The 72,089-nt window shown below is 30.2% G+C and overlaps 2 protein-coding genes across 2 annotated transcripts; one reads left to right on the forward strand and one right to left on the reverse strand.

Moving 5' to 3' along the window:
- Positions 1 to 14,607: 14,607 nt before the first annotated feature.
- Positions 14,608 to 20,807, forward strand: LOC131171889 (nucleoid-associated protein At2g24020, chloroplastic-like). The gene is made up of 7 exons (XM_058132064.1): positions 14,608 to 14,785; positions 17,040 to 17,194; positions 18,645 to 18,745; positions 18,841 to 18,880; positions 19,562 to 19,633; positions 20,404 to 20,460; positions 20,543 to 20,807. The coding sequence occupies exons 1-7, from the start codon at positions 14,695 to 14,697 to the stop codon at positions 20,615 to 20,617; spliced, it is 591 nt and encodes a 196-aa protein (XP_057988047.1). The 5' UTR covers positions 14,608 to 14,694; the 3' UTR covers positions 20,618 to 20,807.
- Positions 20,808 to 21,182: 375 nt separating this feature from the next.
- LOC110663293 (serine carboxypeptidase 24) lies at positions 21,183 to 28,786 on the reverse strand. The gene is made up of 9 exons (XM_021822551.2): positions 28,278 to 28,786; positions 24,348 to 24,455; positions 23,725 to 23,820; positions 23,505 to 23,597; positions 23,247 to 23,332; positions 22,753 to 23,159; positions 22,573 to 22,668; positions 21,586 to 21,691; positions 21,183 to 21,480 (listed from the first exon to the last, which is right to left on the reverse strand). The coding sequence occupies exons 1-9, from the start codon at positions 28,540 to 28,542 to the stop codon at positions 21,337 to 21,339; spliced, it is 1,401 nt and encodes a 466-aa protein (XP_021678243.2). The 5' UTR covers positions 28,543 to 28,786; the 3' UTR covers positions 21,183 to 21,336.
- Positions 28,787 to 72,089: the final 43,303 nt, after the last annotated feature.

A 72,089-nucleotide genomic window follows, 5' to 3' on the forward strand; every position in this document is an offset into this window, starting at 1 on the left:
TGGAACTCCATGCAATCTGACTATTTCTCGAATGTAGAGCCGCGCATCGTGCCACGTAATATGTAGTATTCACAGGCAAGAAGTGAGCTGATTTGGTTAGGCAGTCTACAATTACCCATATCGAATCATATCCTCGCGTGGTACGAGGTAACCCAGTCACAAAATCCATAGAAATCATTTCCCACTTCCATTCTGGGATAGGGAGCTCTTGCAACTTCCCTGACGGTCTCTGGTGTTCAAACTTCATCTTCTGACAAGTCAAGCACTTGGACACAAAGTCTGCTATGTCTCTCTTCATGCCATTCCACCAATAGCTATCTTTCACATCATGGTACATCTTGGTGGAACCTGAGTGGACATTGTACAGTGTATAGTGTGCCTCTCGCATGATTTCATTCCTGAGGTTGTCCACATTGGGCACACATATCCTAGAACCTTGCACTAGGGCACCATCATTGGCAAATCCAAACTCACCACCTTCACCTTGCTGTACTCTTTCTATGATCTTCATTAATTGTTGGTCTCTGTATTGGGAAACTCTAACTCTATCTCGCAAGTCTGGCCTCACTGAAAAATGAGCCAACAAGACCCCCTCATCTGAAAGATCTAGGATTAAACCTTGATCCATTAACTCATGTACTTCCTGAATCAACGGTCTCTTCTCTGTTGAAATGTGCGCCAAACTGCCAGAAGATTTTCTGCTTAAAGCATCTGCTACTACATTGGCCTTCCCAGGGTGGTACTGGATGGTGCAATCATAATCTTTCAAAAGCTCCATCCATCTCCTATGTCTCAAGTTTAAGTCCCTCTGTTGGAAGATGTACTTCAAACTCTTATGGTCGGTGTATATCTCGCACACTTCACCATACAGCTAGTGTCTCCAGATTTTTAGTGCAAAGATTACAGCCGCCATTTCCAAATCATGGGTGGGATAGTTCTGCTCATGCCTCTTCAGCTGCCTTGAAGCATAAGCCACTACTTTTCCATTCCGCATCAAAACACACCCTAGGCCAACTCGAAGGCGCCACAAGACACGTGTATCCTTCACCGCTCATAGGTAGTGTTAACACAGGCAAGTGGTTAGACACTCCTTATCCTCATCATTATAACCGACTCTATCGAGCTCTCTTCACGTCCTTTGGATCATATCCACTTCCCTTTTCCTATTTTTGGTATTGTTGGTATCTTTTCAACTCTTTGTACTTATTCCTTAATTTGAGTCCTATTTTATCCTTACACCTTTTCCTTAAAAGATGTCTATCCCATCATCAAATTTAAGTTTCTTTTTATTTATTAGTCTTATCTTGATTTCTAGTTTCTTTAGTTCGAGATTTCTTACCCTATGATTTACTCCTAAAGACATTCTTTACCTTATGTAACACTTATAATTACCCATAGAGAATTTTTTTTTTTTTTGGTACCCTTTTTCCAACTTAACTATCGAACATTATCATTCCCTACCACCTTAGTAGGAAATTGCTTATCTGGATGAATATGAGCCCCATAAACTATAAGTTCCATCTGAACTAACACTACTGTAGGAAATATGTGTCATGCCTTAATTCCAAACAAGATACTTCACGTGTTCATTCTCCTTAATATAATCATATATCGCCCATAGCTTTCTAAACTTCAACCTCAAATTACCCATCGAACAATTTCATCTATTGAAACTCATCCATAAATAGTACTTCATCTAGCTCATAGTTTAAAACAAATGCAAGCCTTAGTAGCTAACTCAATTTAACTCTGTCATTACTCGATCGTCCTTTCATACTTAACACTAGGTATGCACTTACTGTCATTCTCATATCAGAAATTGTATATGAATTGGTGCCTATCAAAATCTCAAATAACTAGGTCTCCTTGCCTCGAGTCTCCTTATATAACACTTTGGAATAAAAAACACGAGCTAAACTTGAAAAGAAAGAAAAATATCCTCTATATTCAACTACGCCCGATTGTTCATATAATAATGTTTAACCTATGTTTCTTAGTTTTTCTCTTCAAATTTCATCATCTCCTAGCACAATTGTGCTCTACCTATAAGGTATCATCTGCATGAACCCTTTACTATACCATCGTCCTTCCTGACATAATATTTTATAATTTATTAACTTTACTTATACTCGACCTATGATTCATATCTATCATCGTTTATATTGTGCCCTTAACCTTTGTTGAATCATGAAAGATTTCTCTCGCTAATAGATTCTTCAAACACTAATTCCACCCTTATCTATGGTCATTAATTTGATCCTTAAACTTTCTAGTGATTTATTACCATCCATACTTGTCACTTTTTATTCTACCCTCATCGTTGCTCTGTCGTTATTGCGTCACTGCAAAGTAATTCTGTTGATCACACTAAAAATGTTTGCCTGACATTCATAACGAACCTCTAACTACCTTCTCACTATCTCAAAAGTCTAACCTAAAACCTATGTGTCATTATCTATCATTCTTTTCCTCTCATCATACCTATTTGATCCCTTAGACTGACTTTTATTCAACTTACTGCTTACTAACTTCTCTTTCTCTACCTATTTAGGTAGTCCGCAATACCATCGCACACCTTCTAACATTTACTCATTATTATTGTATTCCATACCTCCATCACTTTTCTCACTAATGTGGTCCCATTTTGGGTTTTCCATCCTTGTCATTCTCCTTGCCAAGAATAACCCTTAGCCTATCCTATATCTTAACTTTGTTCCTTTTATTATGCGCTCTTTAGGTTGTCCTTTCATTTATTTCCTTTGTCTTACCCAAAATAGAACTTGACTATTCTATCCCTGGTTCCATTCTTCTTCCTAACATAATAGCTGTACTTGCTAACTATATCTTTCAGAGTCTCTATCGCGTTATCATATGTCTGTGCTACTCAGATTTGGTCCTTTGACCACTCTAGCTAGTACTTCCACTAGCATTTAGATTATATTGCATCTGCAATCAATTGTCCAAACTTTCATTCTGCACTTTCTTTATCTACTGGCCTTCTGTGATTTATCTTCGCTAATTTATTACTCTTAACACTATTATAATTAGATTATACTATTGTTTGAACAATATGAAGTCAGAAAGGAACTCAGGAAATTGCAGTCATACCTTTATCGTATGATTTCTATTCTTATCCTTTAACTTACATAATACCCTTACTACCTCGAGAACTGATTCTGCAGTAATTTTATTTATTATTATTATTATTATTATTATTATTATTATTATTTTCCATGTTTACTCAATTCCAAAACTTAAGATTTCGGGCACCCAAATCCGTCATCCAATTCAAAGGATTTACATCCATCGTGATCTGATTATATATGATTCCTATAATGGAACTTGTATCCTCTCCAGGATACCCGAGCCAACTACTCTCTACCACACTCTACAGTCCCATCTGGGACACTATTCCATAAGTCATCATTATCAGTAATAACCTTCGATCCATTCTGAAAAGATAGGACTATATCCTAACTTGCTGCAACAAAGGTACTACATTTACCACCTTGCCCAAAACCATGTCAAATTAATGTCTCCTTTATCATATCATAGCTCTGTAAATCATCAATTCATAGTTTCGACCTTCTCTAAGTAATAGGGTTGTACTTTATTCCATACTGATACCCACAGGATATACTATTCTCACTAAGCTCTAAGCAAAACGTCTGTCGTACTATAAAAATGATCCAAAATTCCATACTGATGACTAGATGATCTCACTCTATAGGTGTCACCTTTACTTTGCAACTAGTCCGAAGCCTCTGGTCTGATGGCAACTCTTGATGTAACTCTAGCTCATGCTGGGGTAACTGAGTCACTGACTCTAGTTATCACCCAACTGTGACCTTTCAATATTCTAACTCTAGACTCTTAACCAGGAGTTCCCAACTCCTCTGCAAATATAGAACTCTGTTCTGGCATAACTGTACCAAAACAGAAGCCATCTCAAACACCCTCATTATGGAGCACCACGGGGATGCACGCAGCTCTACACAATAATCTCATGTCTGCATCAGTAATGCAGACTACAGAGCGGACATCGAGAACATTGTATAGTTACTACGATACGCCCCGATGCACTAGGTCTCCTAATTTCTTATCTCTCCGAATCTTCTATTATCACAAACTTATTCTCGACAGGTCATCTACCGATGACCGCCAAGAGTGGTATCCTCATCCTTATCTAGGCAATGCATTTTTAAGACTCACTTTTATGTACTCGTGCCTTACACGAAATGGGCACACCATTTAAACCCATACCGACAAAAATATAACATTTCTTGGAGTACGTATCCTCATGATAGACCTCACATGTCTACTAACTCTATTTCACATTTCTGTGTACTCCACGAAAATCAAGACACTAACTGAGGTAATCTTATATTTCCCGAGGTATAACGTAGAATCTAGAAACAAAGAATTACAGAAAAGACGAAATGTAATCCTATACTCCGCATGTGACTCCTAATAGACTCTTTCCAACACTTAGATAATTTTTCCCTATGAATCTGGAGCCTAAGCTCTGATACCACATTTGTCACGACCCAACCTATGGGCCGGACCAAGACTAGGACTGGCCACCCTAAAGCCCCGAGGCCCGTAGTAAGCCTAACTGCTTCATTAACCCAACTCTAAGGCCCATTTGGGCCCAATTTCAAGAAATCAACCTGACAGAGTCCGCCATAAAAGTGGACCTTTCAACGGGGAAGTTTTGACTCATCCGACCTGTAAACAAAATATATCATCAATTGGGGAGCTCAGCTCACCCTCCACATACTCATATCAGCATAAAAATAAATGGGAGCTCAGCTCCCTCATCCAATCCATCAAACATGCATATAATTTTACAAGTCCACATGACAATTTATATTACAGACCCGAATCATTTAAATATTTCTAACACATGCAGAAATTCTAGGAGTAAATAAAATTACAAAACTATTGATAAACAACTAAGGAGAAAAGCATGTTAACCACAATAAAATCCTCCGTAGCTTTGAGAAAAAATATTGAACAGGAGTGAGCGTTCGACTCAGAGAGTAAAATATCAATTTTAACCATAATCTCTATAACTATCTAGAACTAATGCACCCTGTAGAGTGAAATGCAACATCAACAACATTTTCACATCATAACATCAAAAAGGTAATTTGGAGCACTCACGCACCCTGTAACATCAATCATAATATATGGGAGCTGATCCCCATACACTCTCTCTTAAATCCAACACGGTGCCAACAAGAACTCAGCTCGGACTTCCACTTAATAACCAAATCGAGGGTCCCAGCGAAGAACTCAAGCCGTGACTACCCCTCGAAGGATCGGGTCCCAGCGAAGAACTCAAGCCGTGACTACCCGTCCTATCCATAGTCCACACCACATCACACGCACGCCAACACACACTGCTCCAAATTACCGCAACAACATCATGGCACTTTAACAGTTATCAATGCATCATAAATCGTGCCTAGAGTTTAACTACATAAATATATGCATATAAGTGATGCATGGGCATGCTGAACATATAATAATATCGAAATTACAATTAAAATTAATATTTTACTCACAGACTTGACGACAATCATTGTGGCGGCTGGGCGGAGGAAGAAGGCTGTCCCGGCTCACCTGACAATTATATTACAATTATTTAATACAAATGACCCAATACAAATCAAGAAAAGACCCAATACATCCTAAGTCGTGCCGAAAATCCGGCAGAATCTCCCCTATACCTAGGACCTACCCAACCTGTAAAAGGGCTCAAAACACACTTCTATATCCACAACTCAATCACATCACACAGCCCCTCCTGGGTCCATCAAATTAATCATTCATCAAAATATGTAAAATTTCAATTTAGTCCTTATAATTGATCATTTTTGCAAAAACTGCTCAAATAAGCTCTAAAAATTATAAAACTCTGCCCCGCGGTCCTTAGAAATATTACTAAGCTATTGCAAAAAGAATCGTAATTTTCTAAGCTACCACGAATATTTTATGGATTTTTAATCCTATTTAAGCACTAGAAAATTACGAAAAAGCAAGGTTCGGGTTTACCTTTGCCGATTCCGACTTCGGGAACGCGCTTGGGATGCCTGACAATGGTGGGGTAGCCAAAACCTCGATCCAATTCGGAGACTTTTCCGGTAGCTGGTCTGTCTAGCCGGAAATTCACAAATCCGGACAACTGTCGAATTTCCGCGAATTGAGGATACCTACACGAAGCCCAATAATAATATATAAAAAATCAGGGGTGTTACATTATGATACTGAAACACTGTGAAACTGTGTGTTTCAGTGAAAAAGAATATTGGGAAAGAACCCGAGGTGTCGAGTCAAGGCCAAGAGGCGACTCGTATAAGGTTTGTGCACAACATAGAATTTCTGTAAATTTTCTTCTGCACATCGTTTTGAATGAGTTGAAATATTGAATTGTGATATCATTGTCTTGAAATGTTTATTATGCTTTAATTTAAATTGTTGAAAGTTTAATTGTATATATTTGAAATGGCATCAAATGTTTAGTAAATTGTTAAGATAGTTTTGAAACCACAGTGTCATGACCATATATTTGAATACCTCACTAGTATGACTAGTGGGGGAAATCAGTTTCGAATTTTGATTTCTTTTCTGGCTAAAATGTTGAGGTGCGTGCCAGTAGAAGAAGAAAAAGAATGGGTTTCCATATATTTGAGCTAGCTAGCGTTGTGTTGTGACTTCTCCTTAGCCTCTGGCTATTGAGATTATATTTGTTTCGAATGGCATGATATAACTGTGTGTTTTTATGAAATTTATTTTGAGACTTTTGAAATGAAATTGTTTGGATTAAAATCTTATAAATCATGTTTGGAATTTATACTCATGTTCAATTAATTTTGAATAAATATGTTTTAAATTCCGCATAAAGATTATTTTAGTATGTTGTGCACCACTGAGTCCTAATACTCAGCGATGGCTGTTGTTGCTGTCACAGATATAGAGACTAGAGAAGCAGCAGAGTGAGCTGCTGAGGATTGAGGAGCTACCTACTCTGAAGTTTATCGGGTATATTTTATACCCTGATTGTAAAAATTATTTTGATGTATGTAATGTATGTAAATATAGAAAATGGTCATGAGCAGTTGTATAAAGCTTGTAATAAATTTTGGTTTGGATTTTCCTAATGTAAATTTTTGAAATGATGTATATAAATTGTTTTATCTTTAATGAAATATGAATGGAAATATTTTATTTTAATTTTAAATGAAATTAATTAGTAGTATTTTGATAATGTTGAAGTTTGGAATTTGAGAAATGATGTTGAAATTGGTTGGGATTGATGTTTAATTGATAAAGTTGTTGAGTTAAATCTTTGGAAGTGCTTTTTACAGGTATTTGAAGAACTGTTTTCTCAAAATACAGACAGCACTCTGCCGAAATTTTTATAAAATTTACTAAAAAATAAAATGGGATAAAAATTTTAACTAGTTATAAAATCTAATTAAATGTTTTAATACCTATTAGAAAATGCTCACCACTTATAAAAGTAAGAAAATTATTTTAAAATCCCTTGTAGGGTACTTAATGAGTTATCGGTAGGTGAAATTCGGTAGTTCATTAGGTATTCTACAGGATCATGTTATGCCTTACGGAGGGGTAAGGTGTGACAATTAATGCATCCCTAAGAATAAAATGCAGCATAGATCAACAATTTCAACAATACTCGCACAAAGAATAATTTAGAGCACTCACACACTAATGTGTCACATCAGTATAAGTATAATATGAGAGTTAATCTCCTATACAGCTCTCTTAATCCAAGGCTTACCAGCGAGATCAACTCGAGCCAGATTTTCTCTTACAATCCAAGTGTGGGGGTCAGTCAAATCAACTCAAAGTTGTACTCACCCCTACTTATCACAAAAAGACTGGGTCCCAAGCAAGACTAGCTCAAATCAATTTGCCCGTCCTGCCCATATCCACCACTAATACACCACATGCACGCCGATACACGCACACAGCTCAAAATTACCTTAGGCGACACTCATATCAAACCATCAAGTAAAGATGCAACACAAAGTGTGCCTATAGTAGCTAATACATATATCTATAAGCGATACATGGGCATATTGTGATATATAATAACAATAGTATTGAAATTGTAAATAAAATTAATATCTACTCACAAATTATCTGGAAGTCACTATGACGATTGAACGGAGGAGGAAGGCTGACCCAGCTCACCTAAAAATTATATCACAAATTTATCAATATTTATTTAAATTAAAACTTTAAAGGACATCATAAATTTTGTCAAAAATTCGATAGAGTTCTCCCTATATTTAGGATATGCCCAACCTGCAAAATGATCCAAATAACACTTTTAAATCACATCTCCCATATCCACATCTCATCAATATCATATGGCCCCTCCTAGGCCCTCTAAAAGAGTAAAAAATCATATAATTACACAGAAAATAATTATTTAAAAATTTGGAGTGTTACAAATATATTATACTTGAGTTTAATTATGAAATTAATATAATTAATATGATAATTAAAATTTATAATAATGATTTTTTATTTTAAAATAATACATTGTCAAAAGTTAAAAAATGTTAATGCGTATATATAAAAAAATATAATAATTGTTTAATTCTTTTAATATTATAATCTTATTTTAACTTGACAAATAGTAAATACATATAAAAAAAATTAAGACTATAAAATTATCATTTTAAATTAATAAATTTATATTTAAATATAAATACAAATATAAAGGGTTCAATTTTCATATGATATAAGCATCACATTATTTAATAGAATTTTTATTTATTTGAATTCAACAATGTCCTTTATTGAAATATGACATTTAATTATAGAAAAATAATTATAAAAAATTAATTTAAAAATACATGATGAGTTAGTTGACAAAGTATTTTTACTATAAATAGAATAATTGAGTATACATTTTTTATTATAATTATTTTAATTATAAATAATAATATACTAATGTCAGTATTTTTTATTTGATTAGCATCGATTTTTTACTTTTTATATAAAAAATTTTAATTATTAGCTTATTATTTATAAATAGTTTATTAGTGCTAATATATTTGTCAGACTTATTTTTAAAGTTTATATCCATATCATAAGAAAATATAACATTATATAAAATATTATACATCAAATAAAAACTAATAATATTAATACTTATTGATATAAGTGTACATAGTTAATTTTATTAAATAAAATTAAAAATAATTAGAAATAAAAAAAGTAACATTGTATAAAACTTTACTATATTAAATTTATTTTATATTATACGTATAAACTCTTAAATAGTATTGAAAAAAATTTAAATTTTTTACGTTAATTATATATATCTTATTAAAATTATAAAATGTCAAAAATAATTAATCTTTTTAAATTCAATACTTCATTGTTGAATAAATTTAACATAAAAATATATAAATCAATAAAATAACAAATTATTAAATTCATATATTTATAAAACACTTATAATTATAAAATTATATTATTATAACAAAATTTTTATAATAAATTTCACTTTTATAATTTTTTATTTTTACTAATTTACTTTATTTTTATTAACTTAATTTAAAAATAATAAAATACATGTATATATATGCATATCGTGAAAAATGAAAATTTATATAATAATAATAATAATAATAATCAATATATTATAGCAATATTATATCATTAAAAATTTAATAAAAAATTGTATATAAAAATATTCAATTAGGATTACATACAACAAATGTAAAAAATTATAATACACGTTTAAAAAATTAATATATAAAACGAAACAGGTAAATATATAAAAATATTCTTAATTATTTATTTATAATATTAAATAAAAAAATATAAAATTATTTTTTATTATAGTAATAGATAAAAATACAATTCTAATTCTAAAATATTAGAAATTCTACTACCAATAAAGTTCTAGTCAACCTAACTTGCACACGATTTATTTCACTTATTTATGCTATTTATTTAAAATATTAAATAAATATTATAAAATTTATTTTCTATTATAATTTATATAATATATAAAAATGGGAACGATATTAGATTTATCCAAAATACCCTTTATTATTTATGTTATTTATAAAAATATCAATAAAATCATAATTATAACTAAAGAAATGAATTTGTCACTAATAATATAAATTAACAATAAATTATTTATTACTATTCATAAAAGTTGTCACTAATAACTTTTAACAATAAAAAAATCATCACTAATACTCATAGCAACGAGAGGCTCATTCATATTAATATATCATTGATGCATTTAGCTAATTCATACAAACTCCTCACTAATAATTTTTAGCGACAACAAACACATCACTGATAAAAATGAGAGACTCATTCATTCTAATATGTCACTAATAGACAATTTATTTATAAATAATTTCAATTTCTAAATATTATTATAGTTAATATAGATTAAATTTTTAATTTTTAATAGCAATTTTACTTATGCAAAAAATTTTATTGTAATTTCTAATTTAGTAATTTTATAATCTCAATACTAATAGTATAATTAATTTTTTCAAAATTGTTAATTTACTATAATAAAATTAATAAAAAATATTAAACAATAAATCTCATTTTCACTAAGCTATTCTTTTAATTGTTCTAAATATTTATAAACATATAATGTTCTAAATATTTACAAATATATATATATATATATATATATATATTTTACGGATACAGGATAAAAAGAGTTAACCAAATTTACTTAATATAAAGACAATCAAGAAAGTCAAAAGTCGCATGTTATTGATTATAAATTTATAGTCATTTTTTTAAATAATTATTTGAATGAATTAGTTATGAGTAATAAATAAATAAATAAAAATTTCTTTAATACTATAATAATATTTTTTATTGAAAACACTAATAAAATTATTGGAATTTCATTTGAATTTTGAATAATTTAGGTAACTAGAGTAAAACTAATACTAATTTTACAGTCTTAATAAAATTAACCAAATTAAAAACCTTAAATAAAATTAAAAAAAAGTGCTTAGAGTCTTCTCATTAATTAGGCCTATTTTCAAATAAATTGTGATTTCATTATGTAATCAATTGTTCATATTTATAAAATGATTAGAAATTAAAAAAATAATATTCATATAAATCATTTAGATTTTATTTAGATAAGTAATCACTTAAAATATAAATAAATATTATTTTTATATCAAAATATAATAAAATATCATAATATCCCAGTTAAATTCTCATTATTTCAAATTTTTATTTATTTAAATAAATTTTACATTATTATATAATTATTCAAATATCGAAGTATTTAAAGTTAGACTAAGGTTTGCTAAAATAAATAAAGTTAAATTAAAGAATAAAATTAATATATAATATATAATTAAAACAATATATTTATAAATTATATAATTTAAGTTTTATCAATATGCTTATGCTTATGATGCATACTTTTTTTTATAAAAATTTCAATTTATTAAAATTTTTAATTTATAATAATAATAATAATTTATAAAATCTATTCAAATATTGACTAAACTTTATACTTATAGTCTTATATTCTCTTCTAAAAATTTAATAATATTTAATATTTTATTTAATCTAATTAAATAAAAATAAATATAATCGTAGATAATTTTTTATTAGAAAATAACGTGCAAAGTTAAAAAAACTAAAACATAATTGAAATTGAATGTCAGAGTATCACAATTATGAACAATAATAATCAATAAGAGATTAATTTCTTGGCAATTTGTGATTAACGTAAAGGCAATTCTATGGGAGCTTAAAGGTTTTAGGAGTCACTCAATTGAGCTCAAAGGTTTGATTGTCAAAATTATAAATTATAATTTGTGATTGAAATAGAAGTGGCCCTATGAAAGCTTAATGATTTGAAAATTCAGAGTTTTAAGGTATAAAATGGAAGAAAATGGTGGGGGTATAACCATTCAGTGCTTAACAACCTGATCTTAGCGAAGATAGTCATTGTGAATGAAGAGCCAAAAGAGCAATTATAGCCTTGACAAGGGCTTAAAGGAAGGAGGGAGAGGGCAGAGATATGACAAAGAAGGAAGAGGGCCGAAGGTGGAGGGATGAAACACAAGAATATTGCAGTAGAAGATAGATAATTGAAATAAGGGTAATATGGTCTTTTCATAATGAACCAATGGTAAAATTATCAAATTTGGACAAAGGGACTTCTCAATTGATGGAATCAGAAGCTAAAGACTTTTTAACGTAATTATCAAAATACAGGAATGACAAATTTTAAAAATCTCATTATAATTTACCCTATAAAAAATTATTGATATAAAACGTGAAATTATTACTATTAAAAATAATTATTTTTAAATTAAACTGTAAAAAATATACTATATATTATTCTTTTGTATTTATATATATATATATATATATGCATTAAATATTAAAAAATAGTTAATTGATACTTGACATAATTAAAAATAATAATCTTATTTGAAATTAAAAATATTTACAATTTACAAAATTTAAAAATTTAAAATTTCATTAACATTAAACTATCTTTTAATATTTTAATTATTACACTTATTGAATTTATATAAGATAAAGACTTAAAAACTATTGATTAAAATTTGACCATTGTATTTACCATTAATTAATCCTTGGCATAATAAAAAAAAATAATTTTATATAAAAATATAAAATATTTAAAACATAAAAAATATTTTAAATTTCATTATAACTTATTTATATTTTCTTTTTAACTATTAATGTGTACAAAATATTTAAAATTTAGAAATAAAAATATTTAAAATTAATTTCATTAAATAAAACCTAACTGAATTTAAAATTTTATGTTAACTTATCTTATTATTTTAACTAATCTTATAAAAAAGATTGTCCACGAGATTTTTTTTTTATCAGAATAGATAAATAAAATTATATGAATTCCTATAAAATTTAAGAAAATAAATGAGATTATATAAATTTCAACTTAATTTAGATAACCATTCAATTTATAAAAATCAAAATATATATTTAATAATAAACTTTAATTAGCATGCGTAACATTTATTAGATAAAATATGTATTTTATATATAATTTATTTTAGTTAATATGTGTATTTTATATAATGGATATTGACAAATTGATTTGAAGCATAAAGTTTTTGTAATTATTTTTTTTTCCTTTTCTTTCTTTTTCTGCGTGAATAAAAGTATAAAACCACAAATATTGTTGTATTGAATTTTTTTTTCCTTAAATTAGAATTTATACTTATGGGTGGGTTTCAAAGAACTAATAAGTAATAATTGAAAAAAAAAATTATATATAGACTTAATTTATCATGTGATAAAAAAATATGATATAAAATATTAAAATATAAATTTCATATAATTTATATAAGTTTTCCACAAAATCTAAGCCTGATTTTATTATGAAATGTAGTATGCATTAAATATAATACACATATTAATTTAAGTAAATATATACAAAATATACATTAATGAATACTACAATTCATGTAAAATATATTTTTTAATGGGAAAATTGCCAAAAAAAACCCTAACCTTTAGCAATTTTTATAATTCTACCCTACCTTTTCTTTTTTTTTTTTTTAACAATTTCACCCAACTTTTGGCACTCGATTTAATTCTATGTTAAAATTAATTGTTAAACTTAATAGTAATACCACGACATCATGTTTAGTAAGTATTGTAATATTTGATTAATTACTAACCTTTTCCCTAAGTTACTCTAATAATTTTTCTTCTGCTCGTTCTTGCTCATAAAAGAATGAGCCAGAAGAGCAAAATCAATTTTGGGTTAGGAATTCTAAATTTTCTTTTTAATTTAGGAATTATTATTATAACTTAGTGATAAGATTAGTAGTTAATAAGATATTATAATGCTTATTAAATATGATAACGTGGTGTTACTGTTAAGTTTAATAACTGATTTTGATGATAAGGTGAAATTAAATCGGATGTCAAAGATTGTAGTGAAATTGTTAAAAAAAAAGATGGGTAGAATTGTAAAAATGAATGAAAGTTGAAGTTTTCTTGGCAATTTGCCATTTTTTAATTATATATATATTTTTAAATTACTTTGAAAAATATATAAATTTATTTTTTATTTTATATTTGAATATATATATTTATTTTGTTTGATTCAAAAGATTATTACATTAATTCAAATTAATAAAAAATTTATTTAGTATGAAGTTTTAATTAAAATAAATATAAAATAAATTTATTTTAAAATATAAATTTTAATTAATGAACTAAAAGATACATTTTTATTAAATTATGATTATATTTAAAATTTTTATTTATTAATTAAATAAAATTTTATGCATTATATTATAATTTATGATTAATTTTTTAAAATCAATCTTACAATCATGATAAATATATAATACCAGCCGCTTAAACTTTTGAGATAAAAATTTAATTGAGTTAAATTAATCTTATATTCATCATAAATCCTGAAGCTATTGTATTTTACACAAAATTAAAAATTAAAAATTAAAAATATAAATTAAATTAATAAGTAAATTTTATTAAACTAGAAGATTAAATAATAATATTTATAATAAAAAAAAGGGGAAAAAGGGGAAGAAAAGAGGGAAACAAGGGAAAATATCCAAGCTGGGGACTTTATCCTCTGGAAACTCCTCTCTGAAAAATCAGAAAATGGCATCGACCAGTGCAGTGGCTGGCCGAGTCCCGAATCTAAACGGACTTAGTGACTGGAAAAAGCCTAACCTTTCATCGTTTACTCTTGGTAATCTCTCTTTCTCTCTCTCTCTCTCTCTCTCTCTCTCTCTAATTGTCTTGTGTTTGTTTGCTGAGAAAATGAATCATGTGTTTGGTTTCTGAGAAAATGAAGCTTTCTAACTGAAAGTCAGAAAGTGAAAAATTTTCTCTTTCATTGCCTATTATTATTATTATTATTATTATTATTATTTCGAAATTAATTGAGGCTGGTCGTGAGTTTATTTTTCATGTTAGGATACCAGTTTATGCGACAAATATGATAAAATTCTGAAGTATTGGCTCTATCTTTTACCCTTATATCAATTGATTAATTTGCATTATTAGAATGCAACAGTGGATTTGAACCTTCTAGGAAGCAAAAAAAATTGCCTATTTTAATTTTTTTTTTTTTTTTAATAGACTTACCAGTTTTTAGGTAAAAGTTCTTGTTTTTTAATAGAATAGAAGAAGGAATGATTGAGGGGGGAAAAAAACTAGATCTTGAAAAACAATTTGAAATTCACATTACAGAAGACTTTGTCTATCTTTACCTAAATCTGTCCCTAGTAGTTGGAACTCAAGTTTAGGTGTCCGTTAGTTGGGAGGCTAGCTCACACTTTCATTCCAGCAGAACCAACCTAGCCTGCTGTACAAAAAAGCCAGCCATTGCTCCTCAGGCCATATTGGATCATTGGATGGTGAAGTGCAAGAACGCTGCTGCTACAGAGTTACTGATTCACTAGGTCAATGCTTCACCGGCTGATGTGAGAGTTTGCAGATGAGATGAAATTCAGATTCCCTAGTTTCTTCCTTGAGGAAAAGGAAGCTCTAAGGAAAAGGGTGATGTTGTGAATAAATGGTGACGTAGAAGAGGGAGCAGATGCATCATCGTCATAAACCTAGAGAGAAGCAAATGCAGGAGTGACAGGTGTATAGGGAATATTCATTCTGTTATGAAGAGTAGTGTAGGTGGCCATTATAGCTGATATGTAATTATCGTTAGTTAGTTATGGAATTCTCTTTCTTAGTTGGCTTATTGTACAAGAGAGTGTTTATGACTAATTCTATATGTTTTGCTCCATTAAGGAATCATTTTGTTTTCCTTCCCAAATTCTATTGCAATTCTTACCTAATTCTTCTTCTGTGTTTTTCCCACTCCTGTATCCTCCTCAATCCCTTATTTACAGCCACAATCCTTAACATGATGCTAGGTTTACTAGGAAGTAGGAAATGGATAGAAAAGAGAAGGTGGATTGCCTTGTTTAACAAAGAGTGAAGTATCGATGGGGTTGAAACTTTAATTGCTCTATTTTATTTCCTTTTCTGTTTAAGAATGAGAATTAGAGGCGCTATGATTAAGAGAAATTTATGTTGCTTAAAAAATTAGAGTTTTGATAATATTTGTATTTGGAGGGTGAGAAGGGAAGCGGGGAGACCTAAAATGACGTGGAGAAAAGTATTAAAATATTCACTTTTTTTGAATATTGATGTGAAATTGGTTTCAAACAAAGCTGAATAGCACAAAAGTATTAATGTAGCTGACCTCAACTAGTTTGAGATTAAGCTTAGTTGTTGTTGTTGTTATATTATTGTATAAATGAAGGAACAAAATACCTCCACCTACCCAATCAGTTGAGATGTTTGAATTTGGAGGGCGAGTAACAACTGCTGGTTTGACGTTTGATTCTTGATGTTCTGGTTGCTGGTTTGACGTTTGATTCTTGATGTTCTGGTTTTTTATGTTTTTGGTTCTTGATGTTTCTTCATTTTCTGGCTCTTGAAATGTTTTAATGTTCTTGATTTTTTTCAGTTTTTTTTTTTATTAAAAATAGTAAATAATTTTTAATATTTAAAAATTAGGAAAAACAATATTTTATTAGGCCATGACTAAAATACTAATTTGATCAAAAATTTAAATTTTGGCTTATTTGGATATCATGAAAAAGTTTAGGGGCATATTTGAACTTTATTCCATTGTTCTTCTGTTGTTCTAGGGAGTTGAGATGCATTGCAAAATTGCATATATTTTTATCATTCCTTGCTTTATGCCATGTGCTATTATTATTATTATTATTATTATTATTATTATTATTATTATTATTATTATTATTTGTCCTCTGTCTGATTGAACGGACGGAGAATATTATGGATGAAGATATAATTTATTGGGTATTATTTTTCCTATATACGCGTGTATGTATAGTATGTTTAGCTGTCCGCTTGTCCATGCTGGATTTTGATGTTGAATGGATGGTAACACATATTTTTCTCATTACTTTCAGGCAACCTAAGCTTAAATGCAAATCCAGTTGGTAAGCCCCATAAATCTTTGTCTGGCAATTGGAAATCCAGACATAGCAGTAGATCTCTCTCTGTACATGGTTTATTTGGAGGAAAGAAGGACAATAATGAAAAGAGTGATGATGCACCATCAAAGGTCATCCATTCTCCCTTTTCTTGAAGTGAAATTTAAACAGAGAACTTGAATTTAAGTCTCTTTTAATAAGTAAAGGATTATGTGTGCCACCCTTACATGCACAATCTGTTCTTATGTGAATGTGTGTTCTGATAATTCGTTTATTGTTTCTCATGAATCTCATCCCAGTTCAGTTTGTTAGGGTTCTTCCTTTTGGACAGCCTATGTGTATGGGTAGATTACATAATTTGATTGGTCAATAATATACATAAATACAAATAGATCACCAGTGCCAACTGCCATGTTATACTGGGGCTTATATATACTATGATTGTGAATAAAACTTAATAACATATATGAAGTATCTACAGTTGTTAATTGGTTCTAGCAGTTGAGAAGGTGAGTATTTTGGCCCATCACCTAATAAAATTTGCTGAAAGATCTTATAAAAGCAAGTGTTGAATTGCATCATCTATTCATCAATCACAATTTTGCAGTTCTGGGCTGTAAATGTGAGTGTGATGTGATTTTATTAAGATGAAAAGAGACTTCAAAAGATTGCAACTCTGTCTTCTTGTAGAAAGTTGTTCAGAAAATGGAGAAACTTGGAAATCTGAATATAGATAATTGGTATATGTTACTTTGGTTAGTGTCATGTGTCCCAAAGAAGAAATAATTGACATTCGAGCTCAGTAGGAAAGGTTAAAGAGAGATGAGCTCTCCTCAATTTTCAGTTGAAGCCCAACAACCCAAAACTCTCTAAGCCATTCCATTAATATGAAATTATTCTTGAAATTACATTACTAGTTTCAGAATTAAGTTCATCTATTACATGGTCCAAATTTTTTAGTTGTCCATGGCACAAGTAGGGCAGCTCCTCCAAATAATCGAGTCATAGAATAGAAATACAGCTAAATATTGAATAAGTATTTGAACAATACAAATATAATAAATTGATTATACATATGATTGAATGTGATTCGTGCATGCTGCATGATGGATAAAATATTTTATTGACATTGCAAAGAGATTACTCATGATAGTTATAACTAGTAATAATCATGGTCATTGTAATTAAGGATAACCTGACATGCTTACAAAGGGTGAACTTGAAATCCAAAGGCATTACTATATCTTTTTCTTACCACTTTAAACCAGTCATAAATATTTAAACTAGTTATCTTGAGCAGCCTATTTAAGCACATTTTTATTCCCTTGCTGTCATAATATAGTTGAGTATTACTTCTATTACCCTTGGTCTAGCATATTCAATTTACTGCTTCACAAACTTCACCTCTGTATAATGAACTGATTCAGCATCTGCAGTTATTTGTTTCACTTAGAACTTGTCATAATTTCCCAGTTACGATGGTCACCTTCTGTGTTGTATACTTATTTACATGAGAAAAAGAGGCTGTGATCTTTATCTCATCATTGGAGACTAACATTACTCCCTACTAATTGATTTTAGGCAGGAATTCTTGGAAACATGCAGAATTTATATGAGACTGTGAAGAAGGCGCAGATGGTTGTCCAAGTTGAAGCAGTTAGGGTTCAAAAAGAACTTGCTGCGTATGGTTCCTACAGTGTTTCTAGTCTTTATACGAATTAGTTTTGTTGCTTGTATGAATTTCTTAGTCGGGTCCATCTTGTTTTCTGTCTTTCAGAGCAGAGTTTGATGGTTACTGTGAAGGTGAGCTTATTAAGGTATGCTATTTTCTATGTGTGTGTTTGTGAGAGTGGTGGAGAGGATACACGAGGATGTTCATATATAGGAATATGCATTCATGGGTATGAGTTTGTTTTGTCTGGTCCAAATGGACCTCAAGAGACTGAAGTTGGTTAAAGTCGTGTCAGAAAATGCTTTTAGCTTTAGATTGGGTTAGCTTCAAAGTTTAAACTGAGCTGGACTGGAAAACGAAAAGAAATTTTGGGTTATTATTTCACTTATGGTGGGTTGAACTATGAAGGAACTTAAGGCACTAACTGATTCTGTGTATCTGTCATTATGGAACAGAGGTGAAACTGGATTGTTATTATGTGATCATTATGGAACAAAGGTGGAAATCATGCAAATGGATTTTTTTTTCTTTTGTAATGGGGAATCTCAGTTATAAGTTCCTATGTGATGCTAAATTTGTCATTAGAAAAGGATATGAAACGATTCTTAACAAAAAGAATGATATAAAAACAGAAGCTAGTGAAAGTGTGAAACAGTAGAATATGGAATATCTGCAGTCTTGTGGAGGTCTTTTCATGTTAATGTTTTCCAAATGTTTAAATCATATTTTGAAAGAAGTAATGCTATATGGTAGTTGACACTGCAAACACTAATTGCATCTTTTCATTGGATTTGACCAAAGTTTGAACTTTGATGTTACTTTTCAGGTAACTCTATCTGGAAACCAACAGCCTGTACGTACTGAGATCACTGAGGCTGCGATGGAATTAGGTCCAGAAGTGAGTACGCATGGTTTATCGGATATTTTCCTTGAAATTTATTTGGTTATATTTTGTGAGATATTGTCAAATAATGATTTCATAAAAAAAATCCAGTATTTTAGTATGTTCTTTCCTACTCACTTGGTATGCACTTCAACCACGTATTGTTTAAATTTCCCATGATTTGTTTAAGAGAGAAATGGATAAATAATGTGGTCCTCTATGCATGTTTTTAAATCAAAGTTAGAGCAATACATAGTTTCTGTCTGGCCTTAAAAGCAAGGAACATTTGTTGTAAGATACGTGCTTATCTAATTATCATGTTCAAATTAATTTTCAGTGGACTACTTAAATGTTTAAACTTGCATAACATGCAATGATATCATCGATGTGTATCAGTTACATGTTTCTAGAACAAGAATATGTAAATTCTTAAACTTTTAGTATTTGTCCATAGCCAAACAGTGGTTATACTTGATAGAAACTTTGAAGCAACATTCTCAAGTTCTTAAACTTTTAGGCATGAGCATGGTTTTTGCTGCCAGGCCTTCTGTTCTCCTTAAATTACAGTTGCAAGCCATAAAAACTTCTTGTTAGAAAAAAAGAACATGAAAGGACAGTTTTAAACAGTCCAGTTGGTTCTGCTTTAGTGAGACAAATTGATGGATGGACTGATGATTTGTAACAAGAATTGGGAAGCTATGCTATTGACCTTATATTTTGAGCGGTGTTTGTTTTTTCCAATTTTGCATGCGCACAAACCAAGAGCATTCTCTTCTTATATGCAGAAGCTTTCACTTTTAGTTAATGAGGCATACAAGGACGCACACCAAAAAAGTGTCCAGGTAGAATCTGCCTTTTTCCAATCATCAAAAACTCTTTTTGTTCATTTGTTATTGGACTAAAATACCCGTTGTTGTTTTTTAGGCCATGAAAGAAAGGATGAGTGATCTTGCCCAAAGCTTAGGAATGCCGCCAGGGGTCGGTGAGGGATTAAAGTAAGGTGTATTTCTCTTGTACTGATCTCTAAGTGAGCTTAAATTTTGCAATTGAGCCAGTTGCAAGTGCTCATTATTGTGTGACACGAAATTTACTGTCTTGCTTATCTTAGTGATTGTTTAGATTTAATGAGTGAAAATATTTGGAACTTGTTATCTTTGTTATTATTTCTATAAGAAAACTGGTTGCTAAACTGATATTCTAAAATGTTACCACAATCGCAAAGGTGATAAATGAAGTAAATTTGTGTAGCTTCAATTGTTGTCGACAGTTATAATTTCCAAGAGTTATCAGTTAGGAAGTCAGAGAATTTTTCTTTGTCGCCATGGAGTATGAACTATTAAATGCAAAATGGTTACCGAGAATGGTATCCCTGGAGAAGCGGAGATAGAAAGACGTTTTCCATTTTGTTTCTCTGGAATACCTCAGACCTCTATTGTTCTTGCATTAGAGATTCTACAGAATACAGATGGTATGAAACATCAATTATCTGGTTTTCTTGTCTTTAATGAATTAGAATAATAAAAAAAAAAAAAAAAAAAAAAACAAATTGTCTTAGAAATATGAATTGTACTTTGAATGAATTGCTTAACCCATCATTTTTATGGTGGGGCATGGTTTTATGGATTGCTCCAGAAACCTTGTTAAAGCAAAAATCAATTTACTCTCAAATCTTTTTGTTGTTTCATGTTTGTTTCTGAATGGTGAATAATATGCCAATGTTATGATTTTGGCAATTCTTTCCCTGCCAAGAATGATCTGAAAAGAATGAAAGCTCTCTTTGGTTGAAATAGTGGTACTTCATGGCCGGCTCCTCTCACTGTTGCAAAGGTTAGCCCATTGTAAACTTCTGACCATCCTCCAACCTATATGTTAAGGATAAATTAAAGATTTATGTGCATATATAATATGAAAACCTCCATATTAAATGATTATTTAAAATAATTATATATCTAGATATATATACATACCTGGTTGTCTAAGTACCAAGGATACCACCGAGTTTTGACGGTGAGATTGAGGTGGCTCAGGGAAAACCTAGTGGCAGTCACAGGAACCACCGAGTCTGTGTCACCACTGCATGGAGAAGCAATATGATTATACTTTTCCTATTATTATGGACGAGTAATTCACTTCAACATATATGGTCTCTTTGGTTTAAAATGATTTTTTCCCCCTGTTTATTAATTTGCATTTTCTATTATATTGGTTTATAAATTTTTTTTTTCAAGTGCAGTATTTTTTTGGAGGTTTATTAGCATATAAAATACAGAAATTTATTATTTGCACTATTCATTTGGGTCATTTCAATTCTTTAATGCATCTTCTATTCCAGCAACCAACATAGTTGAAAACACAGCAAGAAAATGATTCCGATCTGTGATCAAACGGCCAGGCCACAGGCAACATAGAAGGTCAAACACTCCATCTACCTTTAAAAGTTTAAATTACAATGGCAGAACAATGTTAGAAATTACAATGAAAAAGAAGGAAGAAGAAACCAACTCATGCTCATTTATTTGATAGGACATGTTCACAGAATTCCCTGTAAAATAGACGACTTATATCCTGCTCTGCTCCTGCAGGACTGTTCAATACAGGGTACTGGGTGTTTAATTGCCTAATAATTAAGATATTGATTCACTAGTTGAATATGATGTTAATTTTGAAATTATATTATAAAACGAAATTTTAAAGTAAATTATTAAAATCTTTTTTTTTTTTATATTTTAGTTTGTCTTTCAAATTTTAGAAATATATTTTTATATTTTAGTTGAGTTTACCCCACCTAGACCTAACTTTTGTTTCCTTGAAACAATTATGTTTGTTTCTTTTGGCTGATTATTAGTAACATGATTAATAAATGATAAGTTATATTATTTTCAGCATCAATTTATTGATGTTATTATTGAATGGCAATATTGGTACTATATAGAACATATTTGCTTAGAAATTACCTGAAAACCCAGATTCTTAGACCAGCTGCCATTAGCTCCTTGTATATAGGTAGCATAGATGATTCAGAATCCTTCCAGTTCTTGATCAGCACATCACTGGCCAGTGAAAAGATTTTCTTCTTTCTTATCATAGCATCAAATATTAATATATATACAAAGAAATATGTATACAAAGAATACCTGCAAGCAGTCCATTTGTAAGGAATTCCTGTAACATTTGCGTGCATTGCCTTCTGCACATCAGGTCTGTTATAGTATTTCTCTGCATAATGCTCAGTGCAAGGATCATAACCAGAAACCCTTCGTCGCAAAAGGGTATTTTTCAGTCTTAAAAACCTTACATTAGTAACATTTTGCAGCTGTATACAAGCTGGTGTATAAATGCTGTACTGATCAATATAGCCAAATTCATGGTTTATGGCATAATTCACAGAATCATCACATTCTTTTGATGTTTTATTGTCATCTTTGAAGTTGCAGTTGTTAAGAATTGATCGATATGTTGTGTCTGATATCATTGAATGGCTCCACCAGAATGTAACAGTTCCAATACCATCGTGGTAGTTATCTGTCACAGCATTTCCCACCTGCATTTATGAATGATTTTTGCTTGAAATTTCAATTTTTTTAGTCCATTTGGAAATTTGCAATTGGTGTGCAATATATATACTCACAATGAATCCTTTGAGATTGATAATGGGATGTGAATCCTCTTTGTAATAATCATGGATTTTCTTTGCCAGTTGAGGAACATAATGACCTAAGCACAGGAATAAGATTAGATATTAATATATGTATCATCTAGGGGAAAAAGGAAGAGAGGGTGATTTTTTTTTTTTTTTTTTTTTTTAAATTTGGGTTTCTATCGAGCTTGAATTCGAAACTTCGCAATCTCATGAGACTGAGCTTTTAATATAGTTGGGTATATGTACCTGCATAACTTTCTCCAGCAATGTAGAAATCTCTATATTTGTATTGAGGAAATCTTGAAAACCATCTGATGAGAAAAACTAGAGCATCCTCAGCTGTTTCACAAAAATAATAACTTAACAATAAAGCATAGTTAATTTCAAAAAAAAAAAAAAAAGTGACGCATAGCTAAATAAATTTGGTTGGGAGAGAGGAATTGTTAGACGAAGTATCATCAGGTACCTGTTCTTTTATCACCAGAATCAATCAGATCAGAGCTTGTATTTGTGTATGAGAATCCCACACCAGCAGGTGACTCCAAGAAGAGAATATTTGCTTCTGCAATCATATATAAAGATTTTAAGGGTTATAATTTGGAAAAAAAAAAACATCAAATAAGTCATTGTACTCTTAGTTAAGGTCAAATAAGCTCAAAATCAAATATACTTTCTAATTAATGTCGAATAAATCTGCTTCTAAAAAATATTATTTTTTTATTTTTTAAATAATAAAATATTAAAAATAATAATTTAATATTTAACAATTTTTGCTCAACATTTTTTCAATTTCTTTTTTTTTAATTTATTTTAATTAAACTAAATTAATATTAAAATTTAGAAAAAAATATTTTATTATTACAAAAAATAATATTTTATTAAGTGTGAGCTTATTTAGCTTATTAAAAAGTACAAAGGTTTATTTATTTGACATTTTTCATTATAATTTCAACTTTTAAAGAAAATGATATATAAAAGAGAATTATAACCAAGGATTTATATTCATATAATTATTATTTTTTTAAACTAAAATATTTATAATGAAAAAAAAAAAAAAAAACTCACTGCATAATTTGTAATAATTATTACCTGTGTTCCATGAATACTTATTCAAGTAAAGAGATGAACCAGTTCTGTCAATACGAAATGGTCCAATTTCCTCTGAAGCTCCATATGCCACTGAGGAACAACCTGGTCCTGCAAAATTAAATGTGATAAATTATGTCAGACCACCGTGACTTTCTCTGCATTTATTATTATTATTATTATTATTATTATTATTATTATTATTTCACATATATGTCAATTAATCAATTATTAGCCTAACACACTTGGCGTAACTGTGCTTGAACAGGTGAAAGTTGGTCAATTCTTATTATTAATATACAAATAAATTTGTAGTGCCTTTTCAATGTGAAATCACTTTTTTTTTTTTAATGAGCAGTTGACATTGTATTTCTTGCCATGCATTTATTTATCATACCTAATAAGGGTAAAAATACATTAACATAAATTTGAATTTATATAAAAAATAATTTTTTTTATAAATTTTGATATAAATATTTAAAATAATAAAATTTTAATTAATTATAAAATTTATTTTTATATAAAATCAACTTATAATAACTACACTCAAAATAATTTTTAATAATTTAAATAATTTTTTAATAGTATAAATTGACCTTCTTTAAAATTCATTTAATACACTTATTAATTAGTGAATAATTGTATTAAATAAATTCTAATAAATTTAAATTTATACTCATTAAAAAAACTGATTTAAAATCTTTCTCATTAATAATTAATACCTACTTTTAATCACTACAGCAAAATCAAATGTGCTTTCAATGTGGAGCTTGGATGTTACATTGTAGGTACAAAACCAGCTAGACTCCAATGACAATATGTGTGGACTCAGTGCCAGTGCTAGTAGCACCAGTAATATAGAAATAAATTTTTTTTTTTGCTTAGACTATGAATGGTGAGAGACTTGATTATTAAATATATAAATTTTATATATTTATATATTAATTTATGATGTATAAAATTTGCTGTAGGTATAATATCTAACAAGAAACTGGGATTAGAAAGAAATAAATAAAAAAAAGGCTTAAAATTCAATTACACCCCTATATTTATTAGGAAAGTTTAATTTAATTATCATTAACTTTTTATCTAATTTAGTCAAAAGTTTTAATTTAAACTCAATTTAGTTCAAAAATCAAGAAAATTAAGAAATTGAGGATATTGATTTTGAATTTAAATCAAGAAATCAAAAAATTTAATATCAAAATTAAGAAATTAAACTTTTTAATTTTTTATTTAAATAAAAAAATCAAGAAATTTAGTTCATAAATTTTAATTTTAGTGCTGAATTGAGTTTAATTTAAAATTTTTGAATTGATTTAGATAAAAAAATTGAAAATGGATTAAATTGAATTTTTCTAATAAATACAGGGGCTAAATTAAATATTTTGCCAAAAAAATGGTCCACTTCTTCCGGCTCCACTACTTGATGCTTCGCTTGCTCATCTTGTGTCTCAAGGTGAAGAAGTGGGGGCATGACGTATGTAGTGGAGCAGATTGCAGTAGCAGCAGCCAAATCAAAAAGTCATGAATATTACTACAGTAATTTGTTCAAATAGCCTATTAAACTGAAAATTTCTCAATTTCTGTAGAAACCCATTAAAGATTAAATACAATTAATCATGATTATATGACACTAATTACAATTATTTGTTGGTTTAGTTGCTTCATCATATATGTGACAATAGAAACCAGCCAAAATAACCTGACCATCTCTGACCACAATATATATATATACACATTCCATTCTTTTCACAAAAACATTAATGATGTCTCTGAAAATAATCAGCAATGCAATGCAAACACTTACCCAAAATTTATTATTTTTTTCTTTTTATATGTCAGCTTCCATTAATTATAAAATATATTCACATAATTAATTATATATTAAACTAAAGATTAAAAAATTATTAAGTTTTCCTCCATTTATGAGTCATCATGATCATGACCGTTTTCTTCTGAATCTGAATGCGCGTGCTTCAAAGAAAAGAAGAGATGCATAAGTCTGTTTCTTGAACCTTTTTTTTTTTGAGTCAACAAAAGGAAGCAAGAAAATGGTAGAGGCAGAGAGAGAGAGAGAGAGAAAGCAAGAAAATGATAGAGGCAGTGAGAGAATTAGCAAAATTGGAGACAGCTTTATACAGCAAAAGTTTGTTCACTTTATGGTGGCATTTTGGTGTTTTCTTTGCCTGCAAGACTGAGATATTGCACATAGAAACAAAAGAAAAGAAAGTGTTGTTATCTTCTTTAAGGTATTAGGGTTGTTCTAGAGAGGGAATAAACATCAGTTTTGGAAGGAATAAAACCCTGAAAAGATTGAGACAGGGAGAGATCACAAGGACCCTTGTGGGTTATTTTTGGTTCTACCTTGATGATAGCCGGTTGTAAATTTTTACTCCTTCCTTTGGGACAAATTTCTCAAAATTTTAGGGAATATAATAAAAATATCTTTGAATTTAAATAAAATATAATATAAAATCTTCTAAATTTTAAAATTTTATATAGTAATTACTTTATATAAGTAACATGGTAATATAAATAATTTAGAGTGATGACAATATAAAAAATTACTATTGTTGTTTGAAGGCAAAATCTTTTTAGTTAGATGCTCTATATCTAACATTTCATTATATTGTATAGTTGTGATTCTTTCATATTTGATCTATGAAAAATAATGGGGCCAATTTTGTGACTTTCACACATAGGGGAGATAATTGTCTGCTTCACTGTCATTCTGAATTATCCATATTAAAATGCTACTTATAAACTGATTATTAGAAATTAGAAAGATTTTATTGTATAAAATTTTAAATTTTATAAAATTTTGTGTTGCATTTTTAAGTTTAAGGATAAGTATGTTACAACCTCTAAAATTTAAGATAGGCATAGAAATTTATCTCCTTTGCTGTGGACACTGAGTTTTGGTGCGTGTTAGTGTGGGATATATGATTTTTTGCTAACGTGCACCATGAATGTGGGTGCCTCTGATTAAATGACGCACTAATCCTAAGCAAGTGTGTGTTAGGGATAGAGTGGGTCACGTGCAAGAGGTGCAGACAAGGATGGGAATGGGACTTGCCCTTGGTGTGAATGTTTCTTCCATTGAGAGAGAGAGAGAGAGAGAGGCATGTGGACATTTTGGTTCATCATTTAGGCATCAATGGCATTTCCAACACAAACTAATGTCATCATCAATGATGCTATTTGCAACATAAACACCAACTGGTAATGCAGGAATTTAAATGGGTAAATTTTGAAACTTAACATGTATGCTCAAATAATTTTAGTTTCCCATTTTAAATAAGTGTGTATTTAAAGTAAATAAAATTTATATTTATATTTCAAATGAAAAAAAATATAAAATTTCAATATACTTTTGTATTTAAATATCTCATTATTTAAAATTTATACATATTCAAATGCAAATTAATTTATCATAATAGATTAAATTTAAATTTTATCTCTACTCTTAAATAATGATCAATTTACTTAACGAATTTATGCTCAGTAGTGTTAGAGGTGTTTTCAGTATGTAAGATTTCAAGTTTAAGTCTCTATCGAAATTAATTATAAAAAAATAAAAAAATTTAAAGCTTAGTCTGTTCTAAACTCCAAGGAAAAAGAAATTTTCATGGAAATAAACAGGCTGAATTTGATGTTAATGAAATTTAGTTAATTTACACTAATGAGTTTTAACTCAATAGTATCTATTCGAGTTTAAATTCCAATCAGAACCAATTTATACTAAAAAAAATTAGTTAATTTATGGATTGAAAGATTAAAATTTCATATTGGAATTTGGAACCAAATTGTAGCTTCAATTTGCAGGCAGTGATAATTAAGAAAATATAAAGCTAGCTACTTGCACTTGATGGAAAAACAAGTTTCAGGAAACAAGGGAGAAGAGCTAAGTAATACATATTTTATACTGACCTCCATTGAGCCAAAGAACAAGAGGTTTCTTGTAAGGAATTGAAGTAGCTTCTATGAACCAGTAGAATAATGCACGCCCATGTTCCTCATTGACGGTGATATAACCAGAAAACTGTGAAAATGTGACTGTTGGTTGGCCAGGAAGAGCTGAGATTCGATCTAGCTCTTGTTCTTTGGTGAAAGCACAAATGGGGGAGCAGATTGAAGATAAAGAAAGGAACAGTGAGGACAAGAACAAGAGATGGGTTTTTCTTTGAACTGCCATTGCACCTTTCCACAAGCAGAGTATAGTGATGGTATTGATGGCTCAGGTATAGGTTTATAGGGTGAGAGTTCGTGATGAGTTTAATGTTGCAATATTACTACAGTAATAGTAGCGCAGGTACTGGGTGACTATGTGAACCTGCAGCACCCTTATCTTTCTCTCTCTCTCCTAAGATTCTTGAGAGAGAGAGAGAGAGAGAGAGAGAGTGAGAGAGAAGTGGTTGTCTTGAAGGCGAGAGGGTCCTAAATTATCAGAACAATGCACCCAGAAAAGCCATCATAAATGCACCTTCACGAGTCCTTATCTTTGTGTGAGCTGTTATATGTTTTTTTTTTTTCTTTCTGCTTTAAATGGTTCAAGTACGCTGTAGCCTAACTCGGACCAATATAATAAATATCCCAATTACATTTTTTTTCCTTTGGTAGTTATAGTTAAGTGGTGTTGAGTTAATATTGTTGTCTCACATTGACCCTAAAAATTGAAAGTACTTCATATATGATTTCCGTAATCATCTCCTTGGAATCTCTTTTTGGGGTGAGTTAGATTTTGTTTATTTTATAATATGTTATTAAAGTCAACTGCAATCTCAATATTATGGTACTCGCAGATGTTCAATCATATAAATTTCACATTTTAAATATCTAGTTTTAAACCTGAGGAATGTATATTATTTCATATATGATTTAAGTAATTTTCCTTTATAAACTGCTTTTTATAATAAAGTTATCGATAAATATTGCAAATAATTTGAAAAAATTATTTTCTTAAATGAGTTTAAGGGTGTATCCCTCATTCAAGAATTATGTGTTTAGAGGTTGATTTATGACAATCGAATTAAACATGATATAAATTGAAGAGCAAACCTAATTACCATTTTAACTAACATGAGAGTGTGTGTGATAAGTTATTTATTTTAATTACTGTTTCTTCTGACCTTTCAACATTGACACAAACACAATACTTAAGGTCTACGCATGCATAGTATATGTCTCTCAATGTGGTCACTCATAAGGATTAATGAATGTGGGGCTGTGACTCTTGTGACCCCTAACGGCCTGTCTCTAATAGGTTCCTTTAGTATAGTTTTAAGTCTTTCTTGGTTAAAAAAAAAAAAAAATTTATTTTGAAACTTAAAGTATGGGTAAGTAGTTATATAAATTTTTAAAATGTTTCGGATATAAATAAGTTTTTTAAATTTTAAAATGTTAAATAAGTTTTTCAAATTTTAAAAATAGATCAAAGAAGTCTTTTTATTATTTTGAGCACAAATAAGTCCTCTAATATAAATTCAGTCAAAGTCGCACACAAAAATCTTCTAGTGCACAAGGTATTCATTAATAATCTTGCATATCTGATTTGTAACATTCTAGTCAGTATTTGCTGCATCTTATAGTAGATTGATAAATTGTTATTTGTCGAATGATTTAAAAAACTTTTCTATGGATTTATTGTTTTGTCCGAAGGCATGAAAGTATGGATTTAAGGACATTAGAGCATTGAATTTTAAAAATTAAACTAGGGTTATATGCACCATACCAAGTCAGTTATATGCCTAGTCTATTTCTAATGCCCAATAGCATACCAAAACACATTTTAGCATGCACTAATAGTTCATTTGCCATCTAAGATTGTGAATTAATAATTAATTCATTAAACCCTAACTAATGGAAGAGATTAATTCAATTAATCTTCAAGGCACTGAATCAAATAATCTTACTCCCTTAGGGTGCTTCTAGGACTCCAATTGTAGTCCCTTAAGCTTATCCATCACAAGCACACCAATGGCAGCCCCTTTAAGCTCTTTTTCTTGTTTGTCAAACAACCAAAGTGAGATAGGCTTGCTTTAGTGAGGGTTAATGGATATGGGTATACTAGAAATACTTTCTAACAATTTTAATTCAAAGGAAATGAAGGTTTTCTCTTTGAATTAATTGAGAAATAAAGAAGAAGAAGGAGAGGCCATTGTTGCCGTCCAACATAGAAAGAGAAAGAAGATGATGGTCTTCTTTTTCTTTGTTCATTTATATACATAAGACAAAACTCACCTAAATGAGTGCCAAATGTCACCCTAGGATTAAATCTCACTTTTGGAAGACTTAATCACATTAAGCCGTTTGTCAAAACTATATTCAATCTTCATTTAATCATCTTTCATGGATGAAAGATAAATGGCAAGCTTGTATAGTGCCATGTGTCACCATCTCATTGTGCCACATGTCACCATGTGAAAAGATCAATTTGCCCTTATGTATATGCTTGAGTTCTCAACCCAAAATTATTATCTCTCTTCTTCAAATTAATTTATATCATATATAAATAAATTAATTAATTAATCTCCATTAATTAATCTTATAATTAAATTCATATTTAAACTCTTTAAATATAAATTTAATTTATGTTTTATATCCAATAACGTAGATTTGGTTTCAAGTCATGCTAGGGACTTTGCAATTTCATTGCAATCCAAATCTAATTAATTAATTAATTAAACTCTTTAATTAATCAATTAAATCACATTTTACTTGGTGATTAACTTGTGTATATATGTAACTTACTAAGCTCATTACTAACTAGCAAGGAGAAATGATATCAACTCTTAATATCACTAGAACTCTTTCTTACCGTAAATGATTTCTCTAAATCATTTTAAGCATCTCATAGACCATGGTTAACACTTAGCATAGCGTGTCATGGCCACCCAATCAGTAATAAGAAATACCTTAGATGAACCTTTAATCATATGTGACCATGCACTAAAATCTTTTCGTTATAAAATCCCAATTATAGCTAGAGTCATGGTTAATGTCAAACTCCATTTGCTATGAATGTTATGTTCTCTTTTAATTCTAATTCTTGATTAATCAGATTTTCTTGTTAGAAAATTTTTTCTGACTAAGTCTATCTGTCCTGGCCAGGAACTTGAATAATCAAGAATAATTAAATGAACATAGAATTTTATCCCAATTTACTTAGGGTAACGAATCCCATCTTGATCAACACTTATCTCTATATATAACTAGTAGGAGCCAACACATGTCCATATACCCATACACAGTACGACTATGAAAGCAGTATCAAACTCAAACCAACTATATATAAGATAACTGTGTTATCTCAGGTCTAAAGATTATATGCACTGATATGATATATGACAATGCATTGACAAGAGTAAAATCCACGTGCTTGTCATAAGCGTCATTAGTTCGGCCTACTTATTATATATAAATGCCTATCATGTTTGTTATGTGGCATGAGACTCACAACTCCAACTTATTTATATTTCATATTAATACTTTGGGAACAAATATGATTATAATTTTTCTGGATAAGTCATTTCCTTTTTGTGAAGTGTCCTCCATTGTGAACCAATTTATAATACTTTGTGCTAGAAATACTGTCACTCATATTCTTAACAACTTAAAAATATAATTTTTAACAAAATATTAATGGACATTTTCAATTACACATAAACAGATTATGTAAGTAGAAAAGTGTAATTGCCTTTTATTAATGGAATATATATACAAGATACATACAAAATAATATGCTATAGGGTATACTACTAACATCGTCATAGTTTTTATGGAGAAGTTTCTTAAATTATTTGATAAAAAATAACTAATTAATCTGCTCCAAGATACAATAAATATCTATCAGATATTACAAATTAGATACACAGGATTGCTGATGAGGGCTCTTACACTAGGAGATCTTAGTGCATGGTCTTATCTAGATTTATATTAGAGACAAATTATAATTCAATATTTTTTTATCTGTTTTTAAAATTTAAAGATTTTATTTGTCCCAAAGGCTTATTTTATCTATTTTTAAAAATTTAAAAGACTTATTTGATTTTTTTTAGAATTTGAAGACCAAAATATTTCAAAAACTTATATAACTATTTAGCAAAACTTTAAGGGCCTAAATAAGTGATAGTGAAACATCTTGCACTTTACTTTTAGGATATAATTTGCTCCGTTCTCATGGCCCCCATTCATCCTGTCCTATTGGGGTGGGGTTTTTAACCTTTAACTATAATTGGGATAGGGTGAGCATTAATCGATTTTAATCAAAAAATTAAAATAAATTGATTTGACTCGGTTTTTTAATTTAGTTTTCAAATATTTGGCTTGATTTGGATTACAAATTTAAAAAAATTATTTCAATAAAAAAACTAAACAAATCGAATTGAACTGAATCTTAACACTAAGCATTGCCAAAACTTCTCCATCTCTTGTTATTTGTTTGTGATTTTGTTTTTTTGTGTTGGTTAATTATTGTTATCTTGAGAATGATATTGATAGTTTATTTTAATAATTAATGTTGGATATGTTTGAAATTTGAAGATTTATGTTCGATTTGTTTTGATTCTTGTGATTTGTAATATTTTGAATTGTTTTGTTCTTATTTGGTTATTAAAATTTGAAGAACTAATAAATCAAATTGAATCAATTTATTTTAATTTAGTGAATTTCTTATTTTAATTTAGTTTGGTTTCTCGAAAAAAATAATTCAGTATTTTAATTTGTCCAATTTGAGGCAGCTTAAAAAAATAAAAAGGTTTCAAGTGGGCATGGAGCCAAGTCAATATTTTATATTTTTAGCCTCCAACGTTGCCCTGCCACGAATTTAAAAACAAAAAAAAAAACTTATTTAGGTTTACTTTGTTATAGGCTAAAGACACACATATAATGAGTTTCACTTATTTTACGTATGAATCATATATATATATATATAAAACTATTCTTAATTTTCTTTTACTTTATATAAATTATCATAATAACTAAATTTTGATGCAATAATTATAGTAATCTTTGTGTAATACATCTACTTGTGGTTTGAAATGTTCTTAGTTCATGTTGATGCATTTTATATATTATTTTTTAATAATTTGTTAAATGCAATATAATGTTTTGTGTATATTTAATGAAAAATAAATATATTTATAAAATGTATATGTGTAGTTAATATGTCATTTAGATATTAAGTTTTTTAAATATTCTTTAAAATTTAGAACCTATAAGACTTTATACGTATCATATTTTGCTAGGTTTTGTAATTAAAGAAAATTAAAAAAAATTTTAAAATTATATTTAGAAATAATAAATTGAGATGTGACAGTCTTTGTAGAAAGCCTTTATTCTCCAACAACAACAATCTTAATTATTATTATTATTGTCAATGGGAGTGGTTAAAACTTGTTCACCAAATATCTACATGAATGGAGTTGTTGATTTTGTGAAAGTTTGGCAGTTGAATGTGATCCTGCCTTACTATAGTTTGGTGTATATGATTCACTAAACGACAATTTTTCAGATTTTGACTAAGCTTTTGTAAGATCTTAAACTTTGAATAATTTATTTTAGTTTAGTGATATTGAAATTATTTTTAAAGTCTTAAGTTTAATTCTCAATCAGAATTAATTATAAAAAAATTTTAAAAATGGCAATTGTAATTTTATCGAAAGGTTTCAATTATGTATTGAGTATTCCAATCTTTTCCATTGGTTGCAATTATAATTAAATTTGCAATAAAATCAATGCCAACATTTGATATTAGGTGTAATTATAGACAAAATTTAAAATTTATTTAGAGAAATTTAATTTTAGCTATCAAATCTATAATAACTAAATGCCCTAAACTTATAATTATAGTAATTAAATTTTCTAAAAAGATTTTATATTTTGATAATTAAGTGGATGAATTGTTTTAAAAATTATAACATACATATATATATATATATATATAAAGTTTAGGGGGTTTGGTTATAATTATAAATTTTTGCAAAGTTTTGACTTTTTTTATGTTGAATTATAAATTTGATTTTAAATTTTAACTATAATTACATATGATGTGAAAGATTGGGATATTTAATATAAAATTAAAACATTTGAGTAAAATTACAAAATGCATAATACATGATACGAACAATCGTTTAATTTTATATCCAATTAGCTTTAAAAAAAAAAAAAACTCTTTTCTTACTATTATAATATAAGGTGATCCCCAGCCAACTTTTACACACCATACAAATTATTATTGTTATTATTATTATTATTGTGTATTCTATGATTACTTGATTTAAAACAAAGTAATTATTACTTTGTTTTGGAAATTAAGGTAATTTAAGGAAATTTTATAATTTGTTTCATTAAATTTTTATAAAATGATACTTTTTTCTGTAAAATAGTCAATTACGAAAAATTTATTAACTTAACAGAAAAAATAAAATTTCTTATATAATATTTTTAATAATGTTAAATAATATTTTAAATAAAATTAAATATGATATACTTCATATTTAATATTTATTATTTTAATTAAAATTTAAAATATTGTATATGATAATTTAAGATATTAAATTTTTTTATTAAATTAATAAAATTTTTCATAATCGACTACTTTATAAAAAAAATATCGTTTTATATATACACACTAGACAATCTTACATTAGGACTAAAATATTCATTATATATATATATATATAAAACCATTTATGATCATTGCCTCAAAAATCCAACCATAATCAATATCATTGAAAGCAAAAAATCTTAGTCATATGGTAAAGGATCAATATTATTGTTATTTTCTTGTGTAAACTATATCAATGCTTACTAAATTATTCGACATTGAATTTTATTATGATAAAAAAAAAAAACAATTTACTATATTTAGTTTACTAAATTTTGATTTTGTTTCAATTAATTCTAAACAAATTCTGCTCAATTGGTGAATTAAAATTTCATGACAATTTATTTTTTATAAATTTAACATTAATTAAAATTTAAATTCGCTTAATAATTTTAAATTTACTAGGGTATTTTTTTATATCCATTTTTACAGTCGATATAAAATTAATCCTTTCAAGATTTGTGATTGCATTTTCTAACAATATCTTTTTCAAAAATCAAACTTGAGTTATTCTCTTAAAAGTTTTACCACTACACTTAACACTTGTTAGCATTAGCTTAACAAATTTTAACGATAACTATAGTGTTTTAATACATAATCTAATAGTATGGGAAGCTTATATTCAGGCAGGCCAAACAGAGAATTTTTATAGTAGCTATTTTCCCTTTGACTCTTGACTAAATTTGATAAAAACTCATCTCTTAAAAGAGATGTTAAGTGAATATAGTATAAGCATGCGATTTCTATGTAACCCACATGTGATGACTACAGATAGATTCTTTGAAATCACAGGTAATGGGACTAAAGAAATCTACTTGTTAGTCAGAGTCAGACGCTAATTATAGTTAAGGTTGCTTGCTTCCTAAACCATTTCTCCTTTAGATGCGATCTGCCCATGATCTCCGAGATGTGCTTCCTCACTTGTTTTTATTAACTTCACGTGTATGCAAATTAACACATCCCCTCAAGGCTGGAATTTATAGATTTCCCTTGTTCAGTTTGAAGAAAGAGTTAATTGAATACAGTAATTTATAATTGCATGTACAAATATTTCATCTCTTCCATCGAATTGCTCAAATGTATCCTACTCATGTCAGGGTAATCTTTGCACACACCGGCTCACTCTCTTGAGTACTTCAATTTTTTTTTTCAAAGGAAAATGCAAGCACACAGGTGATTCAGTAACAAGATATACTCCTTGATAAAATCATAACAAAATTACTGAGATATGCTAATTCATATAAACTACATATACATGTCATTTACAATTGATTTGAGATTCTGAATGACCTTTTCTTTAAATAATTTTAAGAGTGTATCTTCTTAAATTGATATAGTGGATCGGAAAACTTTAAATAATATCTTAATTGAATCCTAACATATTCAAACCATATTTGATAAGAAAGAGAGACTCTTATTTAATTGAATACAATTCTAAAATACGGGCTACTCCTAAAAAATAAAAATATCCAATCTAGAAAAAAGTGGCTCAAAATTTTTCTGTGTATGTTTGAATCTAAATCGTTGAATTTATTTATAATATCTGCATAAATTATGGGCCTATTTGATATTGCTGTTGAAACTGTCATTGAGAAAATTATCTTTTTAAATATACTAGTTAGAGAGTGTTAAATAATAATTAAAAATTAAATTTAATCAATTTTAATTATACAAATATTAAAATAATAAAATATTTTTTTAAATTATTTTTTTAATAATATTTAAAATAATAATTTTTATTTAAAAAAATAATTTTAGATCCTAAAATTCAATGTCAAACGAAATTTATGTGTATCAAAGTAGATATATAAAATCAAACTAAGTTGAAGAATGGACACTCACTTAAAATTTTGTTTGGTTTACATACTATCACCATTAATTACTGGTCAAAATTTTCGGCTCTGAATATCATTCCATTGTATTTCCCAGTGTTATTGAATTTGACTCGAAGATTGATTCGGTGAAAGAATTGGATAAATGAGTTAATGGTTTAATTAGTATATTATTAAAAAATTAATTAAATATAATATTTTATTAATATAAATAAATAAATAAAATTAATTTATTTATTTAAGTTGTATTTTCATAAATTTTAATAATGTTTATAAATTTTATATAATATTAAAGTATTAAGTAATATAATGCATAATAATTTTTTTTATAAATTTATAATAATATTTTTTTTATTATTTATGAAATATTAAATATATATTAAAAAATAAATATATTAAAATAAAAAACATATAATTATCGAGTTTTTTTAATTAATTTTTATTTTAAAATTTTTTATAAAATTTTAAATTTAATTCTCTATACAATCATTAAAAAAAATTATTAAATAATTAAATCAATCGAATTAATCAGATTACACCAATTCAATTATTATCGAATCCCCTAAGTTATACCTATATTTCATTATCTAATTTAATTTTAAATTTAAATTAATTTAAAAATTAATTTATTAATTTAATCTAAATTTAATAACTATACTCTCTCTCTATATATATATATAAAACGCTAATTTAATAATTCAGTAAGATCGCTTTAATTTTTATTTTAAATAGAAGCACGGACATATTTTAAATGGAATCGTTGTTCTTAGTAATTTCAAGTTATAATCCTGACTACTGATGATATTCTGATTTATTTTCTCATTGTCTCTAATAATTTATTCAATTAATTTCATAGTCAAAATTCAGATTTATTTTATCAGCTTCAGGCCAAATCAGACAAGTTGGTTGATTGATCTTCAATTTGACTCTCATTTTTGACATCATTTGAGTTTTGAATGATCTGGGATTGAGTGAAATTATGATTTACCTCGAATCAAGCAAGTTTGGATTAAGTCAAGTGTGCAGATATCTAGAATTTTAAAAAAAATTTAATTTAATTATTTTTTATTAATTTATATATATAATTAAAATTTTAACTTTTTAATTTAAAAAAATAATATTTTAAAATTTTAATTAAATTCTTTTCTTATAAATAACCTATTTTAAATAAAACCAATGCATCTCTATTACCAAACTAGTCCCTAAATTCTATTGTGATCACAAATGATTGATTTAACACAATTAGATCACTAAAATTTAATTCTATTTCAAGTGAATATGATGATTGAATAAAATTCCAATTAATCAGTGGATGGAAATTCTACCAACTTAATAGTATTTTACTCTCAGCTAAAACTTTTACCTCTTGTTGAAAACTAAAATTTTATAAAAAATTAATTTTTTTTTGTCAATTCTTATGTTTATAATGAAAAAATTTAATTTTTTATTTTAAAAAATTTGTTTAAAAAAATAAAAAAACAAACATAATTGTGTGAGTATTTAATTGATTTTTTTTCTTGTAAATTATTTATTCCAAAAGAATCCTAAAAGAAAATTACTATAAATAAATTATAAATTAGTTTTGAATGAGAGGAGTGAAATTTTCAATAATTGACAGGCAGCATTATCCTTAGGAGGCATTTGATATGGGGTTATCGAAAGGTAATTATTACCCTTATAATTTTAAATACTCATTAATATTATTTGAATAATTAAAAAAATTAGATTAATTTTTACCTCATTAATATTTATGTCTTGATTGAGGGTTAATATCACGACCCATCCTATGGGTCGAACCGGCACTAGGATCTGGACCAGCCTAAAGCCCCCGAGGCCTGTAGTAAGCCTAATTATTCCTAAACCCAACTCTAAATCCCATTTGGGCTCAATTTCAAGAATTCAACTGGATAGAGTCCGACCATAAAATGGACCATTCAATGGGGAGTTTTTGACTCGCTCAACCTGTAAACACAATATATAATAAATTAGGGAGCTCAGCTCACCCTCCACATAATCAAAATGTCATAACTCAAATAGGAGCTCAGCTCCCTCATCCAATCTCATTATGTATACAGTTAATAATTTTACAGGTCCAACATAACTTTTATAATACAAGCCAAAAATAAAAATAAGTGCTTCTAACACATGCGGAGTCTAAAATTTAACTCAATTATAAAAAATACATTAAATACTATTAATGGACCTGCGAAGAAGAAGAGCAAGTTAGCCACAACAAATAATCCTCTTATAGCCTGGAAAAATAGATGAACAGGAGTGAACATTCAACTCAGAGAGTAAAATATCAATTTTAATCATAATCTCTATAACTATCTAAAGCTAATGCACCCTGTGGAGTGAAATGCAATATCGTCATAATTTTCATATCATAACAGTAAAAAGGCAATTTGGAACACTCACACACCCAACACTGTCAAGCAATGTATATATGGGAGTTGATCCCCTATACAGCCCTCTTAATCCAACCTCTGCCAGCGAGTGTCTCTCAAGCCGGACTTTTGCTTAATAAACCAAATGCGGGGTCCCAACGAGTGTCTCTCAAGCCGTGTCTATCCTGAAGGACCGGGTCCCAGCAAGTGTCTCTCAAGCCGTGTCTACCCGTCCTGTCCATATCCAATACCATACCACAAACATGCCACGCACACATACTGCTCCAAATTACCACAAACAATATCTATGACACTTCAACAATTATGAATGCAATATAAAGCGTGCCTAGTATTTAACTATATAGATACATATTTATAAGTGATGCAAGGACATACTTGAACATATAATAATATCAAAATTACAATTAAAATTAATATTTTACTCACAAACTTGAACCGATGTCACTGCGGTGGCTGGGCGGAAGAGGAAGGCTGTCTCGGCTCACCTGACAATTTCATTGCAATTATTTAATAAATTTGACTCAATACAAGTTTAGAAAAGATCAAAGACACCCAAAGTTGTGCTGAAAATTCGACAGAGTCTCCCTTGTACCTATGACCTACCCAACCTGCAAAATAGTTCAAATAACACTACTAAACTCAACCCATATCTCATCATCATTATATGGCCCCTCCTGGGCCCTCCAAACTAAGCAATAATCACAACATCAGACAACTCAATTATAAGACTTCAAAACTAATATTTTTCAAAAACTATCCAAACTAACTTTAAAAATTCTATAAACCTGCCCCGCTGTCCTTAACAATATTATAAGGCTATTGCAATAGGAATCGTAATTTTCTTATCATCCACGAATATTTTATAAATTTTAACTCAGTACAAAGCAAAAATTGAGTAATATAGAGTTCGAGTTTACCTATGCCAAATCTAACAACTGGAACGAGTTCAGAACGTCTGAAAATGGTGGAGTAGCTGATAATCTTGACCCGGTTCTGAAATGGTTCCAGCAGCTTATCTGCTGGGTTCGAAATTGCAGATCTGGGCGACGATCAAATTTCCACAAAATGAAAGTACATACGCGAAGTCTACAATACCAGGATTAGAATAATATATATATAAAATAATTATTTAAAATTATTTAAAAATTAAAGATGTTACAGTTAAATGCTAATTTTAGGGCTCTAAGTTAATGATTATCCTCTTTAAATATTAAAACCTATAAGGATAACTTTTAACTTTTGATTTTTTAACCTTCTACTAATTACATTATTAAGGTTAAGTTATAACTAAGTCAAAACTCATATGTAAATCTTTGATTTATTTTTGAGTAATAATTTGATTCTCAAATTTAAATTGTATTAACAAGTTAGTTATTACTTTTTAAATTTGCTGTTAATTTAAGTAATTATATATTTCATAAAATATTTAAGTAATTATTTATTTTATATTTTAAAAATTATATATTTCATAAAATATTAAATATTTTATATTTATAATTATTTAACTATAAAATAGTAAAAAATAAAAAATATAAATTTTAGATATAAAGACTATTTTGTTAATAAAATAAAATTTTATAGAGCAAATTATTTTAAATTAAAAAGCACTTAATGACAAAAATTAATTTGTTAATAGAATTTAAATTTAAAGATTAAATCGTTATTTAAAAATAAATTAAAACCTAATATATGAGTTTTACTTATAAGATTTAATATTAATTTACCTAATTTTTAATGCATTTATTCGGTACCACTCAATTAGCTAGTCAAATTCATGTTGGATTCGACTGTAGTCAATTTTGATGCGGCTATGGACAAAAGACGCAATAGAGAAGCAATGGCGGTGATTTGCTGTGATCACACAGGTCGAGTTTTGAGCTGGCGTTGCCATCTTTGGCCCTCAATTCAAGACACTCTAACCTTAGAAGGTATTGCTTGTAGAGAAGCTTCATTGCTTGCTAGAAATATTGGCCTGCCGAATGTCATCCTTGAAGTAGATTCTTCCATCATGATAGATGCTTTGCGAGGAAAATCTTCCCCTTTAACCATACAAGGCATTATTCTTAACGTGTTAAAATATTGTTCAGGCTTTGAATAATGTATACTTCTCAGCTGTTCGTAGGACCTGTAATCAAGCGGCACAGTCCCTAGCTACTAAATTTTTGCACAATCCTTCATTTAAATATAGTGTTTGTTTGGTATTGAGATTTCAAAGTAAAAAAAATTTTAAGATAAAAATAATATTTTAAATACTGTTAAAAAATAGTTTCAAAAAAGAAAAAAAGAGTAATTTTGCTCTTTAGTGTTTTAATAATTAGGAGTATTCGATTTTAGTTTGATTTGGGTCTGTCTAAAAACTGAAATTGAATTGAAATTTCTATATGATTCTTGTTCGCTTATGATTTTTGAAACAATTTTATGTTATTATTTCTTTAAAAAATTATAATTGAATTAATATTTAAGTTTTGAATAAATTATTAATACACAATATATCATATAATATATCTTTTAATTATTTTTAAATTATATGATATTTAATTATAAGATACATATATAATTTAAAACTAAGTATATTATGTAACATAATAATATAAGTGTATCATATAATTTACATTTTAACTATTTATTAATTATATAATATTTAACTATGAGATATAAATATAATTATTAATTAACATATATATAATATAATAGTACATTTATAATAAAAAATTATAAGGTACTTAAATGTATTTATAATTAAAATTATTAAGAAAATATAGAAAAATAAAATAAATATTAGATTGTGTTTAGTTCATATATATATATTGAAAATATATAATAATTTTTTAAAAAATCATAAAAAAATATATCTAAATTCAACTCTCGATTTAATTTTGATTTGATAAGGTTCCAATTTAATTCCGATTCAGTTTTAGTTCAAAATAATTTCAATTTAATACGATTCCTATCAATTTAGTTCAAGATCTTAAAAAATCATAGATAATCTTACTAATAAATAAAACTTATTAAATCTAATTTTAAATATTTTTATAATATTCTTTAATTAATATATTAAAAAAAATTATTTTCTTAACAATAGTTCTAATAATAACGCCAACTAGACTCATCGTATTGAGGAGCAAGCAATTTTTGTGGCCTATCTTTTGCCGCCTTGATGGCTTATGAAATACATTATCTGACTTATGATTTTAAAAAAAAATATTTTATAACTTCGAGTAATTCAAAGTTACATTTAACTATTTACAACCTTGGATTCCTTGTTGAAAAAAGTTGCAAGTCTAATGCAAAGCCAAAGGGTAGCTTAATATTGCGCACCAATACATTCCACAGGAATTTAAGTCTATTGCTATCCTACCAGACTTTTTTTAGGCAAACCCACCTATAAAACAGACGATAACAGACACTACCCTATTTTCTACAACACTACTTTAATAGGGCAGCTGCATACCATACCACCCACTCAGGTAATTAACTAATTTTAATATTATCATATGGGCAATATTATTTCACATAATTGATAATAATTATGATAAACAGATTGCATTAGACGTATTTGAATCATTAGATTTTGGATTGGATTATTTTATATGACACTTTGATTTGAATTTTACCTTAAAGTTTAATTTTCACCTTTGTATTTATTGAAAAAATTTAATTTATTTTATTTTTAATCATTTGTTTAAATTAATTCAGAAGTTTCAATTTAAACTCATTTAAAAAAGATATAAATTTTGAGTTTAAATAAAAAATAATAAAATTAGGCTAAAATAAAGAAATTAAATTTTTTAATTTTTTTTATTTAAATTAAAAAATTTAACTCATAAATTTTAATTTTTGAGTTAAGTTGATATTAAGTTAAAATTTCTGAATTAATTTCAATAAAACTATATACATTGCTTTGTCGCCTTTTGTTTGGTAATCGTTGTCAATTCAGGCGCCAAGCATCTCAATGTTCTCACTGCTTGCATCGTGTCAGGTACTTCATTGTGACTGGACAACTTTGTAAGACCAAAGTCTCCAAGCTAGCCTTGCATCTCCAAGTCCACAATATGTTGCTTGATTTAACATCCCTATGCATCACCTACATCGGCTCGATTTACTATCTCTATGTAACCAAGGTCGGCTTGGAGACTTTAGTCTATGCAAGTTGGCGATGTAACCATGGTGGAGGTAGTTTAGCCCTTCGGCTACGTCGATGAGGACTTGGAGACATTGTTGCCAGTTCAAAAGCTTCTTGGGCTTGCTAAGCATGTAAGATGTAGGCTGCCATTTAATCATAGACAAGCATGAGCTAATTGGATTTTTTACACCATCCTTTGATTTGCACTAGGATGTTGTGTTAGAGTCTACTCATGATCGAGATTTTTTGTCATGACTTTCAAACTTTGTCTGAAGTCATAATTTAAACATGAATTGAGAGCTGACATGACATTTCTGTTAATAATAATTGACCTGGCTAACATTTGAGTGTAATTACACTGTTATTAAGAGTACAATGTATAATTAGTGAAAATTTTAATTTAGGGTGCAATCATATAAATTAAGAAAGTTTAGAATTTTTTACCATTTCCCCTATAGAGTAAAACCAGTATTCACCATATTCACCAAGATTCCAAGAAAATGTGGTCCATGTACCCATCAAATATCCTTGGTTAAAATTTGGTTTTATCTAAGGGCAAATTACAATAAGGGAAGATTAAAGAATATTCTCGGTCCACAAAAAAGTAGCCCTTCCTCTCTCATAGGAATGTGAGCATTTCCTGTAATATAAAGAGTGAGTTCCACATAATTGTAAGAGATGATGTATGTGTATCAAGTGTATCTAATAATTTCTTTTTTATGAGAAACTTTTGGCTACAAATTAACACTTCTCCCAACACATTGTCAAAATTCTTGGACAGATTCTCACATGTTCTCAATTTTTTTCCCCTCATTTTCATAACCTAAAGAAAACATCTTTGCACAAAACTTTCTTTTCTTTTCTTCCAAACTTGCTATGGAGTCTGTGGAGCTCTGGCATTTGGACCTCCTTAGAAGTTTGCACATGAGGGGAAAAAAATGACTTAATTTCATGCATATTCACTTGACTTTAATTTTATCATTAGTTTCATTATATGATTATTTAATTTTAATTTGTATTTCAATAAAATTTTTATTAAGAGATTTTGATAGAATTTCAGCTAGATTTTAAATATAACAACCTCTAATAAGTTTTTTTGCTAGTGTAGATATACAATAATAAGAAATGGGTTAATGGGTTGTAAATTTGTATAATAATAATAATAAGTAAAATTATTGAAATTTTTTGTTTGTTGGAAAATATTTTATTGAAAAACATTTCTCACAATCTTTTATTCTCCATAGAAAAATTAAATATATTTTTGACCAAAGAAAATTTGTTAATTTTTAAATATTAACAAACTCAATATATAAAGAAATAGGGTGAAAACGTATTTATTAATTTATAAACAATTACCAATGATTTGGTCATCCTTGGCGATGGCTAGTGAAGATCAAAATTTATATAGCATTTTATGCGAATTTTTATCATAATAAATAGAAAATTATGAATATAACGATCACATATTCGGCGTACTCTGTATCAGAATTGGCTTGTCTTGGAAATGAAGCAGTGCAGCCCATTGAACCTAGAAGGAACAATGAATTGATGGGTCCAAAGGTACTGGGCCTATAATAGCTTTTTGATGACTAAGTTTTATGCATAATAATGTAAAATTACTCTTTGTTTTTTTTTTTTTTTTTCTAAACGCAGAATCTATCTAATGTGCCGGATTTATTAAGATGACAATTTTATTTAGCTAAAATAAATTTTTAGCCTAAACCATGTTTAATAGAAAGTGAATATAATTATTAAAAAAAATTAATAGAAATATGAGGAAAGAACCATGAAATTTTATAAGTGAATATAATGAAATTTTAAAGCTCAAATAATTATCTTAAAAAAATTTATTTTCCATAAAGAAAAAAGAGAACAGAGAAGAAAATAATCAAATAAATTAATGAAATAAGGAAAATGAATCGTATAAATGAATTTTCAAATTCAGATCAGCTTGGATAATTTACTTAAAAGAAAAAAAAATTGTAAATCGATATCATAATTGGTTTAATAATTTACGCTTCAAAATTATTAAAAATCTTTTAAATTGGTTGAATAGAAAGTGAACCAATTGAACTGGATTGGGTTTAGTAGATTTGAGTGGGTCTCATTTGAAAAAATAAAAAATAAATAAAATGCCAAACAAGAAGATTTGAATTGCAAGTCCATTGTGAATTTTAAAGCTAGTTAATGTTTTAACCATACCAAAACTTTGATTTGCATATTTTTCTTCCACTATATATAGATAAAATATTATTATTTAAAATATAAAATCCTAATTAAAAAATTTAAATTATTTCTTCAAAGATATGTCCTCATGTGAAAATATGTAATTGTTTTTCTTGCACAAGAACTTAAATCTGAGAATGCTTAATTAACTTTTAGGCTAAAGGGTTTAAACATCTTAATGCTATGTTTGGGTTGAGGGTTTTGACGAGGGGTGTAAATGAACTAAGCCGAGCTGAGCTTTGGCTCGTTCAAGTTTGGTTCGTTAATATTGATCCAGGCTCGAACTCGAGCTCGATTTGAGCTTTAATATTAAGGCTCAAGTTTAGCTCATTTGAAATATGTTGAATTTGAGCTCGATTTGAGCTAAGCTCGTTTTAAGTTCGTTTATTATATTAACAAATCAAACTCGAGCTCAGTTTGTGCCAAGCTCAATAAACTCATTAAAACGAACTCGAACACAAGCTTGATAAGGTCAAGCTCGGTTCAAGTTCGATAAGCTCGATCTCAAATTTGATAAGCTCAAGCTCAAGATCGAGTTTGAGTTCAATAAGCTCGAGCTCGAGCTTGACTGTTATTATATCTATTTTTATAATTATTTTCATAATACATTATTACATAAATCCATAGTCATAATAATAGAAATAAACAAGAAAAACAGTTTAAAAGACATTCAAGTTATTTTAAAATAATACAAATTATAATACCATCATGATTCAAATAAAATTAATTATTATTTATACTTTAAATTCAAAACTACATAATTTTAAATCAAAATTACGTAGTTTTAAAATTACATTATAAATTTTATGTAATTATAATTAAATTATTATTTATTGTTCTAATATTATTCTAATAAAATATATTATTTTTTGTATTATTAATTAATTCACATTGTTAATAAATTTTATTAATTTTTTACATAAATATATTGTAATTTGAATATTTTACTATTTTTATATTTAATTTATTTAAATAAGTTTAAAAAGATTAAATATATTAGAGGATTTAATTTGTCAAATTATATTTGGTACTTTATACCTTTAATCAATACTCTATTTATGATACGAACAAATTAATTTTCATGGAATAAGTAGACAATTAATAGTAAGTATAGTAGTAATTATGAAAGTACATATCTAAGTTATATATGGGGAAAATAGATTAATACTAAACTTAAATCTTAACCTTTTAAAGGTTTACAGTTTAAAGAGAGAGATATTATAAAAATAAATACTAGGAAATGGATATTATAGAGAGTGTTAATAGAAAAAAATAAGCGAGAGACTGTAAAGAGAGAGAAAATAATAATAATGGTTGGAAGGATTAGTATTAAACTTGGAGTTTATCTTTTAAAAGTTCAAAATATATAGAGAAAGAGAAAGTGAGAGATGAATCCATATTTTAAGTCATACGACCACCATTAAAATTATGTAATTAAGTTTTGATTTATTTAATACTGTAATGCAGATAAAATAGTTCAAAATAATTTTTATGTACTTAAAATATAATATTTTAAAGTTATTTCTCATATAAAAATTATATTTAATATACAAATAATTTTATTTTATAAATACTCTTTTTATTTTGATTATATTATAATTTTATACAACAATAAAATATTTAATAATATATTATTTTATTATATTGAGATCATATATTTAATATTCTAATTTTATTTTTATACGAATTAACTTTATTTAAAAAAATAAATTACAAATAATTATGTTTTATATATTGATTATATTATAATTTTAAATAATATATTTTTTATATATTATTTTCAAAATAGTCATAAATAAAATAAATATATTTGCAACATTATAAATTATAAATAAAATAAATATATTTACAACATTATAAATTATAATTATCAATATAAATGTTTTTACAAATGAGCTAGCTGACGGGCTTATGAACGACCCCCAAAACGAGCATATTTACTAACTTATTCACGAGTTAGTTCACGAGCCAGATCGCGTGCTTGTTCAACAATCTAGATCGTGAGCCTGTTCAATGAGCTAACTCGTGAGCCTATAAATGAGCTGAACTCGAACTCGAGCTCGAGCCAAATACTACTAAGTTTGAGCTCAGCTCATTTATTAAACGAGCCTAAAATTCAAGCTTGAGTTTGGCTTATTTAGAAAATGAGCCGAATTGAGTCTTGAGTAGCTCACGAACGACTTGGTTTATTTACACCCCTTTTGACTCTATAGATTTAAATTTAGATTAAATATATTTTTTGGATATTATAAATGAAAATAGAATCGAATTTGATCCAAATCTAATGTATTCATGACAAACTTAAAAACTAAATACTTAAAATAATTACTTTACCTCATTATTTCAAATTCATTTGATTATAAATGTATTAACTCCACATAATGCTACAACTTATAGGTACTTCCATAAAAATTCTTTTTATTAGCCAAATAAAAGATTTTTAAATTTATGAATTTAAAATTTAAAATTTTAAATCAAACATTTCAAATACTAGAATCCAAATGCAACCTAAAAGTATTTTATGACCAGTTTTTCTAATTGTGCATGTTGCTAAAGTTCATTCCACTACAATAGGCTACCTATTAATTTTGGAAAATAGAATGAAAATATTTTTATAATTTATTGATGGATCAATATTTTGAAAGGTCCTTTTGTTCTTATGAAGTTGGAAGATAGAACTTACATTAAAAACCTATAGAGATGAATGGAGTGAGCATGATAAGTGTATGTTTTCTTTTAATATAAGAGCTATACATATATTGAGAAGTTTTTAAAATGATTTTAATTATACAATGAGCTGCTTTTGCTTTGGGTCCTTAATGCCTTTTGGCAATTTTCTATTGAAGTAAAAAATAGCCCGCTACTTTTAGAAAGTAGTTCATCACTTTCACTTTTACTTTTGTTGACCCCGTGTAGCTCAAAATGAGCATTGATTTTGATGATAACAAAACTCAAAGAGAATCTATCTAACCTAACCTTAAAGTGATGTGTAGATTCTTTGTCTTATGCATAAAGAACCTTTGAAGTTGCATATAAGAAGAAAAGATACTCAAAGGCATTCCAAGACAAATCCAAAATAAGAAAAAGGATATGGAAATCAAGACTCAAAGCAAAGGTATGAAAAGCATAGTGTTAGAGTCTTAGGTCTTTTTGTGAAAAAGAATAGATGAGAATTTAGTCATATGGAGCTCAAAAATGAAAATTTATTTTCTGATTACTTTTTCTCATCATGACCTTGAACACAACTATTGAAACATTTTTTAAAAGGTCTAAATCATTTTGCATTGCAAGTTGAGACATGCAGCTGTTGACTTAGTTTGCTAACTGGTTTGCTAAATTTTTTAGTTTGCTAATGAGTTTGCTAAAAACGTTAGTTTACTAACCAGTTTACTGACTGCTCCTAAAATTTTATTAGTTTGCTAATTTATCAGAGCTGCTCAACTTCGCACAAAAGGACAAAATAACGGCTACTTTGTCTTGGGCAGTGTGTATAACGTTCCAAAAAGGGTTTCAAACGGTCTAAAATGATTTGGGACTATAAATACACATTCTTCACTTCATTTACACTTAATGAAAGCTTACATTTGAACTCCAACATTGATTTTTCATTTATTGCTTTCATTCAAGAGCTTTAAAGATTTTGAGCTACCATTGGCAAATCAACTCATCTCTTCTTTATAGTTTGATTTGTATTGTATAAGAGTGAGTGTTGAAACATTGAATTGCATTCAAGAGAGGTTGTACAAGCACCTATTGAAGCTTGGGAGAGTTAGTGCTTGTAATTGCACTTGAGAAGGTTTCAAGCTACCTTGGTGTAAAAGCTTGGTGTTGAGAAATTGTAAAGGGCTTTTGGTCTCTTGCCTTCAAAAGAGCAAATAGTGGAAAGAAGACCCAAAGAGGGTTCTTTGAGAGAGTGGATGTAGGCTAGTTAAGCCGAACCACTATAAAAATCCTTGTGTTTGATTTCTCTAACCCTTACTTCCTTACTTTTGTGCAATTTTAAATTTTCCTCATATACATGATATTGAATGTTAGTTAAATAGATTGAGTTGATAAATTTGTTGACTTTTTGAGTGACTTGAGAAATTGGTTGTATATTGTATGATAAATGCTTTGTTAGATATTGCCATATAAATTGATTGAGGCTTGAATTGAAACTTAGGAACACATTGTTGAAGCACATATTACTTTTATTTTACATAGAGAAACACCTAGTTGAACAAAGCCACAATTTTTCATTAGGCTACAAGCAAGGGCCGAAAAATTGTTAAAGTCCAATTCACCCCCCTCTTGGACTATTTTGGGACAACAAATTAGTATCAGAGCTTGACTCTCTTGCTTAGGGTCTTACAACCTTAGAGTGATCCACAATGGCTAGTTCATCTAGTAATTCTGCCGGTATACCCGCACCATTAGTTGAAGGCTACTCAATCACTAGACCACCACTCTTTAATGGCACTAATTATTCATTTTGGAAAGTAAGAATGAGAAATTTCATACAATCTGTAGATATTGATGCATGGAGAATTATTAAAAATGGTCCACATGTTCCTCAAAAGAATGGTCCAGGAACTACAAAGGTTCCAAAACATGAAGATGAATATGATGACAATGATTGGAAGAAAATTTCTATAAATGCTAAAGCTATTAATATTTTGCATTGCTCACTTGACCTTAATGAATACAATCGTGCTTCAGGATGTCAATCTGCTAAGGAAATTTGGGATAATCTTGAAGTGACTTATGAAGGAACTGATGTTGTTAAAGAGTCCAAAGCAAACCTTCTTATTCGAGATTATGAGCTGTTTGAAATGAGGCCAGGAGAATCAATTGCGGATATGAGTACAAGGTTTACTGATCTTGTGAATCTTCTCAAAGCGCTTGGTAAAAGATTTGAGGAAGCTGAACTTGTGAAGAAAATTCTTAGATCACTTCCAAAATCTTGGGAAGCAAAGACTACAGTTATCCAAGATACCAAGGATTTTAAGACTTTCACCTATGATGAACTCATTGGCTCTCTTATTGCACATGAGATGGTATACAAAAAAGATGAAGTTGAAAATGAGCAAAAGAAGAAGAAAAGCATTGCTCTCAAGTCAAATAAGGATGAAGATAAGAAGAAAGGAGTTGCATTCAAAGTTGACTCAAGTGACAACTTAAGTGTTTCAAGTGATGATGAAGATGAAATGGCTGTGCTTGCAAGAAAATTTAAAAGAGCTTTCAAGAAGGGTGGAAGCAAATACAAGAAATTCTTGAAAAAGTATACTCCCAAGGATAAACATTTCAAAGATTCAAAAGAAGAAATTGTATGTTATGAGTGTCACAAACCTGGACATATCAAGGCCAAATGTCCACTACTCAAAAAGAAGAAAGGAAAAGAAGATAGGAGCAAGAAAGCTATGAAAGTAGTATGGAGTAACAGTGAAGAATCTTCAAATGATGAATCAAGTGACAAAGAGGCTGCTCTCCTTTGTATGATGGCACTTGAAGAGAAAGTCGAAAGTTCACAAAAGGAAGAAGAAAGTGACAATGAGGTAAACTCTTATGAATCTCCTAATGTAGAAGAACTTGAACTTGCATTTGCTAGAGTATATGATGAGTATAGAAATTACAAAAGAAAGTGCACTAAAATGAATTTAGAAATTGAATCATTGAGATCACAAAATATTGCCATGTCCAATGTGTATAAAGAAAATGAATTTTACAAAGGACAAATTGCCATGTTTAAAGAACTAGATTTAGAGTTGAAAATCTCAAAAGATACTTGTGAAATGCTCATTGAGAAAAATAAAGTTCTTGAAACTAAAGTAGAGTCTTTGACAAATGATTTGGCAAAATTTACAAAAGGAAAAGAAACTCTAGATGTACTTCTTGGAAACCAAAGAATTTCAAATGAGAAATATGGAATTGGTTTTGATGGTTTCATGAACTATGATAAGTACAAGAATCATTTCATTAAAGCATCTACATCTTCCTTACCTAATGTTACATGTTATTATTGCAATAAAAGAGGTCATATGATTAGCGCTTGTGCATTTAGGAAAGGTCATCTTAAGGTAAAGAAGGTATGGGTACCAAAGGGAACCTTACCTAAGGTCACTAACCCCCAAGGACCCAAAGTTGCTTGGGTACCTAAAGCTAAATGATTAAATTTCAGGTTTGTTGCAAAGGGATGAAGGAAAGTGATAAATGGTACATAGATAGTGGTTGTTCAAAGCACATGACTTGTGAAAAGGACAAGTTTTCAAAAATCACAATGAAAGATGGAGGATACGTAAAATTTGGAGATAAAGGGAAAGGAAAAATAATTGGAAATGGCACAATAGGAACCAAACCTTGTATTGAAGATGTTTCACTTGTTGAAGGTTTGAAATACAACTTGCTAAGTGTAAGCTAACTCTGTGATAAAGGTTTTGAGGTAAAGTTTACTTCTTCTCTGTGTACAATCAATAACTTAGATAATGATACATTGTTCATTGCCAATAGATCAAATAATGTTTACTTGCTTGACATGAATAATTTTGAAACTAATCATGGTACATGTCTAGTATCTCTTGATAACTCTAGTTATTTGTGGCATAGAAGACTGGGTCATGCAAGCATGCACACACTCTCAAAACTGTCTAAGAAAGAACTTGTTAATGGTCTTCCTAAGATTAAATATGAAAATGAATTTCAATGTAGAGCATGTGCACTAGGAAAGCATACTAGAGCATCTTTTAAATCTAAGAATATTGTGTCTACCACTAGGCCATTAGAATTGCTTCATCTTGATTTGTTTGGACCTGTAACTCCTACTAGTTTAGGTGGAAAGTCATATGCTTTAGTTATTGTTGATGACTATTCAAGATATACATGGACATTTTTCCTTGCTCACAAAGATGAAACTTTTGAAAAATTCATTTCATTTAGTAAAATAATTCAAAATGAAAAAGGCTTTTGCATATCATCTATTAGAAGCGATCATGGAACTGAATTTGAAAATCATTTATTTGAGAAATATTGTGATAAACATGGAATTAATCATAATTTTTCAGTTCCTAGGACACCACAACAAAATGGGGTAGTAGAAAGGAAAAATAGGACTTTGCAAGAAATGACTAGAACTATGTTGAGTGAAAATAATTTGCCAAAATACTTTTGGGCTGAAGCTGTTAATACATCTTGCTATGTGTTGAATAGAGTTTTGATTAGACCAATTTTGAAAAAGACCCCCTATGAGCTATGGAAAGGAAGGAAACCAAATATCTCATATTTTAAAGCATTTGGTTGTAAGTGCTATATTTTAAATAACAAGAAGGATAACTTAAAGAAATTTGATGCTAAATCCGATGAAGGAATCTTTCTTGGGTATTCAACAAAGAGTAAAGCCTATAGAGTGTTCAATAGAAGAACTTTGGTTATTGAGGAAACTATTCATGTTTTGTTTGATGAGACTAACCCTTCTATTAGAAGGAAAAATGCTTGTGATGATAATAATGAGCAGATTTTTGGAAAAGAAAATTCAATATCAAGTCAAGAAATGGAACAAGTTGATGACAAAGATGAGGAAACTCAAGGAGAAACTACAATAGATGTCCATGATGCCAATGAAGATCAAATTAATGAAGAAATGCCAAATTTGGAAGAATTACAAGTAAATGAGCCCCAACATGAAGATTTACCTAAAGAATGGAGATTCCATAGAAATCATCCTCAAGAAGACATTATTGATGATCCATCTCAGAGGATGATGACTAGAGCTCAATTGAGAAGATATTTTGGTAATGTTGCTTTTGTTTCACAAATTGAACCTAAATGTTTTGAAGATGCTCAAAATGATGAATGTTGGATTCTTGCTATGCAAGAAGAACTAAATCAATTTGAGAGAAATAAAGTTTGGAATTTAGTGCCTAAACCAAAAGATCATTCAATTATTGGTACCAAATGGGTTTTTAGAAACAAAATGGATGAAAAAGGCAATGTTGTTAGGAACAAAGCTAGACTAGTGGCTCAAGGCTACAACCAAGAGGAAGGGATTGATTTTGATGAAACCTTTGCTCCGGTTGCTAGAATTGAAGCTATTAGAATGTTGTGTGCCTTTGCATGTTACAAGGATTTTATGCTTTATCAAATGGATGTCAAGAGTGCATTTTTAAATGGTTATATTGATGAGGAAGTGTATGTTGCACAACCTCCAGGCTTTGAAAATCATGAGCATCCAAATCATGTTTATAAACTTACTAAAGCCTTATATGGTTTAAAGCAAGCTCCTAGAGCATGGTATGAAAGGCTTAGTAAATTCCTTTTACAAAATGATTTTCAAAGAGGCAAAGTGGATACAACACTTTTTGTTAAGAAGCATCATAATGATATGCTCATTGTGCAAATTTATGTTGATGATATAATTTTTGGTGCTACTAACGAATCTCTTTGCAAGAAATTTTCTAAGATTATGCAGAATGAATTTGAAATGAGCATGATGGGTGAGCTCACATTCTTCCTTGGACTTCAAATTAAACAAATGAAAGATGGCATCTTCATAAATCAATCAAAGTACATCAAGGATATGTTAAAGAAATTTAAGATGGAAAATTTGAAGAGCATGGGCACTCCTATGAGTTCAACAATTAAAATGGACAGTGATGAAAAAGGTAAAGAAGTAGATACCAAGCTTTATAGAGGTATGATTGGCTCTCTTTTGTATCTTACTGCATCTAGGCCAGATATACACTTTAGTGTTTGCTTGTGTGCAAGATTTCAATCATGTCCAAAAGAATCCCATTTAAGTGCAGTTAAAAGGATTTTTAGATATCTCATAGGCTCACAATCAATTGGTTTATGGTATCCAAAATGTGAATCATTTAATCTTGTTGGCTATAGTGACTCTGATTTTGTTGGAAGTAGACTGGATAGAAAAAGTACTTGGTACTTGTCAATTTCTTGGTCTTGCACTAGTTTCTTGCACGAAGAAACAAACTTGATAGCTTTATCTACAGCTGAGGCAGAATATATAGCTGCTGGTAGTTGTGTTGCTCAAATTTTATGGATGAAACAACAATTGGAAGATTTTGGTTTAAAATATAATCTTGTTCCAATTAAGTGTGACAACACAAGTGCCATAAACTTGGTCAAAAATCCAGTCCAACATTCAAGAACTAAACATATTGAGATTAGACATCATTTTATTAGAGATCATGTTCAAAATGGAAATATCAAAATAGAGTTTGTTGCCTCTGAAAATCAACTTGCTGACATTTTTACAAAGCCTCTTAATGAAGAAACCTTTTGTAGAATTAGAAGGGAAATTGGTATGTGTGAATCACTTGCTTGAAATCTAAGTCATAATAACTTCATGTATCTACATTTTATTGAATGTGTAATTGATCTGCTGTGATATTAGTTTGCTGAAAAATCCTTAAAGCATATTAGCTAACTTGTTTGTGTACTCGCGAAATTAGTTTACTAAGTTGTATGCTAATATTGCGTGACGAAAATTAGTTTGCTATATCTTGTACTGTTCAAATTTCAAACAGAAAGGTGATTGTTCTTGAAATTTTTCTGCATGTTCAGCAATGCATTTATCTTTTTTTTTGATATTACATTCTCAGTGCTGTGTCAGTCATATAAAAATGTTTATATGTGCATATAGGGACAGATAAACTTGTTTGAAATATATAATAAAATAAAGAGTAAGAAACCTGGTTCAGTTGAAAGTACAGTGACACTGAAAAGCGCGGGACTCAAGAGGACTTAAATCCTCTGCCACACGAAACCTCACGCGTTCTCTCTCTCCACTGTATCGATTGCCGTCACCTCCCAAAACCATACCCAATACCTCTTTCAGGCAAAGCATACCCTAACTCACCAAAAATTCTCAATTTCCTTTTCTCTTTCTCACTTCACTCACCGAACCACCATTACTCAATTTCATTTTTGTTTCAATGGCTCGCACCAAACGAAAATCCCCTGTTGTTGCAGCCGCTTCATCTTCCTCGTCAGCCTCCGACAATGTTCCTGTCGCGGCATTGCGGAAGAAAATGAAAGGTAAGCAAAATGTGCCGCAATCAAAATCAACTAGTGAGTCTTCTCACTCGTCCAAGGGTGTCGAATCCCCTAAATCGACGCCAGAAAAGAAAACGACAGTACAGAAGCAAGGGATGGATGCCAAAAGAAAAATGGGTATCGAAAAACTTTCGGGTTTAGTGGATAAAGCACTGTTGGATTGCAAATTCGTCAAATGGGAGAACTTTAATCAGGTAAACTTTCACTTTAAAGAGCTTTTTGAGTTTCAAGGCTGGTTGGATGTGTGTGAATGTGCAAATGAGTACTACCCTAAGCTTGTACAAGAATTTTATAGAACCATGAGAACTGTTGATAATGAGGATCGATTTGAAGTGATTTTGAATACAAATTCATATAGCGTTTCTGTTGAACTGATAGCCACGGCTTTGAAATTGCCCAATGATGGAAATAAAATTTCCTCACATAAGGATGTTGCTAGGGTGGCAGGGTTTAATCTGGTTGAATTTGAAAATGAGGTGTTCCCTGCTAACACTGCCAAAAATGAGAAATCCACGATGCAAAGCCCTCCAGCATATCAAAATTATTCACAGTATGGTGAATTATGTGTTCTGTCCGAAATCTGGCAGTTATGGCTATCTGAGTCACTTGGACATGTGTATTATGTGGCACATTGTGAATAAAGTTAGGTTGAATTTAGCTTACTTAATCTTCAAAAACATGTGCAAAGCCTATGGGATTGGGAAACTGCCTTATGCACATTTGTTAACTGCTGTGTTTAAAGAGCTAAGGTGAATGTCACTAAGGAAATCTCTAGGGCTGACTTGATAGTGCTTAGAGAAATACATTTCGAAACTGATGGGAGAAAAACAAGATTTGAAAAGGGTGGTTCCTCCTCTGCTAAAGTTGATTCTGGTTCTGTTAGTGAAGTTTTGAATGAAATTCAAGGGATAAAGGCTACTGTTAATGAACATTTTAGTGCAACAAGTCAGTCCCTTGACATCCTCAGAAAATTTGTTGATGTGGTTGACTATAAAGTGAGTCACCTGCTCACTCAAAATGAGGAGTTAAAGAAGCTGATTCTGGCTCTTCAGCAGGCCAAGGAACTTGGAGTTCCAACTAAAGTTGAGGCTGCTACTCAGGTTTCTGCTGATAAGGGAGAAAGCAACAAAGTTAAAGAGTCTCCTGCTGATATGGCATGTGAAAGTGGTCAAGTTGCTGAAGCAGAACTTGAACCTGTAGTGGATGCCCCTGATGAGCAAGCTAGTGACCAGGTTCTTGAACCTGAGATTGGTCCTACAGCTGATGTACCTACTGACCTTGATGGTAAAAAAGTTGTAGCAACTGAAAGTGAGTTACCAAAGGAAAGTGAAACGGTTCTAGAATCTGAACAAGCTGTTGAACCTCCACCTGCACCACCAGTTGAGCCAGCTGCTGTTCCTACACAGCACCAGGAACCTTCTCTCAAAGAACACCAAGCTAGTGCTCAAACTCAGCTATCTGCAGCTGCTGCCCCTACAGCAAAGAAAGGTAAGAAAAGGTACAAGTCAACCGTGTCAAATCCGTACCAGACCCTCGCTGCTGCTCTTCAACCCCCTTCTGAAGATGATGAGGACCAAGCCCCTCCGGCCCCTGTTATTAAACTGCCTAGGAAGAAAATGGTGCCTTCAAAATCCACTCGTAGGAGTACCAGACTTAAATAGCATCTCATCTGGATTTTTAGTTTACTGATTGCATTTTTAGTTTACTAGTCTGTGTGCTACTTTTGATTTTTAGTTTGCTACTGTCTACCTTACTGCATTTCCATTTTGGCTAACATGATTCTTTTTGGGTACTTTCTCCTGTTTCCTTTTTGATTGATGACAAAAAGGGGGAGAATGGTTATGGATATGTGAATATGTGTTGATGAACATATGGAAATGTGTTGATATACTTGTGAAGTGTGATGATATGTGACTGTGTGTTGATGTTGGTGAGATATATATATGTGATGATACTTGTGTTGCTGGATATATGCTTATACTTGTGATTGACTGTGTGTTGATGTTGGTGAGATATATATATGTGATGATACTTGTGTTGCTGGATATATGCTTATACTTGTGATTGATACTTGTGAAGTGTGAATATGTTTGATAGCATAATTTCAGGGGGAGCTTATGTACAGAAAATGGATTTCTTGGATACTATATGCATATATTTAGGGGGAGCATTTTCGGTATACTATACTTGGATTTACATACTCACATAAATTCTCACACACTTTTATTTTTGACTGATCGATTCAGGTGAGTTTTGTCATCATCAAAAAGGGGGAGATTGTTGACCCCGTGTAGCTCAAAATGAGCATTGATTTTGATGATAACAAAACTCAAAGAGAATCTATCTAACCTAACCTTAAATTGATGTGTAGATTCTTTGTCTTATGCATATTGCATATAAGAAGAAAAGATACTCAAAGGCATTCCAAGACAAATCCAAAATGAGAAAAAGGATATGGAAATCAAGACTCAAAGCAAAGGTATGAAAAGCATAGTGTTAGAGTCTTAGGTCTTTTTGTGAAAAAGAATAGATGAGAATTTAGTCATATGGAGCTCAAAAATGAAAATTTATTTTCTGATTACTTTTTCTCATCATGACCTTGAACACAACTATTGAAACATTTTTTAAAAGGTCTAAATCATTTTGCATTGCAAGTTGAGACATGCAGCTGTTGACTTAGTTTGCTAACTGGTTTGCTAAATTTTTTAGTTTGCTAATGAGTTTGCTAAAAAAGTTAGTTTACTAACCAGTTTACTGACTGCTCCTAAAATTTTATTAGTTTGTTAATTTATCAGAGCTGCTCAACTTCGCACAAAAGGACAAAATAACGGCTACTTTGTCTTGGGCAGTGTGTATAACATTCTAAAAAGGGTTTCAAACGGTCTAAAATGATTTGGGACTATAAATACACATTCTTCACTTCATTTACACTTAATGAAAGCTTACATTTGAACTCCAACATTGATTTTTCATTTATTGCTTTCATTCAAGAGCTTTAAAGATTTTGAGCTACCATTGGCAAATCAACTCATCTCTTCTTTATAGTTTGATTTGTATTGTGTAAGAGTGAGTGTTGAAACATTGAATTGCATTCAAGAGAGGTTGTACAAGCACTTATTGAAGCTTGGGAGAGTTAGTGCTTGTAATTGCAATTGAGAAGGTTTCAAACTACCTTGGTGTAAAAGCTTGGTGTTGAGAAATTGTAAAGGGCTTTTGGTCTCTTGCCTTCAAAAGAGCAAATAGTGGAAAGAAGACTCAAAGAGGGTTCTTTGAGAGAGTGGATGTAGGCTAGTTAAGCCGAACCACTATAAAAATCCTTGTGTTTGATTTCTCTAACCCTTACTTCCTTACTTTTGTGCAATTTTAAATTTTCCTCATATACATGATATTGAATGTTAGTTAAATAGATTGAGTTGATAAATTTGTTGACTTTTTGAGTGACTTGAGAAATTGGTTGTATATTGTATGATAAATGCTTTGTTAGATATTGCCATATAAATTGATTGAGGCTTGAATTGAAACTTAGGAACACATTGTTGAAGCACATATTACTTTTATTTTACATAGAGAAACACTTAGTTGAACAAAGCCACAATTTTTCATTAGGCTACAAGCAAGGGCCGAAAAATTGTTAAAGTCCAATTCACCCCCCTCTTGGACTATTTTGGGACAACAACTTTAAACAGGTAGAAGGCAGAAATAAAAGTAGACGACAAATTTGAAAGTAGGTAGTTGCTTTGAATTTTGAAAGATTTTTAACTTTGAGGAAAAAGATAGAATAACGACTAATTTTTAACCTTTTTCAACAGTTGTTATTTCTTATTTTTGTGCCCAATAGACATAATTCAAAAGGACACATATATACCATCTTTTAATCCAATCTTCTAGTTTGAAAGTCATCCATTTTAAAGAGTGTGATTACAAAAGTTGAGAGTTTTTGTTTTTGATAAAAACCTAAATGTTGAGTTTTTATTGGTGAATTCTCCTTATTATTTTTATTAGAGATTTTCAATGTAATTAAGTGTTTGAGAGATATCCAAACAAGAGAAACTTGTATTTTGGTTGGCAAGCACCAAAATTGAAGTTTCTAAAAAGGTTGTCAAGTGCCTTATGAAATTTAAGTAATGATTGAGCATTCAAACACTTTGAATGGTTAAACAATTACCATTAAAAAAGCTTGTTGGTATAAAAAAGGGCTTAATTACTACACAGAAAATAGTTGTGCATTGTATGTGTGTGTGTGTATGTATATATATCAATGATCAATTTAAAGTGTTGAAATTAAAACGAGTAAGATATATTGTTTAAATGTTAGCTTGATTATTTGGAAGATGTTTATTATATTTATGTAACTTGAATTTTGAATATGTTTTTCAAGGACTCGAATTGTGACCCAGCCCAAAAGTTTTATGCCGTGACTCGATTGGGATAAAAAGTGAGGTCTGTGGTGGTAGAGGATGGCAAGGGTTAATAGTAATAGTATCTTGAGAGTTTCCTAAACACAGTATATTTATAATATTTTGCCCTTTTGTGGCAAACTTGTGAGATATTCAGGAAATACACTGGGGTTAGGGTTTGAGAGTTCAGAGTAATTATATCTTGCTCTTTTCATCATAGTGAAACTTTTTCTCTTATCTTGCTCATGGACGTAGACCTTACAGTCGAATCACATGAATTATGTATTATTTTTCTTCTCTTTTCTCACACTATGTGATTGTGTAATTGTGTGCATGCCTTAGATTTGCTTGCCTACTATAATAAACTGGTATCAGAGCTTTGTGTATGCAATCTAGGGTTTACAGATGGCATTGTCTTCAATGAAGTATGAGGTAGAGAAGTTTGATGATAAATCAAGTTTCAATCTATGGAAGATTAAAATCAAATCTTCCTTATTCCTGCAAGGTCTATGGAAGGCAATCGAGGATAGCTTTCCAGAGGGTATGAAGGAGGCAGACATGACTAATTTGAAGGAGAAAGCCTTGATTGCGACTTTCATAAGCCTCACTGATAATGTCCTGCATGAGATTGCTGGTGAAAACTCAGTGTCTGTTGCATAAAAGAAATTTGAGGAGTTGTATTCTACAAAATTGCTTACCAACCGTCTCTATCTAAAGAAAAGGCTATACAATCTGAGAATGAGCGAAGGTACACCCATTAAAGAATATTTGGATGAATTTAATTCAATCATTATAGAGCTGAAGAATATTGATATTGATATTGATAGTGAGGATCAGGCCTTTATTGTGTTATGTTCTTTGCCAACCTTTTATGAGACTTTTATTAATACTTTGTTATATGGGAAAGACAGTATTTTACTAGATGATGTTAGTAATTCTTTAAAATCGAAAGAGTTAAAAAAGAATTTTTCAGATAATAGAGAAAGGGTTGAGGGGGAAGGTTTGGTGAGTTAGGGAAGAACACAGTCAAGGGAGGGTTCTTCTAGTAGGAAAAAATCTAAGGCCAGATCTAAGTTAAAAATGACAAAGGCTAATTATGTTGAGTGTAAGGAGTAAGGTCACTACAGGAGAGATTGTCCTAAATTGAAAAATAAAAAGGGAAAGCAACCAAAAAGTTCTACAAATGTGGTTGACAATTTTAGAGATTTTGATGATGATGACAGTGTTGGGGAAATTTTTTTCGTGAGTTCAGATTATGGATAAAATTCTTAGATTCTTGATACTGGTGCTACTTATAACATATGTCCAAACAGAAACTGGTTTGTCACTTACAAACAGATGAGTGATAAGGTATTTCTGAGCAATGATCATGCATTACATGTGGAAGGAATTGGTAACATCATATTGAGGATATTCGATGGCGTTGGCAGAACTATGGAGTGTTGGCATGTTCCAAGACTGAAGAGAAACTTGATTTCTCTTAAGACACTTGACTCTTATGGATTCAAATACCATGCAAAGAATGGAGTTCTCAAAGTGTACAGGGGCTCTATGGTACTCATGAAGAGCAGTTTGATTTTAGGATTGTATATTCTTCAGGATAGTATAGTTTCAGGGGAAACTGTAGTAGCATAAAAAAGCAATAATTAGAATCAGACTCAATTGTGGCCTCTACGTCTTGGTCATATAAGTGAAAGAGGGTTATTTGTGTTGAGCAAATGGGATTTGTTAGATGAGCAAAAAATAGAATATGCAGACTTTTGTGAACACTGTATATTTGGCAAATAGACTAGGGTAAAGTTCAACAAAAAGCCAATGCACAAGACTAGAGGTACAATAGATTATATCCATTCAGATCTATGAGGTCCTAACAAAATCCCTTCTAAGAATAGTGCCAGGTATTTCATGACTTTGATTGATGATTACTCTTATATGGTTTGGGTCTATTTCTTGACAGCAAAAGATGAGGCATTTTTAACCTTTATAAAGTGGAAGACGATGATTCAGAAATAAGCATAAAAGAAGGTTAAGCATCTTAAAACTAATAACGGGTTAGAATTTTTCAATCGCGAGTTCAATGTATTCTATAGCAAGGAAGGGATAGTGAGACACTGCATTTGTACAAGGACACAACAACATAATGGTATTGCAGAACGCATGAATAGATCGCTTTGTGACAAAACATGAAGCATGCTCTCACATTCAGGTTTGAAAAAGGATTTTTGGGCTGAAGTAATTAATACAACCTATTTCTTGGTTAATAAATCTCCATCTACATCTATTGAGTGCAAAACTCATTTTGAGATTTGGTTCGGTTCACCTACTGATTACTCTCAGCTGAGAGTGTTTGGTTGCCCTACTTATGCTCATGTGAGGGATGGTAAACTTGAGCCGAGGGCAAGAAAATACATATTTCTAGGGTATGCATATAGAGTGAAAAGCTAAAGGTTATAGTGCAATGATTTATAGTCTCTAGGATTAATTATTAGCAAGGATGTGACATTTAATGAGTCTGCTTCATTGGATAGTCAAAAGGAGAAGTCAATAGCAGAATCTGATCACGGTGTCAGAGAACAGATGGAGCTTGAGATTGATACTTTAGTAGTTTAGTCCAGTTTTTCAGAGGATGAGGTGTAAGATCCTGCTTAACAAGAGGATGCACCTGAGCAATAGCAATAAGAACTATATAGCATTACAATTGGTAGAGAGAAAAGATAGACCAGATCCTTGCAAAAATATGCATATGCAGATCTAGTTGAGTTTGCCTTGTCAGTTGCTGAGATAGTTGATGTGTATGAACCTAGCAATTATAGAGAAGTTATTTCTTGTTCAGATGCAAATCAATGGGTCGGTGCTATGGGTGAAGAAATTGAATCTCTTCACAAGAATTAGACTTGGGAGCTTGTAACATTGCCTAAGGGACAAAAAGTGATAGGCTACAAATAGGCGTTCAAGAAAAAGGAAGGCACTCCAGTGGTTGAAGCACCTCGATATAAAGCACGGGTGGTAGCAAAAGGCTTGATTGACTTTAATGAAGTTTTTTCTTCAGTTGTGAAGCATAGTTCTATCTGGGTCTTACTTGCTATGGTTGCTCTTCATGATCTATATCTCAAGTAGCTAGATGTGAAAACAACATTTTTCCATGGTGAGCTGAAGGAGCAAATTTATATGAGTTAGCCTGAGGGATTTGTCATTCCAGGTATGGAAAACCATGTTTGCTTGCCTAAGAAATCTTTATATGGTCTGAAACAGTTGCCTAGGTAGTGGTACAAAAGACTTGATACATTCATGGTTCACACTTTATTCATAGTTCATATGATAGTTGTGTGTATCATAGGAAGCTTTTAGATGATTCCTCTGTCTATTTGTTGTTGTATGTGGATGACATGCTTATTACTGCTAAAAGCATGTCACAGATTAACATTCTGAAAAAGCAATTGAGTAATGAGTTTGAGATGAAAGATTTAGTTGTTGCAAAGAAGATATTGGGAATGGAAATTACTAGGCATAGAAGTGTTAGGAAGCTTTTCTTGTCTCAGAAGGCCTATGTTGAGAAAGAGCTTAAGCGTTTCAACATGAATAATGCTAAGCCTATGACTATTCCATTTACTATCTATTTCAAGTTATTTGTAGACATGTCACCAAAAACAAAGGAGGAGATGGAGCATATGTCCAATGTTCCTTATTTGAGTGCTGTTGGTAGCATCATGTATGCTATGGTTTGCACTCGACGTGACATTTCACATGTAATAAATGTTATGAGAAGATACATAGTGTGCCCTTGGAAAGAGCATTGGCAAAAAGTGAAATGGGTTTTGAGGTATCTGAAATGTACTACAGATGGTAGTTTGACGTTCAATAGGGTTAAGATGAGTGATTCAGTTATTGGTTATGTGGTTTTAGATTTTGCAGGGGACTTAAATAAAAGGAGATCTCTGACAGGTTATTTGTTTACTCTCTTTAAAAGTGCCATTAGTTGGAAGGCAACATATAACGATCCAAGTTAAAGGTCATTATCGGCACTAGGGATCGAGTCAGTTTAAGGCTGCCAGAACCTGTAACAAACCTAAAACCTATAAACATACCTTTAACACCTGTACTATTAACACTTAAATGTTTCACCAACCATTACACTTTAGTCTTTTTATCCATACAAAAAAGTGTTCATAATTTGAATCTTAACATACATAAGCTCTAAAGTGTAATAGTTTAATTAATACACTTCCAAAAGAGTTAAATAATCATAAACATCATCTTTATATTTAAAACACTACATAAATTTGATTTTCCATAATTACCCGCACAATAAAGAGTTAAATAATCATAAACATCATCTTTATATTTAAAACACTACATAACTTTGATTTTCCATAATTACCCGCACAGTACTATCCATTCCCAGTTTACATGTCCATCTCCTTATACATCATACATAAGGAGTAACGCTAAAGCTACCCATAAGGCTCTCTCTCTAAGAACTCTTCTAATCCTGCAAACCTGCATCTGGGGGTTAGGAGAAACGAGAAAGCATACACAAGCTCAATAAGTAAACTAACCAATATTAATTTTATCATTCATTTCATACATATGCAATTCATTATCCAAATGTGTTTTTACATCATAAACATTTCACGTAGGATGGACTTTGTCACCAGTGACTCCCTAAATCCAATGTGCCCAGCTCATATAGAGGCTCCTCAGGACTTGTGCTTAAAACATGACATGTATCATGCACTCGGGGTATCGTAGAGATCTCCCCTGATAGGGCATCTTAAAGATCTCCTTATGGGATTTTTATAGATCCATAACATACAGAACATAACAAAGTCATAGCCCTGGGGGAGTCAGTGGGTTATCCATAATCCATCATGCACTAATAGCAAATATGCAATTATACAACATATTCATGTTTTAGATGCATACACCCTAAATAAAATATGACATGATGCTTGAGGATGATCATAAATTAAATTTAAAAGTTTACATTTATTAAGTTTAGAATTACTCACCTATTATAGCTTATCAATCACTTAACTCGAACGGTAGCTATTCTCGGATCCTTAACCCTTTGTGTCCCTCAATCATGATCCTATAAAATCGAATCCTAGAGAGTTATATAAGGTTCTATAACTCTATACACATATTAAACATCTTATTCTAGGCCTTTAGGAACCATGAAATTAGGTTTTGGAACCTTGGAATCAAAGGAGAAATAAAGTGGGCAGAACTAAGTTCGACTGTCAGAGTCTTAAGCTTTGGCTGTCGAGCTTGGAAAATTTCCAGATTTTCTTAGAAACTGTATGCTTCGGTTGTCACACCCTACCCCTCTGTAAGGCATAACATGATCCCGTAGTATACCTAATGAATTACCAACTTCGTCTACTGATAACCCATTAAATACACTACAAGGGATTTTAAAACTTTTCTTACTTCTTTTTACAGTGGTGAGCACTATTTATAGGTGTTAAAATTTTTTTTTGAACTTAAGTGAAAGAGATAACACATTTGAATTATTAGGAATTTCTGTAAAAATTTTGGTGGAGTGCCCTCTGTATTTTGAATAAAACAGTTCTTCAGAAAACCTGTAAAAGCACTTCAATATAATTCTCAATCTCCACTTCAACAGTTAAACAACACAATATCTTTTTCAACTCAAATCCACAATAATTTTTTTAAAGACTGAGATAAAAGAAAGATAATACAATTTTTACAAGTCAAAATACTCATAATTTACTTTACAACTTCAATGTACAATTTTAATTTACAACTGCTCAAAACCAAGAACAATATATACATACAGTGAACATACATTACAGTACAAAATGTAAAATATGGTATACTCAATATACCCGATGATTTCTCGCTGAATGCACTAGCAGCCTAGTCTGCTGCCCTGTCCGTCTGTCTACCTGCGACAGCAATGGAAAGCTATCGCTGAGACAATGTCTCAGTAGTGCACAACATTAACCAAATACAACTTTAAATCACAATTCATAAATCATATAAATGATGGATACATAAAACCATAGTTAAATTTAAGACAATGAATGTCACAAGAAATTTAACACAATATCACATTAAATCTTAGTAATCAAAACATAGTTAAATTCAAAAGACAGTGAATGTCAATAAGAATTTAAACTCCATTTCACAAATTATCAAATCGCATAATAACACAATTTAGTCAAATAATTTAAGAATACAGTGTTGCCAATTCATTCACAACTTAAGCCATGACACAAAATTTCCCGATCAATGCTGCATTGTACACCACGACAAAGCAATCACAACCCCACTAATCAAAATCAATGAGGAAGGGAGCTAGCTATATAATGAGTACTCATCCGATCACCTCAACTGGTAAACCAGAGAGGGAGAAAAATAAACGATCACGACTCCATAAATGGAGAAGGAAAATAAACGATCACAACCCCATAAATGGAGAAGGAATGATACGATACTGTCATGCTAAGTGTGAACACAAAATCAATTCCAAACATTTTATTCAAATGATTCGTGAGAATCCAATAAATTTCCAAAGTCATAATTTCATTCACAAAATGGCAACACAATTCATAAGTAACTTCAATTTTCACAATTCACCCTAAATAATCTTTTCCACAGTTTTAAACTATTTACAATGCTTTTCAAGTAATAAGTATCCATTCAAACACGTTTCCATAATTAAAAACAATAATATACAAATAATCATAATTTATTTCAATTGAAAAATTCAAAAGAAATAACTGTTGTGCACAAACCTCTGATAACTGTCTCCTGGTCTTGACTCAGTGTTTCCTTCCCTTTCCCTGAGTCTTTGCTAACTGAGAAACACAATTTGAAGTGTTTCAGTACTCATTTAAACTGTCTCTAACGATAATGCTTGATAAGTAATTCACTGAATTCTATTATTTGCTTAGTCAACCTAATATGTCGACCCTCGATGCGTTTTAGGTAAATTAGGTTTTAGTGTTACTAATATGTCACATTCGATAGTCTTTTAGGGTTGGTACATGTTACCAATTTTAGTTCCGTGTATACTGCATTTTCTTGCAATTTGCTGGATTCCGGGATACTAGTTTGACCTAGCCAGACGACCTAGTTTCCTCGGTTTTCGGGTTTTGGTCAAAACTAAAAACTTGTAGATCTATGTCTTATTGCACGCGGGGCAAAATTTCAGGTCATTCTGAGTTATGTAGACTAAGTTATGGTCATTTTACTATTGCTGGTCAAAGTGACAAAGTGCATCAAAATTGGTCACTTTAGGTCATTTTAGGTCAATTTTGGTTCGGCCAGTTTTTGGACCCGAACTTGTGCAAGCTGTTTGACTTGCTTATGGTCATTTCTGGGCTTTGGTGTCTTCATAAGACTTGTAGATATGGGTCTTAACTATTCATGGTCAAAATTTCAGGTCAATTAGACCTGTTTTGAGTGAGTTATGCCTAAACACTAACTGCTGCTTAAATGGTCAATTTTCAGGCCTTATTTGCACTTAATTCGGATTTGGTCATTTTTCAAGCTACCTTGAAAGCAGAATTTTGGCAAGCTTCCTTCATGAAAGTTGGCACATTTTGTGTCTAGTTTCACCTCCAATTGGTCTCATACCAATTGGAGCCACACACTTAAAGTTATAGGCCTAAAACTCAAACTGCCTTATTGCATTTCTTCCATACATATCAAGGATCACTCCTAACACTTATCAAACTCAACATTCAAGTCAATTCTGGTTGTACCATAACCTAAACATAATTTACAACATATTATAGGTCATTTTGGCAGCTTACAATTACATTCAACAAACACCATAAAGTGCAAAATTTTTCAACTCAATTACAACAATTCAAGCACCTAACCATAACACTTTTTTCATGTCCAACTTCACACCATCATATATACACTCAAACTGCCATAACATTCAACACAAGTCAACATTAATATACCATAAACCAAGCATGAATTCCAGCATTCTTCAAGAGTCAACAACCTGCCGCATTAGTGCATTTACAAATCATTAATTTCCAAGCTTCAAATTTCAATTCACATTTACATATACTAAGTATACATCACCCAAAACAATTTCCTACACAATATACATTTAATCAATTATTTAATTCATCATTTACAAGCAAAAATAAACTGCCTTCAAAGTGTTTCCATGGCTGCCAAAAGTACACTTCTCCATTTAAACATCAAACCTCAAAAATTTCTCCATAAATCAAACACCCATAACATCCTTACAAACTTTAACAAAGCAACAATAAAAAACTCAAACTTACCACTTTGGAAATTCTTTAAAACTCCACAAAAATTTTTCTTTCTTGCTGCCTATCTACTGCCCATGGTGTGAGGATCAAAATTAATGAAGACAAGTAACCAAAATCTAGCTTGAAAATGGGTGTAATGAACCATGCATTTGGGTGGCCATGGGAGAACCTTGGAACTTCTTCATTTCGGCAATGGTGAGGAATGAAGGTTGAAGATGAGCTTAGTGGAAGTAATCTGCCCACTTAATGAATATTTTAATTCCCATAGTGCTCCACTCATGCATTTTTAATCATATTATATGTTTAAGTGCTAATTACCCCATTTACCCTCCATTTTTGTTATTTACATTAGGTACCACTAAATTAATTTTTCATTATATTTTCTAAGTGTAATATTATTTATTTTTTTATGGACATTTAGGTCAAAAGACAACTCGGGGTGTCAAATGACCACAATGCCCCTGTTCGGGTTGCATTCCCGATTTTTCGATAACACCGGGTTTTGTCCGTTTTTCGATTTCTCACTTTTCTTTGTACTAATTATTTAATTTTTCTTTGATATTTCTAATGATATTTATACTTCAATAAATATTTATTTGAGTCCTAAAAATATTTTCCAGGGTTCCCCGCGGTCCAGGGCTAGTCAACGGTCCACGCCGTGACTTCCGTCATGATCACCATCGCTAGGGTTCCTGGCTCGCTTAACTTGGTTACATTTCTTTGCTATTATTTTTTCTTTGTTTTTCTTGTATTTTCTTTTCTTGTATTTCATTATTTTATGTCTCCTCAATCATAACGAAGTGTAGTTCTAGGCATCCTAGCTGTTCGGACAACACTGGTCACCGGAACAGTAGAACGCCCTACCGAACTTAGGGGTGTTACATCAGTTACCAAATCTATGGTTTTCAATAATCAAACCTAGAAATTTCAAGAATTCTTACGCCAAAAACCAGCAGAATCTTTGTCCCATCAATGCCCAAACTGACCCCAAAGTTCCAAAACTCAACCCAACCATATAAACAATTTTTTAGTGCCTAAAGCTTGAATTTATGCGCCTAAAGCTTGATTCTACTCTTCTAAACTTCTAAATGGAAGAATCCACCTTCAGATCTTAAAAAAACCCAAGAAATCTCTTCAAAGAGCTCTTTGTATGCTCCAGCAGTTGAGAAAGAGAAAATAAGAGAAAACCCAAGTGTTTTGGGCAGAAACATGGGCCTTGGTCCCTTTTATATCCTTGATAGTCGAGGGACTTTCCACTGCCAAAGGCCATGATTTCGACTACCAGAGTTTAAGTGACACCCCGTACCCGTCTACAGTGTAGCCGAGCAAGATATGCCACACAGTGTACCGGAACACCATATTTTATCTCAATTATTTTTGTCATTCCTTAATTTATTTCTTCATGGTTATGAAGTGTAATTTGTGAAATTTAACTCTTTTAAGTCATTTATTGAAATTATAAATTCATTTGAGGTTCTGAAAATTTTATAGAAAATCCGGCAAAGTATCGGCTAAAAATGGATAAAACAGTTTTTCGGAACCTGTAAAAAACACTTCCAATACATTTTTAATCATTCTCAAACTCCATTATATCAACATAATCTCAATATTTCCCAACCATTTCTCAAAAATTCTTCTATTTATCATTCATTTATTTCACATGATAATCATGTACAAATCATAAATAAATACTAAATTTGTAACATCCTCATTTTAGCTTGTCCGTACAGCCTACTGTTCCGGTGATCAGTGTCAGTCCGGACAGCTAGAACGTTCGGAAAAAAAAAAAATTTAAACTAAAGTAAGGAACAAAAAAAAATTAACTCAAATAACATATAAAAAAAAATTAGAAAAAATTATAAAATAATTTTTGGGACTCTAGAGAAGGGTCATAGAGGTTATTATGGCGTTAGAATGCCAAGAAAATACTTATAAAAATTTTTCAATCGGTACAGACAATTTTGGCCCGTTAAGCCAAACGGAGAGCATTTTGGTCATTTCGTCTTCAGAGATGATTTTTGGGCCAACTTGTCCAGTTAAATAAATAATTTATATAACATAAAATATGATTAAATGTTGTTAAAAATTTAATTGAAATTAATTGGACAAGAAAAGGATGGAAAAATGAAAGAAATTGAAATTATGACATCATAAGGATGTCATTAAAAGTCTCCAACCCAATCAAGTGTTGACACATGTCACCAAGGTATTTAAAAAGACTTAAGTGGCAGAAAAAGAAAGAAAAAGAAGCCCAAAAATTCGTGAAGCTCCTCTCTCCTTCTTCTTCATGCCACCTCCTTTGCCCTCCATAACCAAAGCTTTACCAAGCTTGATTTCTTGGGTTTCTATCCATTAAAACCTAAATTTCCCAACACAAAAAATTATTCTAGCATCTTAAAGATTCTTTTGGGAGCAAAAAGAAAAGAAAAGGAAGAACTTTAGCAAATTAGAAAGCTCACTCCTTTAAGGTTAGTGACCCAACCATGAATTTTTCTTTAAATTCATGTTAAGAACTTTGAATATGTGTAAATTGCAAAGAAAAAAATTGTTGAATACCATTTGGATGGAAACCCTAGATTCATGGCAGCCATGGTTAGGGTTTGTTTGTGGTGATTTTAATGAAATTTAAAGACCATCATGGCTGCCCACAACATGTATTTACTAAGTGGATTGATGAAATGAAGTGAAAATGCATGTGGGGTAATGTTTGAGATGTTAGGGTTAGGGTTTGGGTATAAAATGGAGACTTTGATCATGTAATGGTTAAAGTGAGTTTTAATGGTCAATTAGTGACCATTTGGATATGGGTAAACAAGAAATGAAGTGGTTTGTATAGTGGGAATTGAGATTAGTGTGGCTGCCCATGGTGACCTGCAGAATTGGACATGAGTCCAGCAGGTTTGGGCAGCTATAACTTGAATTGTCGGAGTTCAATTGGTGCAAGGCCAAATGGACATGAAACTAGACACATAATGGCACAACTTTGATGAAGAAACCATGCCCATAAAACCAAATCAAGTGGACTAAAAGCTTGCCCCAATCTGGGTGATCTGCAATCTGTTTCTGCAGAATGACCAAATAAATAGTGATTGTTTATTTGGCCATAACTCAATGTAGAAAGGTCCAATTGACCTGAAATTTTACCAGCAATAAGCTAAGATATAGACCAACAACTTTCATGAAGAAACCTACCCCAAATTATGACCAAAACCTATCCAACAAGGGAGTTGCATTCACTATTCACTGTACTGTAGATATGGTCAGTCCAGAAAAATTCCAATCCGGCCGGTTGTGGTTTTTGGACCATAACTTGAGCTACAAAACTCCAAATGGAGTGATTCAAAAAAGGAAATTCAACTAGACAAAATAAGGAACAACTTTTCTGTTGATCATTTTGCCAAATTCCCACTGCAAAAATGACCAATGGAACAGTAAAAATAAGGTATGAAAACTGAAATTTATGCTCAATTAACTTTAAGCTTAGAAATGGTATTGGCAACTAATACCAACAAATTTTGAATGCAAAATGTGGTACGTTGGGAGTATTAAAACCAATATACCTATGGTCTATGCAAAAGTCAACATTTTGGTTGACTAATGAAGTGAATAGTAACACCAAAACTTGAAATTCAAAAATTGTAAAACTTAAAAGTGTAAAATGCCCTAGTATACCTAACAAGATTGGTTTGGATAGATTGGCATGCCAATAGGGTTCTGTTAGCAGTACTGCATATGGCTTCATGCCATTCTGTGTTTCATGGCTTTCCCATGCCATTCTGTGACATAATAGCCTTTGGCTATGTTATTGAGTTAATATACTTGGGTTTTGACCCTGATAATTA

This window comes from Hevea brasiliensis, chromosome 13 (genome assembly GCF_030052815.1).
Source record: "Hevea brasiliensis isolate MT/VB/25A 57/8 chromosome 13, ASM3005281v1, whole genome shotgun sequence".
Classification (NCBI taxonomy): domain Eukaryota; kingdom Viridiplantae; phylum Streptophyta; class Magnoliopsida; order Malpighiales; family Euphorbiaceae; genus Hevea; species Hevea brasiliensis.

What these genes read in the sequence shown, in the direction of transcription:
- LOC110663293 (XM_021822551.2), bottom strand. Translation starts at nt 28,542, where the DNA reads ATGGCAGTTCAAAGAAAAACCCATCTCTTGTTCTTGTCCTCACTGTTC. An exon ending in TACAAATGGACTGCTTGCAG is followed by an intron (nt 22,669 to 22,752) that starts GTATTCTTTGTA and finishes TTCACTGGCCAG; the next exon opens with TGATGTGCTGATCAAGAACT. An exon ending in CTTGGTACTTAGACAACCAG is followed by an intron (nt 21,481 to 21,585) that starts GTATGTATATAT and finishes CTTAACATATAG; the next exon opens with GTTGGAGGATGGTCAGAAGT.
- LOC131171889 (XM_058132064.1), top strand. Translation starts at nt 14,695, where the DNA reads ATGGCATCGACCAGTGCAGTGGCTGGCCGAGTCCCGAATCTAAACGGA. An exon ending in GTGATGATGCACCATCAAAG is followed by an intron (nt 17,195 to 18,644) that starts GTCATCCATTCT and finishes AATTGATTTTAG; the next exon opens with GCAGGAATTCTTGGAAACAT. An exon ending in GTGAAGGTGAGCTTATTAAG is followed by an intron (nt 18,881 to 19,561) that starts GTATGCTATTTT and finishes GTTACTTTTCAG; the next exon opens with GTAACTCTATCTGGAAACCA.